The following is a 72,089-nucleotide window of genomic DNA, read 5'->3' as shown; positions in this document are numbered from 1 at the left end:
GTCACCATTTCAGTTTATCATATTAGTTTTATTTTTCTAATTCACTGTTTGTCTGAAGTTACTTTCTTGTGATTAAAATACTAATTGCTTTAATAATAGATTATAGTACTAATCGCTTTAATAATATTAGATTATTTGTACTGTATTTTTTCTTTTCATTTTATTGTATACAATGCTTCTCCTTGATGTCTGCATGAGTGGAAATGAATAAGCACTATATATATATATATATATATATATATATATATATATATATATATATATATATATATATATATATATATATATATATATATAACTGCAGTGGTAGTGCTGCGGTAGCGTTGTCACCTCACAGTAAGATGTTGTCCTGTTCGATTCTCAGCTAGAGCGTCTTCTGTGTGGAGACATGCATGAATGGGCGTACCTTTGTTGAAGGTTGTGCGTCAGGGCCGGCAACTCAGCATGTAAAAATCTTCTGCCAATCATTAGCAGACTGGAGTTCCACTGTGGCGACCCCTAACTGGGAAAAGCCGAAAGACACAACAATATATATATATATATATATATATATATATATATATATATATATATATATATGTATATATGTATTCAAGCTGAATTTTTCACTTACTTCTTGTTTCCTCCCTTCTATATAAATGCCAGCATATAAACTGACAGTCTTCTAGGTTGCCAAGATGCTGAGTATCAATGTGTGTATGTGCACTTGTGTGTGTGTGTGTGTGTGTGTGTGTGTGTGTGTGTGTGTGTGTGTGTGTGTATGTATGTATGTGTGCAAGCTACTTCTCAACTGTCCAGATTTTTGCAGAATGTCCAGATTTTTGTCTTATGTTTTTACCTTGTTGTTTATAACACTTGTGGTTTTCTATCAATTCATTGAGGAATGCAGCAACTAAATAATGACATACATTTGAGTTTCACACTTAATACCCTTCAGAATCAGAATCATCATCATCATCATAAACCCCTTTTCCCATTTTCCTACATAGGGCCGAGGTGTTGTGTTAACTGTTGCCATCTCTCTTGATTCAGTACCACATCCTGACTTCTTCAACAGTCATCTCTATCTGTCCCAGATCTTCTCTCACAAAATCCATTCATCTCATTGCTAGATGCCCTCATTTATTCTTACCTTCTGCCTCTCTGACTCAAATCTTCTTCACCAGATTGTCTTCTGCTTTTCTGCATGTGACCCAACCTCCATAATCTGGTCTCTTTGATATTTTCTGCAATTGGAGCTCCATTGGCTTCTGCTCTTATGTCCTCATTTCTTTATCTATCCCACAGTGTGCATCCTACCACCCTTCTCAGACACTTCATTTCCATCAGCTCTAGCTTTCTGATCTGCTCTGTCTTTACTGCCCAGGTTTCTATTCCATACAGTAGTACTGGACACACCACTATTTTGTACACCTAACTTTTCAGCTTCTTTGGCATTCTTCTGTCATACACTACACCTGACACTTTATGCCAGTTGACTGCAGCCCATTTTATTCTAATTTGACCTCTTAATTCAGGCTTCCCTTCTCATCAACCACCCCTGCCAGATATTTGAAGGTATTAACCTGTTCCATTATCTTACCTTCTACCTCACTTCTCATCTCCTGATTTCCCTAGTTTGTTGCCATTACCACTGTTTTATCTGTACTTAATTTCAACCCATGTGCCTTTAGGTTTGCATTCTGTTCCCCTATCCTTTGGTGAAGTCCTTGCTCAGAGTCTGCTTGTAATGCCACATTCTCTGCATACAGCAACTTTGTTGATCTGAACTTGCAACATGTTTGCTTATGTAGCCCATCAACAGTATGAACAATAATGGGCTCAGAGTTGAACCCTGGTGCACACCGACTCCCACTGGGAACCCCTCTCTGAGACCGAACACTGTTCAATCTTGAGTCATTGGGTCCTTGTACATAGCCTGCACTAATTCCATCAGTGCTTCTGAGACTTTGAACCACTGCAGTATTGCCCAAATCAACTTTCGTGGGACTTTGTCATATGCTTTCTCTAAGTCTAGGCATACCCAGTTGGACTCATCTCTAGCTTCTTCTCTGTTATCTGTTTTACTGCAAACAGTGGGTCACTTGCACTGCATCCTGATCTGAATCCAAAATGCTCATCACCCAACTTACTTTCTAGTACTCTGCATATCTGTTTATCAATCACCCTCTCTAAACTTTCATGCCATGTGACAGGAGTTTGATACCTTTGTAATAGCTTCTTTGTCTGCCAGCCAGTATTCTTTCCTAGCCTTGTCTATCTTTTCTATCTCCCACTTTTTCCTGCACTCTTTCTTTCTTTTGATGACTTCCTGGACTTCTACATTCCCACTGCCATCTTTCCTTATGTACTTTATTTCTGTACCTGGCTCAACCACATATCTATTCTGTAGTCCTCACACATGCTGTTTTGAAGCACTGACATTCTTCTTCCACTCCCTCAATTTTCTCCACTTCTTGGGGTGTTAGAACCCTGAGTAATTCCTTGAACTGGTGCACTTTCTCTCCAATCAACTTCCAGGTCTTCAGCTTGGTCTCTGTTGCCCTTAGAGCTCTCTCTGACCATTGCTTGCAACTGATGTGGCAACCAATGGTTTATGCTGTCGGCCAACTGTTTCACTGGGGATGACTTTGCAATTGATGGTTCTATGCCAGTGTCCTTTCCTTACAAGGAGGAAGTCCAACCAAATTGCATTTGCATGTTGGCCACTCTTGTATGTGATCTTGTGACTGTCTCTCTTTCTGAACCATGTGCTGGCTACTATCAAGCCATTTGCCAGACAGAAGTCTAGAATGGCTTCTTCTTCTTTTTTTCTGTTGCTCCACTCATGTGGACCTAGGTAGTCCACATATCCTTTCTGTCTTTCCAGATATGTGCGTTCAAGTCACCCGTTATTAACGCCAATTCCTTTTGCCCCACTTTATCTAGTAGGTCCTAGAACTGATGTATGAATGCACTGTTATCATCATCATCACAACCCTGCTGTGGGGCATAGGCTGAGATTACGAATAGTGCGCTATCATTACACTGTAGTCTGATTGCCATGAGTCTGTCATTAATTCTGACAATATCCGTCACTACCTTCTGAAGCCTGTCTCTAACCATAATTCCCACACAATTTCTAGCCTGCCCTCCTCCTGAGTAGTAGACAATGGATCCCAAACCAAGTGGCCTTGCTGCACTGCCCTTCCATCTTGTCTCTTGGATACATAGAATACTCAGCCTCCTCCTTACCATCATGTTATCCACTTCCAAGCCTAATCCTGTCAGTGAACCTACATTGAGTATAGCAATTCCTTTCAGAAAATGTATGCTTATTCCAAAACATTTATTCTAGCAAATGTCTAAGTTTTTAAGTGCAATATTTAAAATCTGTCCCTGATTTTTTGCCCTTGTCCCCTGATTATTTATGACTTTGTCAATATTTCTTGATCTTAGTAGTTGATAGGTATGATCTGTGTGCTTGTGAGTGTGTGTCTATGTGTATGTGTATGTGTGTATCCTTCTGTGTTCTTTTTTCACTCCGAGACTAGTTCTCTTCATTATACAATTTGCTTGCCTGGACATGCTCTAGCTACCCTGAAAGTCTGACTAACCTAAACTGAGTATTGGGGAATGGATGAAAGAATGACTAAATAAATGAATATACTCCACAACACTAAATTGTAAGAACTACAATGGCCATTGTTATCTGCAGATTGTATTGCCCAAATTGTGGCATCTGCCAAGATAAGACATTAGCTTGATTTCACCATATTTATTGTATAAATATGAGGACGTCTTTCTGTCTACTAGCCACACAGTGGTATAAACATTGACTCTAAGGGATTTGTTCACATTGATTAATGATGAAGTGACACACTAACCCCATGTAAAAGTGGGAAAAAGGGTCTTGAAGAAGATGATGGCTACATGTCTGCAGCTTACATGCACAACAGTATAGTGCATATAATTTGATCAAAGAACAGAATGACCAGTGGCAGACAGAGAAGGAGGGATATGATGAGATGGCACAACACATTTTATCAGTGATAAACATGAAATATAACCTTGCTTTTTATATTATAAATATTTGTTGACTTTTTTTAGGAATCAAAGCTGTGTTATATCCTTACAGAGCAACTACAGGTCACACATAATGTGCAGCCTGGTACATTCACTACCTGTACTGTTCAGTACAACATAATCTGATAAGCATAGTCCTATGGTAAATCTGCCTTAGCTATAATATTTGCTCAAGCTCTTTTTTATCTAACAGAATCCCACTTGCATGTACTTATGTATATTTCATGTATTTACAGACACACAAGTAGACTGGGATTATGCTACTAATCACTGAAGATAACACTGAAAGAAGAAATGGAGTCTGAAGTCATCTAGATAGAAGCATCTGCCAAAATGTACCATACAATGTAATGAGATTGTTGAGGGAGGGGTACTTTAAGAAGTAAGTAAGCAGAAATGACATTGTTCACATGAGTTGTGGAATAGGTATACCATAGACGTATAAAGGCTCATCTGGTGGAAAACAGCTCTGGTTTCATTTTAGTGGTCAATATTTTCTCACAGTCATGATGGATGAATATGACTGTTACTCAGTAATGGAAGCAAAGAAAGGTACATTGTTTCTGACAAACAATTAACAATAAACCACTTCAAATTACCTCCCCTCTCTATTAAATACAGAAAAATCTCAAAAAATCTTACACAGAGAATGAGTGGTAGGCATTTGAAATTCCCGCATGAATAAGTCCCAAAATACAGACACTGAATGACCAAAAAAAAAAAAAAACTGTATATATTAAATTAGAAATGGCCATTTTACAGAATATCTCCTTTTCTCATTGGTATGCTGAACTTGGTATTCTAGACCTCATGACTGATTTCAACAACATGTAATTACTACAAAGACCCACCTTGCCAAACTTACTTGATTTAATAATCATTGACAATCTCTCAGTAGTCCATGTAATCACCATTTACACAACTTCCTCTCTTGATTACTGTCCAGTTCGCTTTTCCCCCTTCATCTTATCTCAAAAAAAATACTCAAACTAATGTTCTTTACACCCAAGTTTGACTCTTACAAAAATAAACTCAAAGCAATCCTCTGCACCCCAGATTGGTCATATGTTCAAAAATTCTCTAAGTCTAGCTTTGCAGAAGTACCATTCACTAAATCCATTTAGATATCTCCAACACATTCTCTACCATTTTTTCACTTATACAAGCCAAAAAACGAACTAACCAGTGAATTTAAATCACTATTAAAACTCAAAGAGAAGTTAGGCATATGTTGAAAGAAAACATAACACCCAGTACTTGACAACACTTCTCTCAACTCAGAAACCTAGCAAAAACATGCTAAAAATGACATAAAACCTAACCTGTGAAATCAAAGCCAAATTCCCCAATTCATTCCACTAAACAATTTTGGATAGATGTTAACTAATTAACAGGAAGAAACAGACAAACAACCTCTCCAAATAGCACAGCTAAGTTTTCTTGCTCTGATTTTTTTCCCTCAGATTTTAACAACCCTAACAACACTACAGATCCTCCATTAGTTTTGAACCTTCCCATTACACTCCCTATTTTACTTTAAACATATTAAAATATGTAAATATTATTAATGCTTTATGTAGATTTTTCTATCTACATTAACAGACTTTGTTTTGACTTACCCAGTCTTCCTCTTCTATTTTATGCTAATGATATGGTGCTCTTCCAGATCTATATTGAATCACTGAATGCTTAAAAAAGCGAATGGTGATTGATTCACCCGATGTAAGCAAAAGCTTACAATGTCGAAGTGTCAGAACAGCAATTGCTGTTCCAAAAAAAAAAAAAAAATGAATTTAAACATTACATTAACTGGGGGGCTGTGTCACCCACACCCCCCCTACTTAAATATACCAACTCTGAGATCACACTACAGTGCCGAAAATGGCAAAGTACCAATGCGGCCAAGCAAATTCTTTCCCAGGGATAGAATTTGATTAATAGCCGCTTCAATATTTTCCATTTTCTGCCTTTTAAGTTCGACCAAGATGCATTCAAAAGAATGCGTCTTCAGTCTTCTAATATAGACCCACTATTCCACTCCAACCATTATGTCACTTCTCTTGAACTCGAACTTCAGCTGATTTTTGTTCCCTTTGATAGACAATTACTAACACACTCCTCTAAAACAAAAGCAATGCCTTTTGGCACTAGGCAAAAGCTCACTTCTATCTCCAGGCTTCTACAAATCTTTGATCATCTTAATAGTATTATTGAAAATGTCACTTCATTCAAATACCTGGGATTTGGTTGGACCCCTTCCTAAATCTTCAACTCCTCCTTAACTACACACACACACAAAATAACTAAACTAGGCTAAACTAGAGTAACTAAAGCAAAGTAAGCTTTGATGCACAGACCATGCTTTCTCAGTCCTTGATCCCAAACTGTGGGAACCTCTCCTTTTTTTCTTAAAGATCATTCCTCTTACCCATTTTCCATTTACAAATAAAAGCACTTTTCAAGATTCTAGGGAAATGCAACTGTTATATAAGTTATACAATTTAACCTCTTCATTCCCTTCTTTTCTCTATGTACCTTGCTATGACTCCTGCCACTCCATATACAATACATGCATACATTGTGTTTTTTCAATCATTCTGTGCATGATGTCATTTATCCATTGTCTTTATACTCTCAAGATAGCCATGATATTCAATTTGTATATAATATATGTATAAAATGCATTTTGTCATTCACTCTGTATATAATTTCATATATCTGCTGTGTTTTTCCTGGCCTGAGACTGAAATAGGTCCAGTGGGATCAGTACTCTAGCCCAGTTAAAGTCAAAGTAAAAATAAATGAACGAATAAAAATAAATACATGGAACCACTACCTTAACAAGTTAAAACTGACAGTCTCGACAGATCATATGTTCTTCATCTCTGGTTTATTTTTTACTGCAGGACTTAATCTCAGTACCACTCCAACACACATATTACCTTTGTCAAGTGCTAAACACCATGTCAAATATTGGGAAAGTTGATATAGTAAACCAACTTCCAAAACAGTCTATCCTTACAAAAATGCCTTACCACCAACAAATTTCCATTCTTGCCATTGTGAAGAAAATTCTAGAGAAAGTGTTCTACTTCCAGCTTATACAATGCTGCAGCAATTATAATCTTGTTTTATCCGAGCAGTACAGCTTCTGATCAAGTTACAGCATATGAGCAGCATTATGGACTCTCACTGACAACATTCTTCTATGCATGGATGACAATAAGGCTACTAGTGCAGTTCTTACTGACTTTACCAAATCATTCAGTCTAGTAGATCATGATATTTTATTACGGCACCATATTTGATAGAGGCATTAGCTCAGATGGAATTCCATGGTTTCAAAACTCTATGTCAAACCAATGATTCAGTGTCACCATTCATCCTTATCTGCACCTATTTCCATCTGCAATAAAGGTGCACTACAAGAACCCCATACTGCCATCCTCATGTTCTCTATCTACAGCAACAAACTGCCTCACTTCCTCCTTCTACTATACATAGCTATTTTCCAGACAAATTAATCCCTTTCAGTCCTATAGAAAGAGCTAAAGGCTGATGCCCTTTCCCTTTACCAACGGGATAAGTAACAAATATCCTCTTAACTCAACCAAAACAAAAACCTGTAATTTGACACCAAACATAAGCTTGACAAAATACCTTATGCATTACAAATATCCAAACAGCACTGATATAGAAAATACTAAGATATTTAAATATATGTGTCTCTGGTTAGACCCATCTCTGAACTTCAGTCTTCTCAACAATACAATGAAAAAGATTAACTTTTTCCTTTTATGGGTCACTAGACTCTCCCTCTTTTTGTCCCGGGACTGCAGAACAGCATTAGACAAAGGCATGATACGTGTGTAATTGTAATATGGCCTCCTATTAATAACATCTGCTTAAAAAAAAACAGCTCAACATAAATTCAAACACTGATAAAGTCTGCAGATTCATCACTGTCTCCCAAAACATGAACACCACTACAAAACTCTAGAATTATGAAAATGTCTTGTGGTAAAGCAAAGAAAAGACTTTCTGTTGTGGTCATAACTATTCAAACTTCTAAATAACCAAACAGTCTCTCCCTCTTCAACAAAACTAATAAGATAATCTGATTCCTATAACTTCAGAAGTCAATGTCACTTACTATCTACATTATAATCTTCCAAAAACAAGCTCCATCATGCAGATCACTTCTCTATACTAGAGCCTAAACTTTGTGAATCTGTCCCTTCCCAAATTCAGAGAAACTTCACCCTACCCCAAGTCTATCTGCAATTAAAAGCTCATCTCCAGAACACTGCTAAAATGCAAGTGCCATCTCTCGAGCTGTATTATCAAATTTCTTTTAGGTTTAACGCTCTCATTCTAGCTAATCTTGGCTACCACTGTCTATATGTATGCCTTGCTCAATTGTCCACCTTCAATTTCGACTCCATAACTACATATAATCGTATTCGATATTATGGACATTTTCTTCCTTGTTACACCTTACAAGTTAAGTTGCACTATAGCTGCTTTGATTACTTTCTCTGGCGTGTGCATAACTGTATATAATTGATTTGAATCTCTTGTGCGTTTTGGTTCCTATTACACCTTGATTTTCATTGTACTTGTTTTTCGGTGCTGTTCTATTTTTTAATCTTTTCTGGGCTGAGACTGGAATTGGTCACTTGTGGTTGGTGTTCTGTGCCAGTTAACAAATTAAAAGTAAAATCAAATAGTAATGATGTCCTTAGACATTGCTTTTATTGGAGGTCACAGACATAAGAATATACAATAACATTAAAAAAGAATGTGTTTAAAATATGACAGTAACATTAACTATTCATAGTTCTAAAACTATTAAGACAGAAATGCTAAAATAAAAAAAATGAGTTGATTACAAGAACCAGGGAAGATCTTTTCTTAGCTAGTCTGTTCATAGGTTTATAGCTACGTACTAGACGATCAGCCTACAAACCATTGTAAACCTATCCATTAGTCCATATTCAAAAGTTCCCTCCAGCCTCAGGGAAGGTAATACACAATAGACCAGGGGAGAATTGAAGGCTGCCCATCTAATTGCGTATGTTTATCTTGAAGGTGGCAAGGGTAATGCTCTGTTTAACATGTAATGGAAGTTGGGCAATATGTCAGGAAATAAATCTGCTACACCAACATGTCTTATTTATCTGCTGAAGAAGGTTTAGTTCCTTTAATCTGACATTTCAGCAACCATTTGTTCTGAGAAAGAATAGAAGATCAAAGAAGACTGGATATTTTATGGCTCAAAATGCTAGACACAAATCTCTTACAGGAGTCTATAAGACACTGAGCACATACAGAGGGCCACCAGTCTGTTCTGATATTTTTATTTAGGAATCTCTCAGATCCCTGAAGTTGAATGATATTTTTATGGAAATACATACCAAAATGAGCATTGTACTTCATAATGAGTCTAATGAGAAACAAAGAGGAGTTAAGACATATTTAGATTAGAGGCGATGCCTTTGGAAATTAAATGAGATATACATTTTCCTAACTAGTATAGAGTAATGATGATTAGAAGATAAAGTATTACAAGACAACTGCATAGAACTCTTGTGACAGTTTATTATTGCGTAATGTATGTATATAATATGGAAATGCTTTGTTTACCAAAATTAACAATGCATACCTCATTTTTTAACATTTACTTTGACAATACTGTCCTTGCATCATTTTGGAACATGATCTAACCCAGGTTCCAGCAGTTATGAGTTAGTGGAAGAGCAAATAAAAACTCTCAATTTACAGTTGTTTGCAAACTTAGACAACCACAGTGCAAGGTTGTGGACCTGAAGCTCTGAGAAATAGATGTCAAACAGGAGAGGGTCCAACACTGAGTCCTGTAGTACACTACTGGTAACTGTTTTGTTTTCATGAGTTAAGGGAATATGTCTAGTGAGTCATATTTTTGCTTCTGATGAACACATTAATGTTTAGGGAAGTTATGGAAAGTCTGTTACTTCTGTGGTTGATGGGCATGTAATATTTTTTGTTATAGATTTTAATTGTACTTAGATGAAAAGAAAATAATGAATATGGCTTTTTGTATGAGGTCATATGACCACTCCCATGATTGATATGGGTCTAAGGTCTCAAACATTGTGCGTTTTAATGATGTTAGCATTTACTGGCAAAACTAGTCTTATATTCTAATTAAAATATATTCTGATTACACTTTATGCTGCTTTTAAGTGCTTTATTTCATGAGCAGAGTTAGGAAAATACTATTTGCCTGCATGTAATTATTTTTATTGTAAACCAGGAAGACTTATCAGCAATCTGAGCCAAGACGACCCATTCTGTTTACCCCTAAATGAAACCACCTACACAGCCAATTATTATAAACAATTATCTTGTCTTTGAATCTTAGCACCATTCTGGATGATGGCAAAATGACACTCAAGACCAGTGCTTTCATGCTCCAGATACATGCATAGCAAACTCAATTATATCCTTCAGTGTGCCTCACTGGGTTGAGCTACATAGGTCATTTAGCTCCAATAGGACAACTATCAGGTCACAATTATATTTACAGAAATGATGGGTTCCAAGTTCCCCTGTTGCAATCTTGATGCTGTCTCTGGGATCAGCTGTCATTCTATTCATATCAATCCTGGTGAGGGTGATGTCCCTATGCCTGATAACAGAGTAACCTATTAGTAAAACATTACAGTGGTAGATGTAGTCTCAGGGCTTGAAGTCTGTGTATGACTCTTAGAGCTATATGTACTGGCTTTTTGGTACTCAGGATGAAGGTGGGTTGCTGTGTAAACTAATGGCTGTGGTGTATTCGTCCTTAGACTGGGAGGCCTAGGCACTATTTTTCTTTTAACAATCTCGACATCATTTGGTTTAGTGGAGGGACTCTGTGCTACATATGCTTTGTGCTTATTGAATGTCTTTTGTGGTAAGAAGGTGGACTGTAATTATAATAAAAACGTATACCTTCACATGTTGCTCATTTAGCTGTTTGGTTTATATCTTTTCCTTACAGGAAGCAACAGAAGTAATTAAGTAAAATTTCACATTTTCTGCTAATGAATTTATTTTTCTGCTGTAGGCTAACTGTCTTCTTACAAATCTAATCGAACATTTAAAGTTTAGCTTGCTGTCCTAGGAATAGTCATAGAGCTTGTAAATAGAAGGCACAATAATTACAGTTTTCTGTTTCAAAATATCTGCTATAAAATCCATTTCCAAACTATAATTGTTGTATTTACTAGCGGAATTCAGTTGCAAACTTAAGTTACAAAAAACATACAAATTTTATTGCAGACTCACTCACATATTTTCAGTTTATCTGCTGAAGGTTTTTAAGGCTTAGCAATAGATTTATTATCAAATGTATTGTATGTTTTATATATATATATATATATATATATATATATATATATATATATATATATATATATATATATATAGATATATATATATATATATATATATGTGTGTGTGTGTGTGTGTGTGTAAACAGATATATCTATATTTGCATCTGTCTATATACACTCCCTGTATCCTAGCAACATTGCCAAGACTTGGAACTCTCTATCACTACAAAACGGGGTACAAAGTAACAAAACCATCTTCAAAAAACAGCGTATTTCCCACCTAAACAACCCCTGGACATGCAACTGCCTAGCACCTGGCTGACATATTCTAGAACCTTTTCCCTACCCACTATTCAACCTCTTCTTTAAAACTCCCACAGATGCACTGTATATTATCACACATTACTTACCAACTCACTGCCGCCTACTCCCCACTGTCCCACCTACACCCACTAACTCTCCCCTAGACTAAGTTGAAAAGCTTTCCCTTAAAATGCCAATGAAACTCATATGAAGTTGTCTATATTCTCCTCCTTTGACAAACTGGCTAGTATTTTTAGTTTTTCCTTTCTTCTCTTGACTTCAATACATCTTCAAGATTTAACTGGCTAGTATTTTTTTTATTTTTTTCCTTCCTTGTCTTATCTTCAGTACATCTTCAAGATTATCTCTACTAAGCATATTGTATGAACAACATTCATATGTTACTACCTGCTATACTTTTAATTGTATGTCTAAACCTTTATGCTTATATAAATATCTTATGCAATTATATGTTATTATCTGATAAATTTTATAACTGCATGTGTAAACCACAATGCTCATGTAAATACCTTATGTATAGTATATTAGCAATTGTTCTGGAGCTTTTCTCCCTAGATCTCCCCTGAAAATGAACAGCACCCCGGTAAACAAATGAAAAAAAAAAAAAAAATATATATATATATATATATATATATATATATATATATATATATATATATGTATATGTACACACACACACACACACACACACACACACACACACACACACACACACACACACACACGCACACACGCACACACACACACACACACTGCAATAGGTGTGTGCAACAAGGCTGTTAATGTAAGTTGAAACTGGAACTGATATTTTTTTTTTCTGAAGTATGTTGTCTACACTAGCATGGGGGAGGTAAGGAGAATCTTGTGATTTAATTGATAGGAACTAATAAGCCAGTCAGGGACTAAAATGATTTTCACAACATTATGGAGATTGACGTTAGGACTGTTTTAAAGAAGTTGTGGTAAGCCATCCAGTTACTTTTCACATCATAAGAAATGGATATTGCGCACACTGTTTTACATAAGAGGAGGAAATGCTAATTTTGCCTCAGAGCATTATTGTGGTGTGGAAATAATACTCTGTGGAGCCCTTAAACCTGGTGCTCACAATGTCCTTTGAGGAGATAGTTCCAGAAACAACCACAGGACTGGATCTGTTTTGGTGATACGGGCACATTGGTAATTAAACAGTTCCCTATTGACAAGGTTGTGGGAGTGGGTAATACTAAATTGGGTATGCTAAAGTCAGTGCATTTTGTTTTAGGTCACACAGTTAGTATACCTTTCAAAAGCTTTTCCTATGCATCTAAGTGGAAGGAAGTATACCTGGACTTTCAAAATGGGAAAAGAGTGATGGTCTCCAATTCAATAGGTAGGCAGGTTGGTGTGTCACAGGTCTATGTCAAGCTCATTTAATTGAAAACTCATTTAATTGAAAACACAGCAGATAGAAAACCTTCTTCACAACAAATATACCATAAAAATGTTTTTGCAAGGGGGAAAGCCCCCCTGCACCTCATTACTTATGTAATCTACTCCATGGTGGGACAAAAAATAAAACATCACACACAGTTAATCAGTGCTAGAGCAAAAACACAATCAGCTACAGATCTTGGGGTACAAAATCACACATCATATTGACCATTGCAATCTACACATACTCTGCTAGGTTCCCTTTCCTAATAACTCTTGTGATAAGAAATGACACCATCAGATACTTTATATAGACTTCTATACTTTTCTATCAAAAAAGTTTTCTGTGAAATTAATTTTCAGTCAAACAGGCTCAACAGTTTGTGTTTCAATCAACTGAACATTCAAATTACATAGACCCAAATTGCAGGGATCATACCTATTAAACTTTGTGGAGAAACGTATGCCTACTGTGAGAGCAATCAGGCACAGCCAACTTGGATAAGGCCTAGTGACAGAGCAAGGGTACAGTGGTGATTATGTGTCTCGCTTTCACTGTGAATGTCTGGGGTTCTGACAGGATGAGATAAGGACTGTCACTGAGGAAAGGGAGGCTTGTTCTGTCCTACACAACTTATATGCTGTACAGCCAAATAGTCCATGCAATTTTGAAAATAGATGACTGGATGGATGGCCCACTCCTTTGTATCAATCAGACTGCATCTTCACAAACAGACAGGCAGACATGCACATGTGCATGCGCGTGCGGGTGCACTCACACATACATACACACACTCACACACACACACACACACACACACACACACACACACACACACACACACACACACACACATCTGTCTATCTAATACTGTTGGAGTAATAGCAAACATGTATGAACTGACACAGACATGCGCAAATACATAAGCGCGTGCGCACGCACACACATACACACACACACACACACACACACACACACACACACACACACACACACACACACACACACACACATACACACACTTATTTCTCTAATACTGTTAGAGTAATAGCCAGATATATACAAACTAACACAGACATACATACATACATACATATGCATGCACGTGCACACACACACACACACACACACACACACACACACACACACACACACACACACACACACACACACACACACACACACACACATTTATCTGTCCATCTAATACTATTAGATTAATAGCCAAACATATAAAACAAACATAGACATACACATGCTCACACATACAAACACAGACACACACACACACACACACACACACACAAACACACATACAGAGACAGTTGTGTGTGTGTGTGTGTGTGTGTGTGCATGTGTCTTGTGAGTATGTTCATATATGTTTTGATATGTATCTAACAGGACAGATACATGTATGTGCATGTCTGTGTGAGTTCATATACATTTCAGTATTAATCTAATGGTATTAAACAGATGTGTGTCTTTGTGTGTGTGTGTGTGTGTGTGTGTGTGTGTGTGTGTGTGTATGTGTGTGTGTTTGTATGCAACTATATGCAACAGAGCGACAGAATGCATATTCAGCAGACAATATTTAAGTTAAATAATTTCAGAAGGCATGAAGAGGAGTACTGATTCACTATGGGTTTCTTCTCAAGGGACTGATAATTCCCTTTTAGTCTTTAAGCTTTATTATCTACTTATGCAGCAGATTTACCTTACACATTCTCAAGAGCTCAATGAATTAAGGAAATAATGAAATGGCATGAACGTAGGTAAGGGTTTAATTATCAAAAAAGTGGAAATCTGCAGAGCATTACATACCTTTAGGACCCTCGATTATCTTTGCTTTTCCTGTAATAAGGACATAAAAATGGTGCATATGCTGTTTAGAATGTTAAGCATCTCTCTTGAGTTTTAGAATTGCCCTCCTTTTCAGTACTCTTCACCAACATTACTGTGTAATTTTTCTAAATATAGTCCTCATTGATATATAGCTCATTTATAAGTTAAAAAATCAGTTCTTGAGTTCCTCTGCAAGCATTTCAACAAGTGTTTTCACATTTCTTTCTTATTAATAAAGGCATGATAATGCTTTTAAGTAGCATAGTTATTCAAAGGTCTGGTCTTTTAAAAACACTCTGTATAAATTGTAATCTTCTTGTAATGTACAATGCAGACAGAAAAATAGCTATTATCATCTGAAAAAGTATATATTTTGTAAAAAAACAAGGAATATATGACCTGATAAATGAAAATAAATGTAATGATTTCATTGTGTGTCTGCCAATCCACTGTAACTCAGGTGTTATCTGTAGCTTTTGACCTTCCCACCCCATAGGCATTCTCCTCTGCCTTATTTAATTGTTCTATTACCCTATTGTGAAACAAAGGTAGAATGCTTGAGCTTTAATTGCCTGAGGTTCAACTCGCTGATAAGTACAGTTTCTTCATAGGAAACTGCTGTTGGTGAGTTGTATCAGCAATGATGCCATTTTTGGGGGGGGGGGGATTTCCCCTTCTTCAAGTTGGTACAACCATAGAGTTGGCATATATAAGTTCAGGGGAGTGCTTCCCTCCACATCAGGAGGTGCAGGGAGGGATTGGCCACTGCAAAAACACTTAGAAAAGTGTTTTCCTGCAGTTTTTTCAGTGAATGCAGTTTGGGGATTCCCATCCTTGGTGCATTAGCTTTCATCCACTTATAGTGGAAGTTAATTTTTCTTGTGTGCTTTCAAGACGTTTGAGTAAAATGCTACAGCTCAAAGCAAGTAGTATTTATCTTGCAATTAGAAATGTTTCCATTTTAATAACATAATGCAACTATATTGTAGAAAATCTCATTACCTGAAATGAGCTCTTTGTGGTTATATAAATGAGTTTACAGTAACATACAAACTCTAAAACCAAATTATTATTTCCATTTTAAACCATGATTACTATATCAGCAGCATGACCACTCATTATATTTCAAGAACATCTAATCACTGAATGAAAAAAGAAATATCTCCATATATTTTCCTTTAAGGTATTCTTTTATAGTGGGAAAATAAATAACTTTCTCTTCATGTTTTATTAATTAACAACATTAACTTTACATTTTTAGGCAGCCATAAACATCACAAGACCATTATCTGTATTCATTTGTTGAGATGTATTATGTTAAGAGTGCGTTTTTTTGCTCTTATGTATCTGACTCATCTAACTTGATGAAATCAGTTTGCAAGGGTCTATATCACTTCTACAAAATGGCAGAAGTTCGAATACCATATGTTCGAACTTCTAACCTCGAAGTGCAAAACCATCGAAGGCTTAGAACAGCATTTTTTTTTCTCAGGGAAAAAAAATCACTGTTCCAAGAAACACACACACAACACAAGCACACCAAAAAAAACAGCAATCCACACACATGCACTTAAAATCCTACATCTAACCCTACACTAAACTGTACATACACTACTATCTATCCACTTACCTTAACCCAAACCCTAACCCTAAGGTCTGTCACTATCACACACTCACCTGACCTGCGCCCTAACCCTAACTCACCTATCCCACACTAACCTTAAAGTCTGTCACTATCGCACAACCTCCTCACCCGCGCCCTAACCCTAACTCACCTAACCTGCTCCCTTACCCTAACGTCTGCACAATCACACACTTACCTGAACCTGACCCATAACTTTCCACCACAGTGCTGAAAATTGTGAAGCCACAGAAACGGCCCACCAAATTCTTTCCCTGGGAAAGCTTTGACTCTAAATTCTCCCTAGCTGTGCATGCACTTCGTGTATGTGATGTAGAAGAAAGACCTGGCAATCTACTTCCATTTTCCTACTAGCTAGTTAACTCTGTGGATGGCAGCAGTTGTCCTCAATGCTGTTATAGAACTTAGCTGTGATTTGTGAGCCTAGATGGAATGCTTAATCTACTCCAAAGTCCATCAGTAAGTAGCATTCATGTAATGACAAATGGCATCAAAGAAGTGCATAACAAATTTTGTTATTCATGATTTAGAGCTGATATGCTATAATCTCATGCTAATTGTATACACTGTGACCACAGCAGAACATCAACAAGATCCTCAAACAGCTCTAAAAATTGTAAAATCTATAAAACACTTCTTGGGCTGAGACTGAAATTGGTCATTTCTGATCAGTGAAATGTGTGCACATCAACACAGAGGAATAACAGTGATACATGAAGAAAATGTTGCATAAGACATAGCTATATGAATCAAAAATGGAACCACAGAGAATACAATGAGACAATCTGGATGCCCAGAGACAGTGACAGTGCAGAGAAATATTTAGTCTAGTGTCTGATAGTGGTACAGTTCACCAATAGAATAAGACGGAACTATTGACAGCAGCACACACCATCAAATAGCTAGCCAAATAGTATCACAAGCGTGCACACACACACACAGACACACACACACACGCACACACACACACACATACACACACACACACACACACACACACACACACACCTAGACACACTCACACATGCACACACTCACAGACACCACAAATACCTATCAATGTATTACGAAAATAGTTGTGAATGGGGTTATGGAAAAGGTATCCTTTTTGATTTTTGATTTATTAATGACAGATTTGACAGATGAGTAACTTTTTAAATTTTTCAGCATTGACCATCCAGTTATACCTTGAATCTATGGCCTACCCAAGATACACAAAAACATTGAGGCACCACCTGTGAGGCCTATTATATCAGGAGCAGGATGGTGCACAGAACCACTCTCTATATTTGTTGAAGATAACTTACATTGTCATTTAGATGGAAGCTACACCATCCTCAGAGATACCAAGATGTTTCTAGAAAGACTACATGATAGAATAATGACCATAGAAGATGATTATAGTTTTGTTACCATGGATATAGAATCACTATTTACATGTAAACCTAATGATTGGGGGATTGAGAAAGTTAGGGAATTCCTCACCCTAAATAGATATTATGAAAATGAGAAGGTTCGACTTATCTGTAGTCTTTTAGAGATTATACTAGAAAATAATGTCTTTGTATTCGAGAACTAGTTTTATCTTCAAAAGGTTGGCATGGCCATGGGCACTGCATGTGCCAATAGCTATGCCAACCTTGCTTTAGTGAGCTGGGAACAGTAGTCACTACTGTCTGAGACTAATCCTTTCTTAGACAACATTCTATGGCATGTCCGATTTGTGGATGATGTTTTTATTTTGTGGAAGGGAAATGTGAGTGAACTCACTGATTTTGTGAGTTATTTACACACTACGACTGAGATTTTAAAGTTCACTTATCAACTTTCAAGCACCGAGATTGATTTCTTAGATGTAATAGTCAAGAAATCTGATTTGAATGAACTCAGTAACACCGTCTACAGAAAACCTACTTGAAAGAATGCCTTATTACACAAAACAAGCATATTCCTAGGAATATACTTAAAGGACAAGTCTATAGGTTCTTACGGTTACATAATAGGGATAACGAAGCAGAAGCAGCTTTATCCAACATGAGGTGTGAATTTTTAGAAAGAGGTTATTCTAGACAGGGGATTGACCTTACCATAGCTGAAGCTTGGAAACAAAGAGGAAATAGATGCAAACCCTATTTGACAAACAACATACAGAATGAGAACGGTGACAGTCCTGCTCCTGGTGACAATAGGTTCAGGGTGGTGTTTCAATACTCGAGTGACGTGAACAAATACACTAAAATTATCAAAAGAAATTGGCATATTTTACAGGATGTACCAGGGCTTTTAGAAAAAAATTGGGAATACCCTGTTATTCTCCTTTAGAAATAATAAGTTTTTAAAACAACATCTGTGCAATAGAACAGATATAAATAGATCTACTCAGTCTGTGTGCAAGGGCACTTTTCCATGCAGGCGAAGCTCTGCATGCCAATATTTATATAGTAATAGGACATTTACACACCCTACAAGTAAATTTACAATTACAAGTAACATTTATGTTGACTGCAGAACTTCAAATATTGTTTATTTTTCTTTTTGTCAAAAATGTTTAGTGTATTATGTGGATAAGACCAACAAAATGTTCAAGGACAGGATCCTTGAACATGTTAGAGACATAAACAATGGAAAGGAAACCAGTGCTCTGTCTAATCATATTAAGGAGAATGATTCTACACATACCTTTAAGTTTTTTGCTATTCAAGTTGTTCATCTTAGTATACGAGGGGGTGATATAGAAAACTTGATGGAAAGTATTGAGCAGAAGTGGATTCTCTCACTTAATGCTGAGAGATATCCTGGTCTCAATGGTACCACCTCTTTAAAACCTTTTTTGAAATCTCATCGCTTGAAATACTAACTTTGAGCTTTGCACATATACTCTATATATGTATGCATACACATATTTATGTATATTTTATATATATATATATATATATATATATATATATATATATATATATATATATCAACGCCGAAAGCTGACAACGCCGATGATGAGAAGACCGACACCAGAAGATCAAAAAATGAGATGACTGACGGCTGAAAACCCCGCCGCTGAGAACACCGACATGTGAAAAGGCTGTGTAAGTATGCGGTAGTGACGGACGTTAGGGTTAGGGTGCGAGTAAGGTAAGTGTGTGATATTGACGGACTCTAGGGATAGGGGTGGCTTAAGTGAGTTAGGGTTAGGGCGCAGGTCAGGTGAGTGTGCGATAGTGACAGTCTTTAGGGTTAGGGGCGGGTTAAGTGAGTTAGGGTTAGGGCGCGGATTAGTTGAGTGTGCGATAGTGATAGTCTTTAGGGTTAGGGGCGGGTTAAGTGAGTTAGGGTTAGGGCGCGGGTTAGGTGAGTGTGCGATAGTGACAGTCTTTAGGGTTAGTGGCGGGTTAAGTGAGTTAGAGTTAGAGCGCGGGTTAGGTGAGTGTGCGATAGTGACGGACCTTAGGGTTAGGGTTTGGGTTAAGGTTGTAGATAGTTGTGTATGTAAGGTTTAGTGTGGGTTTGTAAGGATTTTGGTGTGCTTGTGTTGTGTGCGTGCTTTTTGGACAGGGGATTTGTTTTGTTTGTTGATTGTTGGGATTGTGGTGTGTCGGGCATGTGAGGTTTCGTGTTTGTGAACTTTCGGTTATGTGGTGTCGGTGATTAAGTTGTCGGTGTTGTAGTGCATCGGTGTTGTCAGGTAGATCCATATATATATATATTTTTATATATATATATATATATATATATATATATATATATATATATATATAGATATATAGATATATATATATATATATATACATATATGTTTTTTGCAGTGATATTAGATTGGTAGTTCATAGTTTTTAAATTTAATTATATGTCTTAGGCATTTATGAATGTTTTAAGATGGTGAGCTCCAAATGTACGTTATTTATTTCATCCTATTTGACCGCACATGATATGATGTGTTTTTATATATATATATATATATATATATATATATATATATATATATTTTTCCAAGTTGGATTGTATATTCATTTTATGCTTTTAAACTGTTTCTATAATAGGCTTTTATCCATATTTATGATGGCTGCTAAAGTAGACGTGATTTTTTTAATACCAGCTGACTATTGGATAGACTATAAATGCTGTTTTTACTTTCATTCATGTCTCTGATGAAGAGATGAGTACAGTCGTGAAAGCGCTTACCTTTTCACTGTATTTTATTAAATATTTGGCGTGTCAGCTTGGTGCAGTTTTTTCTTTTTTGGTTTTCACCACAAATACATACGTGCACGCATATAAAAGATAAAATCACACAAAACTCCTATGAGAGAATCACTGGCAATGTACAGGGAAAAGGTATAGCTATCATGTCATAGTGTGTGAAAAAAAAGCAGAGCAGGAATGGAAAGCAAGTGCATAGGACAAGCAAAATACATTGGATACATTATGTTTGAGGTTGCACTATTTTACTGAATCCTTCTGATCATGGCTAGCCTTATAGACACGCCAGAGCACCATAATTAAAAAAAAAAAACAAGAGACCACCTCCAGTCTCCCGGATGTCGTAGAGGTAGCAATGGGTAAACTTATCCTGACTGCTTTCTAGCCATTCATGACATCTGTAGGTTCTGATGCCGGTATGCCAGTGTTCCTCAGCATCAAGTCAATAGTGTTAATGAGTACATTAGAGCATAATAAACAGTACCATGCTCACAGCTTTAGCACTAATCATATATACCACAGGTTTCAGTAATATAGCAGTGGCACTGTGACATCCACACAGACATGTCTTGCATGTCAATTACACAAATGCTCAATTAGTCCACGAGCATATGGTCATATGGCAATAGCAAGATAATTCTGTGATACACTGCTGCAGTAAGGTCAATGAAAAGTGCAGTATAATGCACAAATGTATTTCATATAAAGACAATATATAAAGGGATGACTGGCCACAAAATAAATTAAGGAGTGTTCTGCCACTGTTCCATCTCCTCAGCTTTGGCAATTCAGGCTATAATTTCCAAAGATAATCTTACCAGTTCCCAGTAACGTGGATTAGAGACATCATTGGGTCTACTGACATGTCTTTAAAAGGGGTCTATATTATGTCGCCGAAACGGCAAAACATCGAGCGCAATTTCAGTGGCACATAAACAGGGAAGTACATCTTCCGCGAATGGCCTGATCATCAATTTTTTTTCCTAGGGAAAAACGCTTGGCCATCACCGTGTGATTGGCCTTTTCTCCACTACAGTGCAATCTCAGAGTTGGTATATTTAGTTGGGGGGTGTGGGGGGCGAAACACCCCACTTTACAATGTTTGGTATGGTGCTTTGTGTGTGGTTGGCATACCGATTTTTTTCCCTCGGATCGGTGTTCTGGATGTTCGCGGAAGTTGTCAATCGTTGTTTATGTGTTGCTGAAATGGCATTTGATGTTTTGCCATTTTGGCGACATAATATAGACCCCTTTAAAAGCTCCTGTCTTCAGTAATGTCCTGTGGAGATCATGCAACTGCTTTTCCTCATTCCTTATAAATAAGTATAACAATAATGACATCTTCTACTTCCACAGTGTCACAGTACCCATTCCTCTCCATGAAGATATGGCTCTCTGCCAAGCCATGTTTTCCCATGATGTACTACTGAATGTCTCAGTGAGGTCTGTCTACAGCCCAGTTCCAATCATATCTTCCTGTATGAGTAATGCAAGAACAGCAAAGGGTTTGATTATGTTACAGCAAGAAGCAGTGAATCATGCATCACAGATTTCAGACTGGGGTTACTTTGTTTTTATCACTTTGTATCAGCCGCATAGAATATAAATCAGATAGCATCTGTGCTGTTGCAGTGTCATACAGAGGTGTTTCCATTGAAGAAAGGGTTAGCTAACACTGGCAGTGCTGACTGGATTCATACAAGATCCATAATATTGCAAGCAGGTGAATAAATCTACCATAGTAAGTGGTTGTGAATGGGCTGTATGATACCTGTCAGGAGAGTGTGCTCCTCTTACTTGTAGAGGAATTAATGAGATAATACTGAGGTACTGTGCTGACTGCGTCATCAGTATGTATATTTATTGGACAGGGTGATATACTTCCTCTATAAATGATAGCTACGTCATCACTTGTAAATTTATTCCACAATTACAATTGATCAGGAATACTCCTAAAGCCTGCCCAATAACTCTTTATGTATTTATGTTTTTTAACTTGGGTAGTAGACTCCCTTGCAGCCACACAGTCTGGCTGTAATAGTTGCAAAAAGTAAATATATTAGTTACATAATATAATGAAGACGATGATAAATAGTATACAATTTTAAATTCAAGCAGAGAAATTAAATGACAGTTGAAAGCAAGAATTTAGTACCTATAGAGATACGATTTTCTTTTTTATTTTTTTTTTTTTTTTGCCTGGGGAAATCTTCTATGCTCTCCTTATGGACAAATGGATCACCCTTGTGGCAGCAAGTCCCCTGCATCCCAAATGAGGGGGCAAGCATCCCATAACCCCAAACATATACATACATACATACATACTAACACCTCAATCCCACAACCATGTATAAAGATAAATGTCTGTGTTATGGAGAGCAATAGTCATGCATAAACAACTGTAAAAAAAGATACCAAAGTTACATCTGTGATAAATAAACCATTATGTCCAGTTGTGTTTCATGACTGATCATCTGCAGAGTATCGTGCTACTGTCTTGCATATATTATGCAAATCTGAACGTATTTTTACCCACATTATAATTTTGTAGGTGTAGAAATAGCATGATTGCTAGACAGGGATATGGTAGTCATACCTCAGATACAATACACCTCCTTCAAGCTACAGAGAATAAGATTCGATAGGGTGAATAATACTGAAAACCAAAGGGGATCTCAGTGAGAGTATATGCTCACTACATGCTTAACTCACTGCCATATACCCTATTAAAGGAAGACTATTGCCACCCCCCCCCCCCGCCTAGCAATCTGAAAATAAAGCATATAAATGAATCCTTAGGAAACCAGGAAGCTGTTGTATCACTGAGCCCAATCTTTATCTGTGTAATCACAAAAAAGTTATTTTCTGAAGTAATACCTGTGAGTTAAAATATTGTACCTGATGAAACTGAAAATTATTATGCCTTTAGTAATCAACTTGATGAGCATTTATTGAAGCCTATAAATGTACCTACTTTTCAGATCCAGGTGAAGCTCAGTAGTGATACAATGCCTTATCATTTAAATAGATTTACAGTGAATCTGTATTCTATTCTGATTATGTAGAAAAGATAAGCCATAACATTTATAAATACTATGCATATATTGGGAGTGACAGTGCTGAGGTGTGTAGCACTGTTGCCTCAGAGCAACAGGTTCTCCAGTTTGGGTATCAGATAGGGTGCATTCTGTGCTGACTCTACATTTCCTCCCTGTGTTTGTGTGGAATGTTTACAGGTATTCCAGTTTCCTTCAGGTTTTAAGACATGCAGCAGGTGTATCTGTAGGTGTGCATGCATTTTCTGTGTGTGTGTGTGTGTGTGTGTGTGTGTGTGTGTGTGTGTGTGTGTGTGTGTGTGTGTGTGTGTGTGTGTGTGTGTGTGTGCGTACGATAAAGAAGAATAACATGGTGACTTACTTCTGTTGCACATTTCCCTAGCAATCTCAGTAAATGGTGACTGTTATTCACAGGGCTGCCACAGAATGGATAAAACCTGACAATAATGTATGGATGGATGAATACATTATATATTTGATATAAATATGAAGTGTTAATATATTTATACAGAATGGATAAGAAGTGTGTAAGACCAAATATTGGGGTCTATTTTACATAATCAAAAACCCATATCATTGAACACCACAGCACCAACTCACATAGCCTGAACCGCAAATGCGCTGAACCCCCTAAACCGCAAATTTTCAAATCTTGAACCGTCATAGTCGGCCAACACTACCATGCGCTACATACTACATACCCAAACATAATAAATAAAACACGTACATACACTAACCAAACCCTACTTCTAACCCTACACTAAACCTTACATACATTACAATCTATGCACTTACCTTAACCTGCACCCTAATCCTAAGGTCTGTAACTATCGCACACTTACTCTACAGACATATACCCAAATAAAACAAATAATCCACACACATACAGTTAACAAAACCCTACTTCTAACCCTACACTAAATCTTACATACATTACCCATCTGTGCATTTACCTTAACCCGCACCCTAACCCTAAGGTCCGTAAGTATCGCACACTGACCTTACGGAGCTATACTGCAGACGGGCCAACCATGACACTTCGACATTTTGTGTTTCGCGGTTTTGAACGTTTGCCGTTACCGTAGTTCGCGCTATACATGTCGGTCTTCTGGTGTTTGTTGAAATGGGATTTTGATCTCATAATATAGACCCCAGACATTGTACTAATTATCTTAAATAAAAATCTCTGTGCTTATGACATGGAATTCAATGACTTAATTATGAAAAGAAATGTCTCACTGGGGTAAATAATTTATTGTCCTTCAATGTAATATATTAAAAACAAGTAATCTCCGTGGTATCCACGAAGGATCAAAACAACCCACTAAAGTGTAGTGGGTCCAAAAACAAAACAGTGTAAGAAACTTCTCTGTGTGGAAGATTTTCAGTCCATATATTTCTAGTTAATCACTGTATATTAATCAGATCAGACAATAGTACTAGAAGTAGCAAACGTAAACTCATCTTGAGTCAAAACAAAACAAAAAGTAATAATAGAAAATATATAATTGTACAGGATTACTAAGTCTTCAAAAGTAATCCAAGCAAGGCAGGCAGTCTGTTTCCAGTCGAAAATCCTTTATTAAGGATTTATTAAGTATTTACACTTAATAAAGGATTTTTGACTGAAAACAGACTGCCTGCCTTGCCTGGATTATTTTTGAATACTTAGTAATGCTGTGCAATTATATATTTTCTATTATTACTTTTTGTTTTGTTTTGACTTAAAACGAGTTTATGTTTGCTACTTCTACTACTATTGTCTGATCTGATTAATATACAGTGATTAACTAGAAATATATGGATTGAAAATCTTCCACACAGAGAAGTTCCTTACACTGTTTTGTCAATGTAATATATACACACACGCACATATATGTGTGTGTGTGTGTGTGTGTCTGTGTGTGTGTGTGTGTGTGTGTGTATGTATGTATATATATATATATATATATATATATATATATATACATATATATATATATATATATATATATATATATATATATATATATATATATATATGGTTTACATTCAGTGTCCGTGGTGTTAAGATTTGTTGTCATTGCCTAAGGGCACATGTTGCAACTGAAAAACATCCCTCAACCAAATTAATGAATTTGTTAGCAACATTATGTGAAGTTACTTTATACACTAAAAGGGCATAAACTAGTTCTTCAGAATGAATGTTCTATAGTAAAGTATGACCATTTATAGGGCCATAAACCAGCAGATCAATTCTGTGGATTGAAATGTGCACTCAGTGCAGACCTGCTTGCTGCTAAGTGAGAGATATGGGGAGAGGCTGTATGACAAGGCCCATGACATTGTTTCACCAAACAATGTCAGGAATGCAAATGACCATTTTGCTGCCCAGGGAAAATCTGAGAATATGTACAAGCTGGTTTTGCTGACTGTTCCATGGCATCTACTTTTGTACCCCATATTCTGAGCTCTTGCTCTGCATTTCAGCAGCACCATTCTATACGCTACAGCATTGTGGCATGCTTCAAAAGTTTCCATTTGCACCTTACATCAGTACCATGCCCTGTTGAGTCAGCTTTTACTGTTGTGTAAGCATCACACTCAACAGCATTAGCAAACCTTCTGGGGTTATATGAATGTAGCACATTCCCTTGTTTCAGTGCAAACCAGTAATTCATGCTCAAGCACAAGGCATGCCACTCCTGAAAATGGCCTTCTAGGTTCTCTTCTCATCCTGTGCAGTGCCTGCGCATGTTTTGCATTTGTCTGCATTACAGCATACTATGACATTTACTAGGCTCAGTGCCACAAATACTTCATCATCCTTGAGTTAGTTCAGGGCACATATCTTATTAGTATGATTAATACACAGAGTCATTTCCCTATGCTAATAAAATTACACTGACCTGAACCCTAAAGTGAGACAGCAACCTACTAATTAACAGGCAATATTCATTTCAAACTTATAGCCACCTTAAACAAACCACAAGATATTGCACTTCTGTACTATCTCACCTCTATGTTTCCAAAACATTTTTTCATTTTTATTCCACTTCCCTAAATCCCCACTTTCCTTCTCCTATCTCTCTACAACCTCTTCCCACTTCCATACTATTTCCTCCTATTTCATCCCATTCTTTCTTCTTGTCTTGCAACTGTGAGATCAAGTTACATCATTTTCATGCAGGATAAATTGAAAATCAATGTTAATGATTTTTATAATAATATGTTACCTTTGAATTCTATGCATTAGACTATTACTGCATATTATATCTATTCTTAATGTTGTGTTTCATCAGAAGTCTAGGTATTAGACTATTATTGCATGTTGTCTCTGTTTCATTATAGTGTATTCCTTAGAACTCCATGCATGAGAATATTACTATTTGTATTTTTATTCTCATTGTTTGGAGCCCCCCCCCCAACTTCCATTGAAAAAGAACTTTTCTGCCCAGTAGGACTTTCCCAGTTAAGCAAACAAAATAAATAAACAATTACATTTTATATATCTGTATCTATCTGTACATCTATATATGTATATATGCCAATAAGGCAAAACAACATACCCAACACACTAGTCATAGGTGACTCTATAGTCAGGCACACTGATGTCCCACTCACCAGGCTAAACAAGGAGAAGATTACTGTCAGCTGCCTATCGGATGCCAGGATCTGCCACATAACCCACGCACTCAGGTCACTCCACAACAAGTACAAATATGACTCTGTCATTGTCCATGTTGGTGTGAATGACCTGAGACGTACCTCCCTGGACTACATGAAAAGAGACATGGAAGAGCGCTCCAATCTTGTAGCCCAGGCAGGTATGACCCTAGCCCTGAGTAGCATTCTGCCATCGCCCAGAATGATACCGCAGTACAAGGACAAAATGACTGACTTCAACAATTGGCTAAGCTTCTGGTGTTATTCTAAGGGAACCCATTATCTGTCTGTTTGGGATGACATGGTCAACAGACCACGATGCTTTGCCACAGATGGCCTGCACCTGTCACCCCTGGGATTCCGGATACTGGCTAAGGCTCTTGCTGCCCCTATAGTGCCTTTTTTAGGCAGGGTTCAAGTAACAAATTCACCACCATAACAGGAACAAGCAAGCAAAAACTGAGGGTAATGCTACTCAATGCTAGAAGTCTAAATTTCAAAATGCACTCACTCGAGGCACTCCTTAAAATGGAGAACATCGATATCTGTGCAGTGACTGAGACCTGGTTCAAGTCTCCAGAGAGCACCCCTGCACTACCAGGCTATAACTCATACCACACTTTTCGGCCATGTAACCTGGACTGAAACACCAAAGGTGGGGGTGTGTCCACATTCATTAAAGATATCCACACCTCCAGGCTAGTTGCTCAGCATAATGCATCCAAGGTTATTCAAGTGCAACTAACTCTTGGCAAAACTACAATCCAAATGGTAGCTTGCTACAGATTCCCCACCATGCCCCAAGATTCCCACTCCTCTTTTCTTGATGTACTGGAAAATATTAGGGTTCAACCAAACACTCTAATAATGGGCGACTTCAACTATCCCACCATTAACTGGGAAAACTACTCATGTACCAACTCCTTAGTGCAACGCTTTCTTGAATTCATAAACTCCAATGCCCTAGATCAACTTATCCACAAACCCACCAGGGGCAACAATATCCTAGACCTAGTCATTACCAACATGAGTGACTGGTGTTCAACACCTGAAGTCAACTCCTCGTTGGTCCGATCTGACCATAAGCTAATCACCCCCGATATCCACATCCCACCCCCATCCCCCCCCCATTAAGGAAACCACAATAAAAATTTTCTCCATAGCCAACTTCATGCTTCTTAAGACAGAAGTAGGGAACTTCATGACACCCATGCAGATGGACAATACAGTTACAACTGCTGAATCCTGCACAAATGCACTCTATAAGCACTTACATGAGTGCATGGATCGTGCTATCCTAAACAGAACCAAGATGCTATCCTCCAAAAAAAGGAAGCCAATCTAGTGGTCCCACGCCATAAACAAACTGTACAACAGAAGGAAGAAACTGTTGCAAAAGAGAGTAAAATCCCATGAGTGGAGGAGCTCCCTGGTCAGCCTCAGTAAGAAGCTGAGATCCCTTCTAAGATCCTCCAAAGCTAGCTACGAAAATAAAATCACCACTAATTACAAGGACAACCACAAAGCATTCTATAGCTATGTCAAAAATCTCAATGGCAACACCCAGATCTGCATTGAGTTACAGCACAAAGGCACGAAAATTACAGAACTAACTGATATTGCCAACATCCTGGCAGATAGGTTCAGTGCTAACTTTACTCCCCCCCCCCCCTCACCCCCTAAAGGGACCATATCTATACAGGAAGAATGCAGAGTACCTGTAATCACAACTACGCAGGTGAAAGTTGCACTTTCTAAAGCCATAAACACAGCATCCATGGGACCGGACAACATCCCAGGCTGTGTTTTACACGAACTTCAGAATTAACTGGCTCCTCACTTAAGCACCATGTTCAATAATAGCCTTGCATCAGGCTTTGTGCCCACTGAATGGCACACAGCAACAGTTATCCCACTCCACAAAGGGGGAGCCACCATTGATCCTGGGAACTATAGACCTATTAGCCTGACGAGCCTGGTCTGCAAGGCCATGGAACGTATCATCATGGAACTCATAAACAAAGACATTGGTAACCTCCAAACTCTGGATCCCACCCAGTTCAGGTTTGTGAAAGGCAGCTCATGCCTCCTGAACCTGATAGACTTCTTTGAGGCAGTCACCAAAGCCATAGATGAGGGTAAGGTGGTTCACACAGCCTATCTTGACCTCGCCAAGGCTTTCAACACCATCCCCCATTCTGGAATTATAGCTAAACTCAATAAACTAGGCATAAATCCATACGTCATAAGATGGGTTGCCAACTGACTCACTGACAGAACCCACACTGTAAAAGTTGCAGACTCCAAATCTGACCTCAAACCAGTGACAAGTGGAGTACCACAGGGTTCCATTCTGGGACCGCTCCTGTTTGGTATCTACTTCTCTGAAGTACAGACTAACACAGAAGGCCTCTGGCTAACGAAGTTCTCAGATGATTGCAAACTAGGAGCCATAGTCAAGTCCCCAAATGATGTGAACATCCTACAGAAGGGCCTCTCTGAGACAGATGCCTGGTGTCAGAGCCATGGCCTCAAGCTCAATGCCAAAAAGTGCAGTGTCATCCCCTTTGGTAAAAACTCTGTACCAATGAACTACCACATAGGCAGCAATCTACTTAACACTGAATGCGTGATAAGAGACCTTGGGACCCAGGTGGACAGTAGTCTCTCCTTTGATAGTCACATCACCGCAGTAGTCAGGAAGTCCTTCTACATGGCATACCTCATCATAAAAGGGTTCTCATCCAGGAAAAAAGAGGTCATCGTTCCCCTCTAATTGACACTCATTAGACCCAATATAGAGTACAATAAGACATCTGCCACAGCTGGAAAGGCCACAGAAGTACCTCACAAAGAGAACTACTGGACTCAAACAAATGCCCTATACTGACCATCTCAAAAAACTCCAGCTTTACTCCGTAGCATAACACCTACTCCGAGGTGATCTCTGCCTAACATATAAAGCTGTGTCAAACCCAGAGCTGCTGGACATGCTACACCTAAAGAAATCCCAATCCTTCCGAGCTACACGCTCTAGGGACCTAAACCTTGTCACCACAATGAACAGGGCATGTTGGAGGGATAGATTCCTATCCCAGAGACTTCCCATACTCTTGAACAGGCTACCCATCTATGTCAAGCAAAGTTCTTCATTAGCACTCTTCAAGAAAAATCTTGATGAGTGGATGGGAAATAGAAAATACACCCCGGGGATCACTTCTGTGTCTCTGCTCGACAGTGGCACAGGAATATAACTTTCTTGGGTGGCATAAGCTAGGGAACCTTGTTGGCTAGGCTTACGTAGGCCTTTGGGACGATAGCCTAGTACCTACCTATGAACCTATGAACCTATGAACCTATAGATATCTATATCTATATCTATATCTATATCTATATATATATATATATATATATATATATATATAGATATATAAATATAGATACAGATAAATATGCACCCACACACACACACACACACATATAAATATGTTTATATATATAGATAGATAAATAGATATATGCTATGTACTATATATATATATATATATATATATATATATATATATATATATATATATATAAAATGTGTGTGTGTGTGTGTGTGTGTGAGTGTGTGGTGGGTGCGTGTGTGTAGATATATATATATATATAGATATATATATATATATATATATATATATATATATATATATATATATATATTAAGTCTTTTAATATGACTAGAGGCTGAAGTAGATCCCACTAAGCTTTTCCACAATAATTTTTTATTTAATACATATCATTTTCAGTATCTTAAACCTTGTTAAAGGTCTTATAGATAACTCTATCAGGTAGGTTATGTCCCATTAAGCCGAAGTGGACTGCAAGTTCAGAGTTATAGGTGTTGGCCTTGTCAGCTCTTTTCTTCGGCTTCCCCAACCAAAATACTTGTGCCTGAATTTCCTGTATTCACATTCACCATAAGCCTGACTGTGCCAGCCAACTCCATTTCTAGTCCAACTCAAAATGTAAGAATTACTGCATCACAGCAAAAAAACATTGGTCATGGTGTCACATAGATGGGTTTTAAGACCTAAATGACCCATCAACATTGCTGTTAACTAGTTCAGGTGTATGAGTAATGTTATACTGGAAGGGCTGCAGACCATGTTCCCAGTGCCATAATTTTGTTTGCAGTCTTGTTATTTTTTTAGCTATTACGGTGGTGGTGCTGCAGTAGCATTGTCGCCTCACAGTAAGACGCTGTCCGGTTCGATTCTCAGCTAGAGGGTCTTCTGCGTGGAGACATGCGTGAATGGGCATACCTTCATTGAAGGTTGTGCATCAGGGCTGGTAACTCAGCATGTAAAAATCAACTAGCAATCATTAGCGGACTGGAGTTCTGCTGTGGCAACCCCTAACTGGGAAAAGCCGAAAGACATAACATCAACAACAACAACAATAGAAAATGGTCAGTTACCATGTTGAAGTGCCTGCCTAACAGCCGAAGTTCGCCATCTACTGCTGAAATCCTCTTTCCAGTATTGCACAATTTTTGATTAAAGTTAGCATATGGTATGTTCCTTCCTTAGCACTGATGCATACATGGGATTTTTCTTAAACCAGGTGCTAGTAACAATGGTTCAAAACATAGCATTGTTTTCAGTTCCTTAAATTCTTTACCCTGTGACCATTGCATATTGGCAGGAGTTTTCTTTGCCTTTTCTGATATCTGTGAAAGGACAGGCAATAATTGCAAAATTAGGTGCAACTGTGATACACAGTCAGTCCAAGAAAATATTGCAGTTTTCTTTTAGTGAGTAGTATAGGTCAGTTTGTTATTGTCTGTTTTTCAGTTCCTAGTTATGGCTTTATCATCCCTCTTCCTGTAATGTAGCCCAGATATTTGACTTCCATCAATCCAATCTTACTCTTCTTAGCATTTATGGTCAAACCTGCATAAACAGAGTCTGCACATTTACAAAGTGATACCGTTGGCCCTTTGAATTCTGAAGGGATGGCAACATTGTCCAGATATGCAGCAACATATCATTAGAAGGGTTTTAGTATTTTACCTATCAGTTGTAGAAAGGTGGCTGGAGCTTCATGGAGACCAGATGGTGGTACAGTGTCTTGAAATAGAAATTCAGTGGTTAGAGAAACCGTTTTTCCATTGGCAAAGGGAGTGATAGCAATATACACCAATATCTTTTTTTATGTCTAATATTGTCATGTCCAACCTTTCCTGTGTTTTCTGTCAGCTCATCAGTTTTAGGCAAGGGATAGCTATCATCACAGGTTGAGATGTTCATCAGATTCTTAAATACACAATATGATATTTCTTTTGGATTTAGGCTCTAGCAAAACCAGTTTGCTCCATTCACTCTGTGACCCTTCCATCATGCCTAGTTTTAGCATTTTTTGAACTTCTCCTCTTACTAATTGTTTTCTATGACTCTGGCACTGTGTAAGACCTCAGAATAACTTTCATTTCATGAATAATTATTAATTAGCTTAGTTCTGCAATGCATCCTGAGAATAGTCCTTAATAAAAATTCTCATTTTAAGTTTTTGTACTTTTGATAAGCATTCCTCTAATTATACTTCAGGTATTTATTATTTGATCTCTTCTATATGTATTTCAGCTTGCATGCTAATCCCATAACTTTCTATTATGTTGGTGCATTAATGAAATGTATTCACTTTATTTTCCTGTTTTTTTAACTTTGAAGTTTGCTGTGTTTTTTTCTTTCAGTCATCTCAAATGGCCCTTTCCACTTAGCTAGAAATTGGTTCCCTTTGTACTAGCATCAGATAGTGGGACACTCTTGTTATACTCTCATTATTGCATGTCTTGGGCTTCCTGCATGTTTTCCATCACTATGGGCATCACTGTCTGTGGTCAAAAGTATTAATAATAAAGTAGTATTCTACCATTATTTTTAAAAGTCTCTAGCAATAACAAGCAATCTAATAGGATGCCTATCACACAAAGGTTCAAATGTGATATAACTAGATGCTTAGGGTACCACTCTTATTAATAACAGTAAGTAGGACATAACTGGTCCCATTTCTTAACATCTGTGTCAATTACTTTTCTTAATGTGAATTTCAGTGTTTTATTGAAACTGTCTAATAATTAGTCTGCAGATGATATGCTATGCTTCAATATTAAAGCACTGGCATACCTGAAAAGGGATTGCTTTGATCAGTAAGAATCTCTTTAGGGGTATTTATTGTCTTTTATTTATTTAACATTTGTTGACCAGGAAAGTCCAACTAGGAGAGATCCTATTTTCAGTGGAAGCCCAGAGAGAAATGCTCCAGATGCATGCCTTTGGAATGTGGGATGAAACCGGAGCACCTAGAGGAAACCCACACAAACACATGGAGGACATGCAGACTCTGCACAGAAGGCACTCCAGCCAGGAATTGAACCAGAGAACCTCTTGCTGAGAGGTGACAACATTAACTGCTACACCCATATATTCACTTCAAATTATAACAGTACAAGTTCCTTGGCAATATCCTTAGCATGGGCATAATGGTTCAGATTCTGGCATTTTGTCGTGTAGTCCATTATTACTTGTATGTACTGATACCCATTTCTAGATGTTACAAGTGTCTCCATAATATCCATAGCACTAAACTCAAATGACATCTGTATAATAGGCATTGGGATCACTGGATTCAGAAATACAGGGCTGAGTACAGTTTTCTGCAATTATGAACAAGAAGCATATACATTTTCTATTTATTTCATTTTACCTGGTAAAAAAAATCTGACCAACACTCTTGCCTTAGTAGTTTTGTTAATCACCCGGTCACCTCCTAGCATATGATTATGGGGCTAGTTTCATTACTAATATCATATAAGCTTTTGGTTGTAAAAACTAGTAAATAATTTCCTATCTCTATTTATTGTATATAAAAAGTCATCTTATTATTCAAAATTAGGCTAAGAAGTAACTGAAACATGTATTCAGGCAGTATATGAACCATCATCTTCCTATTTTTTTAAAGTTTATTTGGTCTACTTATAAATCTAGTAATTCAGAGAAAGCTTTCACTACATAGTCTTGAGCTAAAAAGTGTAGCTTTTTACACCCCCCCCCAAAAAAAAAAACACAAACAAAAAAAAAAATCTCAGATTTTTCTACCTGTACTGCCTTTTTGAGTTTCTGTTTTTGTCTAAAAAAATGGTTCAGAAGTTTGCATTTTCTTACATCTCTCACTTCTGGTACTCACTATCATTTATTTGTTCTGAGGATTCTCATTAAAGTATACTTTTTGTTATATTTTATGCCATCTTTGTTTTCGAATGAACACTATTTGAGTCTTTTTTTCAAACATATCTGTCTCTATTGTGCTGATTTGTACTTCACATTTTTCTGTCAGTTCACTTTCATTTCCAAGACTGACATCACTTTCAGTATAGGCATTCTGTCATTCCATCACTGCAACAGGTTTCTGGTATCACACAGGGTCCCTTCTACCATTTAATCTCAAACAAATTCCAGACCCTTTTCTTGCTTCTTTGCTAACTCCTTTCTTCTAGCTCTGTGTCTGGATCTCTTTAGCAATGCTATGGCCTCCCTCTTTCAGCCCTATATTAATGGGCATATCTAGCTGTTGCTTTACCTCTTTCTTTTTATGTGAATCAGACTGTGTATGAATCCATATACATGGATGCTCCCTTCTACCATATTTCCCATAGTGCTTTAAAATAGGGGAACCTTCTCTCATGATAAAACCATGAGTCAGGGTGTGATGTCCTCACACTGGACCAGTAATAAAGGAGCCTGAATCATCACCCCTGACAATGGAGAGGTACCTTCACTTGGAATACAAATGGATATACTCAGTATTTCCAGATGCAGACCTCTCTACATCAAGCAAAATTTCCCTTAAGAGCACACAGGGAACACACTGAGTCCAGTATCTGGATTTCTCTATCTGTCTCCCCCCAGGTCCCTAATAAGATTCCCCACTGGTACAGTTATAGGGTTGAGGCCTCAACCGAGTGTCCAACCCAAGTTGTCCAGTACCATCTCTGGGAAACCAGTGATTCATGTCCCTGCTCCAAGTAGCTCACACACACACACACACACACACACACACACACACACACACACACACACACACACACACACACATCTGGGAAAGGCTGGAACAGATTTACTAGCTACGCCCCATTCTGCCTAGACTATAAGGTAGTTACCCTACCACTAGACACCTCAAACCAGCTATTCCAAGTCTCTTGCAAGGGTACCCAATTATACTGAGTGAAATTAATATTCATATAAATGGTAATGCTGACCAAACAGCCAGGCTTTCAGAAGTGGCCACAGTGTCACCAATAGATATAAGTACTCTCAAAGGTTAACTATTTTCAAAAGGACCAGCCACAATGAAGCGTTTAAATATATTTAATAATAAATCATAAAAGAACATGAAAATTCAAAATATCTGTTTACAGTAAACACCAGAGTTTCAGCCTAATGAAATATTAAAATAACACAGATGACTAGATTTACACAGTTACAAAAAGCAGTATTTAACCTCACTATATTTTCCTAACTGATTTAAAGAATTACTATCCCTGGTCACTTACTAGAGTGAGGCAAGATGAAGTAGGTGAGGGGTCCTTCTATGTCACATTCCAAGAAACAGACTGCTGTTGAGACTTCAGTCTCCTCTAATATTAAATGTTATTTTAGTGATGGACTTCAGAATAACATCACATAAATCTAGTCATCTGACTCCTGGTTCCTATGCAATCCCTCATTGCTAGAAACTGCCAGGAATTAGCACCTATGTGTCAGTAATACAGAGAAAGAGAGAGAGAGAGGGAGAGAGAGCCTTGCTATTGTCTGCTGCAGCTCCTGGAAGTCATTAAAACAATTAAAAACTTCTACTTCTCCTACTGAGACCAACAAACCATGCTTCTTACAGACATTGCATCCCTGGCTTCATTCAAAACTGTGAAACACATGTTTATGGCCTAGGCCCAGTAATTTAATATTCTTTGCTATTTTTCAAAGTCAGGTGGATTGAGATTAACCTCTTCTCTTCCAGTATCCTCTGTTACAATATATACATTTAAACAGTTACAATAATGCATGTACATTTCTTTTCTGCCCAGCAGGGCACACTGTTTTTATTATTTATTTTTTTATTTATTTCACATTTGTTAACTGTGTTTAGTCCAACTGAGTTTGCAAACAAACCCATTTTCAGTGGAGACCCAAGGGGAAAAGCCCCAGCAAACATAAGTAAAAATAAAGTGGCAATATACAAATATTAAATAACAATCACAATACAAAATAATTGATAAAAAAAAAAGGTTATTAACTATTTGCATTCCATTGATAGTAAGCAACCCATTTTCAGTGGAGACCCAAGGGGAAAGAGCCCCAGCAAACATAGGCAAAGATAAACATACAGAACAAAAACTATTAAGAATACTGCACATACAAAATTAATTATAAAGAGAAAAACAAACGAAAAAACTGATTGATACATTTTGATACATTTTAACACAAGCAGCTTTACAAATACATTTTTCAAAAAAAAGCATCTGTACAAATCAGTTTGATATACAAATGGCATACAGTTCCTTACAAAATTCCATCTAGCTGCGCAGGTATATGTTACACATCCACTACCCTACTTCTCCTGGCATAGCTGTCAATAACTCACATAGTCACACAGGGGCTATATCTGTAGGATGTATGAGTTTTCCTGGAACTGTTAACAGAATTTCTTCATATGTGAGGGGATATTTCTTTCAGTCTTCTAGAATCTAGCAAAACTTGAACATCTCTCCCTTCCAAAATATAATTCACTTTATTAGCTTGGTTGTGTCTGTGCTGATTTAATAATTGCAACTTCAGTTTCAACACATTCACTAGGAATATTTTCATTTGCAGCTTGCATATCAGTTTCTTCATTCATGCTACAAGCATTCTCCTCAATATTGATTATCCCTATCTCAGATCTGAAATAACATATTACTTGCTATTTTTGTTTCATAGAAGATGGCACATTTTTCATTGGAACTTTAGAGTCGGAAACAGCTGATTCACTTTTAAACCATGTGTCCATAATTAAAAACAAGTCTAGTAAATTTACTGGCTTGTCAGAGTTTTGGAGATCTCATTGCAACATACCAGATTGCCAAGCTGATAAGTGGGGTGGTGGGATGGTGGTAATAATGTGAGATTTGTAAATGTTTGAAACATTGCAGACAAATATCACCTTCCATTACATTTTGTTACATTTGCTTGATGGCAGAAGGAGACAAGGCTATATAGTCTTCCTTTTAAATGCCATAGCATTTTATCTTCCATCCACCACTACCTTCCATTCTAATATTTGTCCACCTATTTCACCCCTTGTAAATAATATCTGTGGAATCCCACTCTATGACTAATTCCAGTAGTGCATTCCATCAATCCACAACATGTCTGTGAGAAAAGTTCAGACATATAAAACGCAAAGGGTCTGCACAGTCTTCTAGCTTCTGGTTATATTCTTTAATTACCACCCTTGGATCATTAAATTAGCTATTTTCTGAATTCCTTCTAGCAGCCTAATATATATTCCTCAATATGATCTTCAGAACTGCACACACTAGGCAAGATACAGTCTGCCCTAATCATTATACAGTGGAAACTTCACTCTGCCTCTGGAATCAATCCACCTGAAAATATACCTCAGCATTTTTCTGTTACTGTTCTGTCACTCTGCTCTTTGTAGTCAAGTCCAGATGTGATCATCAGGTCTCGGTGTCCTACCATTGAAACTTTTATCTATCAACTCCTCATGCTTTGTCCTACTCACAGTCTCTCCAAGTTTCCTACCAACCTCTTGTAAGAAACAGACTCAAAGGCCTTGTCAAAGTCCAGGTAGAGTAAATCTACTAATATTGTTCTCTGATGTTTACCTGTAACTCAGTCATAAAACTGAATCAATTTTTACTGACAACAACTACTTTCCAAGATTCCATGTTATTTGTTGTCCTGGAGATTAACAAACAAACAAACAAAAGAAAACATTGCAACTCTAGATAAGTCCATAGGTCAAACAAAATGTAAAGTTAAGTGCTTTCTTTCATTATGTGAATCAAACTTTTATCAGAACAGCAAACATAAATTAATAAATCTTTAAATAGCATTGATAAAAAAAAAAATCACCTGACCAAAAGCATCCAATGAAAATTTTCCACAACTGTGAATAGACAGTTGTTAGCTAAAGGAAATATCAAAAATAAATATATTTGAAATCATTACAATAAAATGATAACATTTTCATGTATATTAAAAGTCAAATCTAATCCCTGAAGAGAAACATAAATTATTTCTAAAATAAGTTATTTAAAAAAATATGTATTTTATCAGTCTAGCTTACAATTTCACCTCTTCAGCAGCAGTAAACTATCAATTAATTCCCGAAAGATTAGTTGCATGAAGCAACAATTGCTAATGCCAAGTTTCCATCCCTCATAAATGGTTTAACCTGCTCCAATATAAAACAAAAACTGAAACTTTAAAATTCTTGTATTTAATGGAATGCCATTATAATGCATTTATAGTATCTTGCTTCTGAATGGCATAATAATATCGATAAATTCTATTCTCTTTCTAAGGGCATTTTTTGTTTTGCCTGCATAAAACAAAGGACAGGTTAAACATTTGTGCATGATGCACTTAGAATGCCAAACTTAATGACAAAATTTCAATTAATTGTTTGCTGTTACTGAAGAGAGCAAAATTGAAAGTCAGTCTGATTAAAAATGCCTACTTTTTAAAATAGCCAACTTATCATATATAGAATTTTCAGGGACTTCAACAAACTCCGTGTAGACTTAGGTCAAAGCCTACATGGAGTTTATGTGTTCGCATGGTGAGCAGCAGCATTAATTACACATTAATGTTGCAAACTGCATTTAAACATAAACAAGCGTGGTTGTGGCTAGCAACATTGTTGCTGGCCAGGAAACTGTGTAAAGCAACATGTAGAGCAGCAAACATGTAAACCTGTTTACCTACAGGCAAACTAGGTCAGCATGTTTGCATGGTATGCTAGAAAGACTGCCAGTGTTATGAATAAAGCAATGTATATAGTTCCAACATATTATATGATAGTGTATACAGTGCAGACTATTGTGGAAACCTATGCCACGCATACTGAACAAAAGTTGTGTAAATGATTGGTAATGGTACATATACTGCCATTAAAAATAAACAATGAGGGGAAGTGTGTGTGTGTGTGAGTGTGTGTGTGTGTGTGTGTGTGTGTGTGTGTGTGTGTGTGTGTGTGTGTGTGTGTGTGTGTGTGTGTGTATGTGTGTATGTGTGTGCACTGAATATAGACACACAGCATACCTTTCAACTGTTCAGATTTTTGTAGAATGCTCCAAATTTTTACTTCATATTTTTGGTCTGTTTATCATAAAATTGTGGTTTTCTGGCAAATCACTGGGATTAAAGTCAGTAGAATAATGATATACATAGGAGTTTCAATGCAATATTTAAAGTATGTTCCTATTTTTGGGCCTTTGTCCCCCATTATATCAGCCTTTGTTCAGATGTCTTGTGTCAAGAGGTTGAGAGGTATAACACACAGATGAATTGTAGGAATAAATACAGGAAAAAAGGACAGGTGAGACATATAAATTTACAGCAAATCAGGGCATGTCAATGAAGACAGTTGTAGGAGGAATCCTAATCACGTACCATCATGATACAGTACGGACTGCATAGTGTATGTATATTTTGTTGGTGTCACCCAAGGTGACTTAACAATGAAGAAGATTTCTTTGTGATATAAACATACTGACATGAACAATGGAGAGAATGTATATCAGGGATGGTATCTACAATAGCGGTTAAGTGCATATTGTGAAGCTGTACAAAATGAGTTGCCTGAATATAACTGCAACATCAGCAGAGGTCTCAACCAAGTGAGGCTCATGGACAACAGTAAAGAGTAATGCTAAGCTAACTGACCTTGTGGCTCATTTTAAGCCTAGCCAGTTACCCCATGGGAAAATCAAGCCCCATATATTGTGTATGTAAGGTCAGCACCTTAACCATTATACCAACCTCCCACCAATAATTCTATTTTTCTGACATAACATGAATGATTGTGAGTGATCATAGCTGCTTCTACATGAACACATTTGTACAACTATTATGAGTTGTCAGCAATCTATGAGGGGAATCAAGCAAACTGTCCTGACACTGTAACATCTGCTGGAGGTGTTAGGAGGGACACTGTTATACCAGTATATGATATTATGATCATTCCAGGTCAAGAGACAGGTGTGTATGGCATATAAATGGCACAATCCACACTGTCACAAATGTAACCCATGCCATCAATGTTGTAAATCAGCTATGTATGTACTGAGTGCATCAATGGAACAGGAACTACACATGCATCTGGCATAATACCTTGATGGGGGTTCCGCACTATCAGGCAGTAATGTTTATGCAACAAAATGAATACGTAGTTATGGCCAATTAAGATGTGTGAGAGCTCATTGTGGCAAATGTGATACACTTAAGTTATGCATCATTAGAAGATGTGTAGGGAGGTACTTGAAAAAGGGTGCCTTGTACTCAGTTATTGGTGTGATGAAGGCTGTGAACTATGTAAGTATAATGGCATTTGATGTGAATGTCCTGCACATACTCAGGAGTTGTGTTACATACAAGGGAGTAGTCATCACTGTAGGCACATGCTGCTGGGCATTCAGCATACCATCTACCGCAGAACACGTGTCACATACCACTTGGTCTACTCATTGGGGTGTGCATTTACTTTTAAAACAATAAATTCCTCCATGATTTTGTTTCATCTCATGTGTTTTTATGGCTGTGGCAGCATTCTTTTCTGTGTGTTGATACTGTCTGCATTATAGTGATATCACAGTTGGATTCAATGATTGTATACAATTTGCAGTCCTCCAGACAGCTGTCTGGACATAGGATGTGTATGTCATTCTTGAAGTCTGTGACTTAAATGATGGACAGGAAAGGATCTAGCTCACGGCCCTGAGGTACATACCTGATCACTGCACTCTAGATATAGGTCACTTCATACACTTCAACATATTTAGATGCTATGTATGTCATCCGGTGGTCTACCCACTTCTGACCAATTTCAACAGTATTGCAATAATTCAGTTTGGATTTGTGTCAAATGCCTTTGTGATGCCCCTGCACTGGCCCAGTAATCAAGAAGCCTCAATCCTCACCGCTGGCAACAGTGGGAAAAGAACACACTGTGAAGATGACAGGTGCACACACAGTAAGGTGCAATTTCCCTTAAGAACACACAGAAATAACATTCAGTCTGGAGATGGGTTCTCCCTCTTTCTCCAGATTCCCAATAAGCTTCCAACTGGCATAGCTATAGGGCTGAGATCTCAGCTGAGAGGCCAAGCTAAAACCTACAGCACCCTCTCAGTTCAACCAGGGCTTCAGGTCCCTGCCCAAATAGTTGACATACACACACTTCAAACACACACACACACACACACACACATACACACACACACACACACACACACACACACACACACACACACACACACACACACACACACACACACACACCTGGGAATAGCTGGCACATGTTTACTAGCTATGCCCCCTTCTGCCCAGACTATAAGGCAGTTCCAGCTGCCACTAGCCAACTCTTTATCAGCTCTTTAAGGCCCTTAACAAAGGGTATCCAATCCTACTGTGTAATGTTACGATTATCCAAATGGTAGTCTGACCAAGAGCAAGGCTATTTAGGAGTGGCCTGTACAGTGTCACCATATAGATATGCAAGTACTCTAAGAGCTTAAGTATAACTCGCAAATATCAGCCACAAAGATTGGTTTAAATATATGTAATAATAAAAGAACAAGACAATACTAAATATGTATTCACAGTGACTTCAGAGTTCAAAATCACAAGACATATTTAAAACAACATTGCAGGACAGTTTCAAATAAAGAAAACCTCTAAGCTATACATTACTATTTCCTTTCTGAATCTAAAGGAGTTACTATGCCCTAAAAACTTACTTACAGAACAACACGGAGGCAGTAGTGCAGAATGTGGTGATGAGTGGATGTTTCCAGGTCAACAACAAAATGCAAATGCACAGTTTCTATCTCTCTCTGAGAGTTATTAAATTAATATCAAATATTACTGCTGGGTTAGCTTGGGTGACATCACTTTTTGTCACATGACTTTAGTTCCCAAGCTAAATCTCCTTTGTCAGAAACTAACAGAATTTAACATCTCTGTGTAAAAAACACGCATCTCTCAGATGTTTGAAGACCTTGGCAGTCATAAAACAATAAAATACTTCTGCATCTGAAACCTAGTAATTACTTCTCTTCCAAGAATTATACAAAAACTTCTAGGTCTAGACATTGTGTCTGCTACTGAACTGAACCTGAGAGATATCTTTTATAGCACAATCATAAAACAATTTGATTTCAACTTATTTTCTTGAATTTCTCCAAGTTAACCCTCTACGTTCTAGTTTCTACTGTCAAAACATATACATTTACACAATTACAATAGTTTCTATACATTTATATTCTAAGCCAGCAGGGCATGTTGTGGATACATTTTAGCTCAGTACTTTACACCTTTACACACACTTCTGTATGAATCATATCACTATTAACAAATGACATAGAATTATTTACAAAATTCCAGATAGCTGGGCTGGCAGTCTTTCCTTTTGTGACAGTCTTGGCCTGGTCATGTTATGCAGAATGATAGTGCTGTCATCATGCATGCCCTTGTTGGCCTTCTTGAGGACATCTAACAGATGTAACAGACATGGATGTAGCATGAACAAATCACATATGTCTTTCATACACAGCCAGGATATTATTAGTGTACATTTAGAAAAGATACATTGTGACATGGTGGTCTACATCACAGATGAGGACAGTCAGGATATGTCCATACATGCATGCATCAGGTGCTGTCCCCCCAGTCAAATGGATGCATGTTGATGTACACCCTTCTATAACTTTATCTGGCCAAGGGTTTTGACAGAATCCCTCACTCAGGTATTAATAAGAAACTCTCCCAGCTGGGGATTAACCATTACATCACTAGATGGTTAGCCAACTGGATCACAGACAGAAAACATACTCTCATAGCAAGTGACTGAACCTCTACCAATAGAGCCATCACCAGTAGCGTACCACAAGGATCTGTGCTGGACCCTTTAATGTTCAAAATCTATTTCTTGGAAGTCCAGGCTAAATTGTACAGCCTTTGACTTAGAAAATTTGCTGATGATTGCAACTCGGGTGCAATTTCTGAGCCCCCCAATGATGTTAATGTATTACAGGAGGGGGATAATGCAGTCAAATGATTGGTGCTCAAGTCACATGGTCTAAAATTATAAGCAAAAAAGTGCAAAGTGGAATTCCCCACTAATTACAGTATTGACAACACCTACTCCAAGCTCAAACCCAGTGGTGCAAGACCTGGGAACACAGGTAGATAGCAAAACTCCACAAGCGGCAGGTAGAATTCAACAGGTAACCAGTTTTATTCCACAACAAAAAGACAATTGGAATAAAACTGGTTACCTGTTGGATTCTACCTGCCGCTTGTGGACTTTTTCCAATTTTTGCCGTCTCTTTTCTTCACCAGTTTGACAGGTAGATAGCAATCTGAAGTTTGACTACCATGCTTCCACTGTGTTTAGGAAAGCATTCTGCATTGTGCCATTCATAAGTCAGGGCATCGCATCCAGGACAGAGGATATTATAACACCACTGTACTCAGGATTTATCAGACCACTAACAGAGTACAATGCTTCCTTTTGCATGTACCTCAGCCGACACCTGCAGCAGCTGGAGAGACCACAGGTGTTTCTCAACAAGAAAATACAGGGGCTACAAACCATGCCGTGACATACATGGAAAGACTGAAAGCACTGTCACTGTACTCTGTATCATATAGGCTGCTGAGAGGTGACTTGTGCCTGGCCTACAGGCCAGTCTTTGACGCTGCACTTATGGAAATGCTACACATCCGCAAATCTAATGGCACAACAGTCTCTCACTCTAGGGATCTTAACTTAGCCTGTGACATTAGCAGAATATGCTTGAGAGACAGCTATAGCTGATGATATCAGCAAAGTCTATTGAGAGGAAGATGGTAATGGCTGTATCACACATGCTGATATAAAATGCTCTCTCTAATGTCAACCAAGTGAAGAAAAAAACACACATGCATGCACCAGCTGACTGCAGTGAGAACAGAACTCCTACCTAAGTACATCGAACAGAGACCTCCTTATTTAAAACAAGTGCCAAAGCACAAGTCTGACTTTGAGTATGCCAGACAGCACTTTATAAGTGATGACATCAGCAGTGTCTGGTGAGAGAGAAGTTGTTATGAGCATTGGCCTACATGCTGGTATAAAATACTCTATACTCAGTACTTAAAGCAAGTGCCACAGCACCAGTCTGACTTTTACAAGGTTGGAGGACAATTTGTAGTGGATGACATCATCACTGGATATTTGAGAGAAGATGTTGGGAGGCTTGAATGAAATGGATGTGTAGGCATGTCTAACTGTCAAAATATTGATACTCCATGCAATTATAATGACGACTGCAGGATTTACAATTATAACTTCATATGTTCATAGTTTTTTATTAGGCTAATTACCACAATGGTCTTTTTAAGCTTAACCATGCATCCCAAATCTCTGAAAAGTTCTGGTATCATTGATAAGTGTAAGCAGGGTCTTGGGAGATGAAACATTAACAAGTAGGGCGTGGGAGATGAGCCATTTACAGGTTGCCTATGTCCATTAGAGACATAGGTGCCAAACCAGGGATGAATTTCGTGTTCCACATCCAATTGTTTAAGTTACACTTGAATTGGGTTAGGAACAAACTCTGTTTCACATGTATGGGGAGCCTGTACCAGAGATAGGGTAGTCTCTGGGATGAATATCTGTCTCTCCAGCAGGTTCTATTTACTTCACAAGCAAGGTTTAACTCTTTAAAATGGGTCATCCTGGTGCTGTTTGTTTTGTTGATATGCAGGAAGTCCATCAGAGTGGAGTCTGACAATGCCCTGTATGCCAGGCATAAATCTTCCCTCAATAGCCTATAGGAGACAGAATATAGAAATAGAGCCTTGTGGCAGTCTGCATAGGACATTTTACATATGCCCTGTATTCTTCTAGTGAGGAACCTCTATGGACATTCCATTTGCTTGACATGCCTGGTTAAGTACCTACCAAAGGGGGCATTGTACTCAACGATAGGTGTGATGCATGCTGAATTCAGTGGAACAATGATTTCCCAGGACCTAGATACCATATCTTTGTTTTAAGTTGTACAACATAGAATGATTTCCTTATTACTGTAGACATGCTAGATTATTGTCTGTGTGTGTCCTTAAGTCCCTGATTACTGGGTCTACTCTAAGGGGTGTGTTGTCAATATGATAGTTACCAGGGGTGGATGACTTCCTGGAGGAAACTATTATGCATTTCTTGGCATTTACTTTTAGTCCATGCCTCTGACACCAGTTGTTTGCCTGTGTCAACCCTGCCAGGAGAACATTTGTGTCAGTGTTGGATTCAATGGCAGCTTTTTATTTGCAATCATTCAATGACAGCTCCTATTTTGCACTCAATTGCAAATTTAGTCAGCCAGACACCACAGATATTGGCTTTGACTTTAGAAATAGAAATAGAAATGCCAAAAAGAAGTGGTCCTAGTACAGATCCCTGAAGGACTCCACTTGTGATTAGCCTCACTGTAGAGGTGTACTCCCCAATTCTAACTTCCTTGGTCCTGTCTTTTAGACAGTTGAGAATCCACCAAATGACATATGGATTTGCGCCTGTTTGTAAACAATTCCCTAGTGGGGTATTGTGTCAAATGCCTTGACCAGGTCACAGTAGGCAGTGTGAACCATTTTGTCCTCATCCATTGGTTTGGTGACCCTTTCAAAGAAGTCCACTAGTTTAAGTAGGCATGATCTGCCCTTGATGAAACCAAACCAGGTTGGCTCCAGTGTCTGGAGGTTTACTATATCATTATTGATCATTTCCATGATGATTCTTTCTGTGGTTTTCATATAGGACTAGTGAGACATATGGATCTGTAGTTTTCAGGATTTGTAGATGGACCACCTTTGTGCAGAAAGATGACTGTTGCTGTTCTCCATTAATGAGGCATTAAGCCTGTTTGGAGGCTACAGTTAAACAGTAATTCCAGAAGACATGATAACTCATGTTTCATGCTATTTAGAAGGCATCCTGGGATATTGTCTGGGCCCATTGATGCAGTGTTTTTTGGCCTTAGAGAGAATATTAAGGACCAGTTCCCTAGTGATAGCAAGGGGGGTTATATTTGATGTTATTCCCTGTGGGAAGGTTGAGGGGAGAGAGGGGTAAAGTTGGAGCTGACTTTGTTGGCCATCAGGTTTGCTATATCATCTGTCTCAGTATAAGTGGCTCCATTACAAAGACCTCTACACACAATGGTATATTGCCTGTGAGGTTGTGACCATTGCTAAAGAAAGCATTGTGGTTGCCCTTGGCGAAGGAGGCCAAATTTCCTTCAAATTTGGCTTTGATTGATTTTATTTGTCCTCTGAGTTGTTTATTTAGTTTTAAGAGCATGCTTTTATCCTGCTGGGTGCTGCATCTCCTATTTTTTGTCATGATTTTCATCTTTCTGTTATACAGCCTGAGATGCCCACAACTGCTACCAATATGTGATCACCACCAATATGTGACATCCCCATGCTCAGCCAGTAATCAAGGAGCCTGAATCCTCACCACTGAGACTAGAGAGGGATGTCCACTTGGAATACAAATGGATACAATCAGTATTTCCAGATGCAGACCTGTCTGTATCAAGTACAATTTCCCTTAAGAGCACACAGGAAACACACTCATCCCAAGTTCTGGATTTCTCTGTATCTGTCTCCCTCCAGGTCCCCAGTAAGGCTTCCCACTGATACAGCTGTAGAGTTAGGTCATCAGCTGATTGTCCAAGCCAAGTTCTCCAGCACCCTCTCTGTAAACCCAGTGCTTCATGTTCCTGCCCCAAGTAGTACACACACACACACACACACACACACACACACACACACACCTGGGTAAGACTTGTACAGCTTTACCTGCTGTGTACCCTTCTGACCAGAGTATAAGGTAGTTATCACCACCGCCAGACACTCCACAATCAGCTACTCTAAGGCCCTTAACAAAGGGTGTCCAATTATACTGTGCAATATTAATACTAATACAAATTATAGTAGTTGACCAAGACAGCTAGGCCTTCTGGAGTGGCCCACACAGTATCACCAAACAAATATAAGGACCCTTAGAGGTTAAGGACTTTCTACAAGGACCAGCCACAATAAAAGTTTAAATATATTTAATAATAAATAATAAAAGATCATGACAATACTGAATATATGTTCACAGTAATCCACAGAGTTCAGGTAACAGGAAATATTGAAAAGAACATTGATGGGCAGACTCATACAAATAAAGAAAAACAATATCTAAACTAAGCTTCACTATATTCCTGACTGAATATAAGATAATGTACTGTTCACTAATTAAGTTAATTACTACAGCAAGGCAAGATGATGTCGGTGAGGGTCTTTCTAGTCAGGTTCTTCAAAACATGATACTCAGTACTTTGAGATTTCTCTTTGCAATATCTAAAATAAAATTGTGAAATATATAAAATATAAAATATATACAAATGACCTCATCTGGTCACCTGACTGCAGGTTCTCGCAGTATTCCCCTATTTCCCTTTGAAGCTGAGACAGGAATACAATACACATCTAAATGTTTGTGTCAGTTCCTGGTGCATCCCCTCTTTTTTCTGAGCTAATGAACAAAGTCTTTTTCCCAGAGCGAGCATCTCCAGTCCTACTCAGCACTGTGGGATGCCATTTTAATGGTTTAAAAGCTTATTTACATTTCTGTTATTTTTCTAAAAGCAAGCTAGTTGGTTAATGGCTGCTATCCCAGTATTCTCTATTGAAACATATACATTTCATTCAGTTGCAATAATACAAGTACATTTCTTTTCATTTCAGCAGGGTGCGCTGTTGATATATTTTAATACAAGCAAACCTCACAAATACATTTTCAGGACAAGCATCTGTACAAATCAGTTTGATACGCAAATGACATACATTTCTAATATATTTGTAACACAACCATTTTGTATAAATCAGTTTTATATTCAAAGGACATATCATTCTTTACAAAACTCCAGCTGTCTTTGTTGGCACTTATCCAGATCATCACACAACCTATTGATTTTGTGATTCCATGAGGCTGGCTTGTTTTTTGAGTTAATACTGTACTCTTCCTTGTGGGTACAGCTGTCATACTTATAGGGTTTCTGTGAAAAGTTCTGTTCTGCATATACATCAATGTTCTCAGGGTTTATGGGGGCTTACATTTTGCAAGTTTATCACTTAATAGCAGGAGGTTAGCCTTAGAGTAGCTCCTGAATGTTCCAGGATTAGCTGAGGGTCCAGGTTTTATTTTACTTTAAGGAGACCATTTTGTGGTCTGACCTTATCAGGGAAGACATTACACTAGGGGGTGTACAGCACTCTCCCATATTAGTGAGGACCAGATCCAGTATAGTTGCACCCCATGGTTAGTGTACTGACAAGCTGATCCAGGGAGTCTGTGTTTACAAAAATTCAGGAATCGCTGTGCCTGTACAGTTGGTGTCATATAGGATTCCCAGTTAATAGTATTTTGCTTTGTAATAATTTGGATCTTTTCTTCCCAATGAAAATGGGCTTCTACACAGTCAGACTTTCCAAGTAATCAAATGTCAATAACTAACTAACTAACTAACTAGCTAACTAACTAACTAACTAACTGACTAACTAAACAGTAGGGTAATTAAAGTTACACATGAATATGGTATTCCGTTGGATGGTGAGTGTTTCCAATAAGTTTAAATACATGATATGGATTTCTTGGGTCATAGAGGTGGTCTATAACTTAGAAGGAAGTGGTATTGTATTTTGCCTATGGTGATTTGAACATGGAGTAGCTCAAGTACATTGTCATGTCTGATCAGCTTTGAGATATATTTATTTATTTTTTTTAAAACAAGTTTATTGTTTTTAACATACAAAATAAATATCATAACAATTTTATACAAGCAATTAAAATAGACATAGTTATAACATTCAATAAAATAACCAAAGTATTTACAAAGACATCCACTACAAATCAAATCAATTGATTAAACTATAATGTCATGATATTGAGACTAAGATTTTTTTAACAGGTTTTGTAAAGTATCCCATATAATATAATAAGATGTTTTTCTAGTAGTTCTTGATTTTATTGTCATCAATTCCATGTGACACACTTCAGTCATAACATTTTTAAATTCATTAAATGAAGGAGGGTTATCTGAAATCCAATTTCTGGTTATTATTTTTCTAGCCACTGCTAGAATAGACCATAATAAGGGAAGTTGAACTTTTTTAACACTTTTAGGAACAGGTGTGTTAAATAATATAAGTGATTTAGAAACAATGAAATTATCTGTGAAAAGGGCCTGCAAAAAATCATTGATTAACTTCCAATATTCCTTCAATTTTATACAGTCATAAAACATATGTGCCCAATCAGCATTTATTTCTACATTACATCTTTTACATAAGTTGTCTTTATTATTTATTTTATTCATCAATAAAGGTGTATAGAAGGATCTATGTAAACATTTCCAAGTAAAATGTCTCCAATTAATGGAAGAAGTAGTTTTATAAACAGATTCCAATACATATTGTTTATCTTGTTGTTTTGGTGATTCACCATTAATGGAAATGAAATAATTCCAATAGGTATCTGAACTGTAATGTGTTTCTTCTCTGATAAGTTTATGTATGTATGAGAGCTTACCTTTATCAGAAACTCTATGTTGTAAATTTAATATCAAGTAATCAATCAGTATTGGAACAGATTCTTTAACTGTTAAAGACATTAAATCAATTTTATTAATAAGATGTTGTCTAAAAGTCTGAATTTCTAACCAACATGTTTCTCTCAAATCAAATTCTTGCTTTAAGAAGTCTAAATTTTTTACTTTATTATCAGACAGCAACTGCCTTTAGATCATTCTCTGTGACTAAAAGAGTTCTTTCAGAGGTGGTTGACAAAAGCATACCTTGTGTATACATTATAGGGAATAGAATAAAATTCCATTCCTTATACTTAGGATGCATGAATATAAAATTACGATAACTGATAATAATGTTTAATGGGTAACTAACTACATATTTTGGTGTAATGGATGAAGTACAAAATTATTTTAGTAACCATAACATGGGGTTATTTACAATAATATTTTTATGTATTAAAGAGATTTTCATGAAGTGAATGCTAATTAGTTCCCAGTAATCTTTCCATCTTGCAACATATGACTGATCTATTAACAAAGTAATAACTTTTATAATAGAAGAGATAGTATATAAATTAAAGTCTGGAAATGAAATGCCCCCTTGAGACCAGCTATTAGTATGTTTCTTTAATGCAATCCTAGGTCTATTAGGTGCCCATAAGAAATTTAACATTAGTGAATTCAATTTCTTAATAATTATTTTTGTAGGTGGGAGTATTATTGATTGTATTAAGTATAATATCTTAGGGAATACTATAATTTTAATAATTGTGAGTCTCTCTTCCATGGTAAAAAACATATTGTTCCAGCTATTGAAAAGATTTTGTATATTAAGAAGACAGGTACTATAATTATTATGTATAATAGATTTGATATCTTTAGTTAATATTATACCTAAGTAAGTTATCTGACCTGAGTTGGGTATATATTTGTTAAAATCATTAATGAGGACATTTTTTCGTGTGTATATTGGTAATATTTTAGTTTTTTCTTCATTGAATATTAAACCAGAGATATTTTTAAAATCCATCATTTTATCAAATAAGGACTGCATAGAAGAGTTAGATCCAGCTGATGTAATTAGAACATCATCTGCAAAAAGTTGAATTTTAGAAATTGTATTTTCATCTATATCAAATCCTTCTACATCAGTACTGTTTCTGATCAAATTAGCCCAAGGCTCCATTATTAAAGTAAATAATAGTGGAGAGAGTGGACACCCTTGTTTTGTACCTTTTAAAATGGGTATTTTTTGTGAGACATATGTTCCTATCTTAATGTAAGCCAATGCTCCTTTATATAGATGTTCAATTAGATTTACAAATGCATCTGAGAAGTTTGTGCAGTTCAGTAAGATAAACAAGTAGTCCCAACTTACTGAATCAAATGCTGCACTTATATCGAGACTAATAAGTGTTAAATCTTTCTTTTTTCTATTTGCAAAATCAATTAACATTAAAGTTCTCCTTATATTATCAAAAGTATTTCTATTTACAATAAAGCCTGTCTGGTCTATATCTATAATGCCTGGGATGATTGTCTTTAATCTATCAGCAAAAATACTCATAAACATTTTATAGTCAAAATTAAGTAATGAAATAGGTCTATATGAAGTGCATCTGGTTGGGTCTTTATTGGGTTTTAAAATTGGTGAAATAAATGTGTATTGCCAAGATAGGGGAGTTGTTAACTCATTTTGGGCCAAAATAAAAACCGTATGTATTAATGAGTAAGTACTTTTGGGAAGAATTTTATAGATCTCCGGTATAATACCATCATTACCTGGTGTTTTGTTTGATTTAAGCTTGTTTATTTGTGTAATAACCTCTGTATATGAAATATTTTTATCCATTAGTTTAGTCTGTTGTTTATTAAGTTTTTTGTTCATGTTTGTAGTTATAAATTTCTTTATTTTATCTTTAGGCACCATGTTAATGTTATTATGATTAATTTTGTGAAAGTGATTTCTAAATTAATCTAATATTTCTGGTAAACTAGAAACATTCTTCTTTTTCCTTGGAAAGAAAATTTCTTTGATATGATTTTGTTTATTCAACCTTTTTGTTTTATTTTTAAGTCTATGTAAGTATTTGGGACTTATTAAGTAAGACAAAAACTTATATTTCTCTAATGTTATTTTAACTTTATGAGTTAAAATTTCTTTGTATTTCTCATTTAATTTATTTATTTCTTCAATGACTTTTTTGTCCATAATATTTTCTTTATTATTATGTTTGTATGAGTCTAATTTGCTTTGAATATCTAGTAATTCATTGTCCCAAGATTTCCTTTTATTATTATACCATCTGATACTTTGTCCATATAAATATGATTTTAAAGCATCCCAAACATAAACAATGGAGACTTCAGGTGTATTGTTTAAGTCTAAAAATGTTGCACTTCTGAAAGTATATAATCTTTATAGTCTTTTAGTTGAGTTAAGTATGCTGGTATCCTTTTGATCTGAACATTGTAAGTACTTTTTATCATAAACTCAAAGACAATTGAATTATGATCTGATATAGGACACAAAATGATTTTAGAATTAATTAAGTCTGTAACCATCTGGTTAGAAATAAAGACTCTATCTATTTTTGAATAAGTTTTCTATCTGTTAGAAAAAAAAGTGTATGGTAATGATTTTGAATCTATCTGATTATTAATATCATTCAAATGATATAAATTAACAAAATCCTTTAAATGTTTTGCATTAGATGTAATTTTCCTTTTTCCTATAGTAGTAGTATCTTTTTCATGTAGAATACAATTAAAGTCACCTGCTAAAATAATATCTCCTATAGAAAATGATATGATCTTATTGAGATGGTGTTTCACTGTATTAATGCCAATTCCTGGTATCCAATATACATTGATTAATGTATATGTCTTTCCATTAATCTGTATTGTAACCATACAAAACATTCCTTTATCATCTTTATAAGACTTAATAGTTTTAGGTATGGGCATACTTTTATTCCATAAAATAGCCACTCCTCTTTTTTTCTGAGTGTGTTCTGAACTAACCAAGACTGTATATTTATTAGTGGTTAATTTATCAATATCCTTTTTCAGGAGATGTGTTTCTTGAAGGAATACTAAGTTGGCCCTATGCAAATTAATGTATCTCATTAAACTTGCCCTTTTACATGGGTTATTCAGTCCATTAATGTTTAAAGAAATTCCTTTTAGAGAAATCATTTAGCTTTTATAAACATATAAAACATATAATCAGAATAACAATTAACAAAATAAATGATATTATACCTCCTCCTTTAGGTGTACCATTAATTATAGCTGTATTTATTGAAAATCTTATGGGATTTTGTATAAGCTTCACTTTTATTTGTAGTGACAATAAGTTTATAAAATGTGTTGTGGATGTCAGAACTATATACAAACAACAATAAACAGGTGAAAATAATATTAGGATTAAACACTGCACCCAGCCTGGAGTTAAGAACTCCAACTTTGAGTAGCACATACCACTCAAGTTATCCCCTATCCTAAGCAGCAGTACCTCAGCTGCCACCATATCAATTCAATACTAACTATTATTAACTAAAGTTAACCTCATTTAATTAGATTATCTAGTAAGACAAAGCTAAACAATTTATAAATCAGCTTCATATAAACAAATAAGAACATTTAGAAACAGCTCATATTACTATGTACATCTATTTTGTAAAATACACTCATAATCAAAATAGCATTCTAATAAACTTGATAATGGGAACCGAGAAGAGAGAGAGAGAGAGAGAGAGAGAGAGAGAGAGAGAGAAAAAGGAGCATATCTATATATTAGTTTATTAAAAGTTTGTAAAAATAAGTTCTTATGTTCATTTGGATTCAATAACTTAGACTATAATGGTTCAGACATTACATATATTAGGGTATTCCTACTTTCTGCCATAGAAATGCAGTTAACAGTTTTAAAAACTTTAAATTACTTGCACCAAAGCTTTCTTCACATGCTTATTATTGCCAGTAAATAAAATATTTATACTCATACATATGTTTACAAGTCATACTGCACAGCAATGAATCATTGTGATGAAAGCCATCTGTATTTTATATATCTGAACTGCAGCTTTAAAATATGTCACATGACAGTTTCTTCTAAAATATAGACATAATGATACTTGTGCTTGTCAGTTAGTTAAGGCAAATGATTTATAACATTATATATGTTTAAATCATAAGTATTTATATACATTAATATGCTGCAGTCATGTAAGCTTTCAAAAACATGTGTATATGTGTTTTACCTTCTATGCCTTCTAAAATATCTCACTTGCTTACTATGGCATACTGAATCATTTAAACTCATTATAACTTTCATATTTTATAAATTACATCTTAAATAAGTAAGTTGTTAAAAAGAATAACTCACATTTAGATGTCATAAAGTTCGTTTTTCATCACAAAGTCGCATTTACAGCAGTTCTACTTCCTGGAACAGTGTTCTTCTTGAATCTGCGATGTGTCAGTGTGAAATCAGGGGTCAAAGTTCAAAATGACTGCATTCAGCTTCCCTGCGTGTATTCTGAGTCTTGAAGCTTTTAAAACAACTCGAGGACACTATTCACGAGGTAACCCACATCCCAAATTGTCTCCCTTAACATTCTGGCGGGAATTTTAGTAAATACAAGTGACTAACATTCATTTAGTAATACAAATGAAACTAAACAGTGCAAAACCTTTGCGAAGTATTTTACAAGTCATTACAGTCTCTATGACAGTGAAACCAAGCCTACAGTTATTTAACATATTATATAACTTATTTTTATATGCCCCATTTCATTTTCTCATACAAATCTTATTATATACATATATCAGTATTATCAGAAGCATATAACTGTACTTATAAGAGAGAAAGAGAGAGAGAGAAAAAAAAGAAAAGGAAGAGAGTAGAGAAAAAAAAGAAAGAGATAGAGAGAGAAGAAAGAAAAAAGGAAGCTACAAAGAGTATCTACAAAGAAATATTACTTGCTGTTTGTATTAATAAAGTTAAACATGAAACATATTACTTACAACTATTTTAGTTCTAATTATTTACAATTATATCATGACATATTATTTGTAATCATGTATAAGCAATAAAGTCATGATATAATATTTAGCAACAGTGTTTAAACAGCATATATAGTTTTAAAGAACTAATAAGTTATTATTTCACTTTTTCCATACTTTACATCATACTTCTCTCCTTGCCCTCCCCCCCCTCACTAAATGCATAGTTTATAAAGAATGCCATTATTTAAAACAAGAAGAGAAAGAAAATGTATCAAATTACTAACCTTAGGTCTCTTTATCACAAAGAGAAACAAGTTGATTGATAGCATGTTATTTGTTCCTCAGAGAGTTTGACAATTTATGAAACAAAAACAGTTCTTTGCACACAGAAAAATAACTTTGAATAAATCTTTAAAATATTTGTGGCTTTCTGGAGATGCAGTAACTGTATTTGAAGAGATTAAGAGAAAAGGAAAGAAAGAAAAAAAAATATAGAACATGTCATTTGTTTTTTAGTCTTTTTTGCTTCTCTGAAGTCTTCCAAGAAGTTCCTGTTGCCATCCTCTTTAACGAAGGACTTGCCCATTCCATATCTTCTATTTTATCTAATATCTTATTTTTTTTAATATACAGCAAAGCAGAGTCCAAGTCTTCAAAAATTCTAGGGCCATCAGGTAAAAAGATTTTTAGTTTGGCAGGAAATAAAAGGTAAGTTTTAACTGTGCTTTCTTAAGCTCTCTTATTAATGGCAAAAAAACTTTTCTTTTAATTATTACCAAGGAAGAATAGTCATTGTCAAAATGCACAGTTGCCTCATTAATTTTAATAGGTGCTTTAGCCCATGCAGATTTTAATACCATCTCCTTGTCATAAGATGATAAAAATCTTACTATAACTGATCTAGGATACTTTTTGTTAGAGTTAAAATTAGACAAGGACCTATGGGCTCTTTCAATACCAAAAGAAAATGCTTCTGACAAGTCTAAAGTTTTGGGAAGCCAAGTATTTAAAAAGGAAGTAATGTTGTTACCTTCTATATTTTCTGGCAGTCCAAAAATCCTAATATTATTGCATCTAGATCTGTTTTTCAGGTCATCAGGTTTGGATTGTAGGTGTGTGTTCTGCTTCAGCAAAAACTCAATGTTAATTTCTTCTTCCTGGATTCTGTTCTCCATATCATTAACAGTCTCTTCTATGCCTGTAATCTGAGCCTTCTGTTGTTGCAAGTCTTGATGTAACAAATCCATTTCTTTTGTAGTTTTTTCTATGAAGTTATCAATTTTAGTATCCAGTTTGTCCATTTTGGTTGTTAGTTGCTGAATAGTAGATATCAGAGACTGAAGCTCTTTCTTGATGCTGGAATCCTGACTGTTTGCCTTACTGGAACTCATTTTGAACAGCGGTGATGAAAGAGAAATTTCCAAGATGATTTCTGACAGGAAAATTATTGAAATTTTCTTTCTTTTTTAGATATTATTCAAGAAACTGATATTCCAAACGTATTTAGAAAGAAAATTATTTCATTAGTTGATTTTTAAAGTAATTATTTCCTGTCAGTGCAGTTAAGTTGGTGGAGCTAAATAAATCTGCTGCTATCCTGTGTTCATCCTTGGCCACGCCAATGATATATTTATTTCTGATGTAAATTGAGACACCTCCACCTTTAGTCCCTGCCTGTGTAGTAGCTGATCTAAATGTGTAGAAAGCATTATACCCTTGCACTCTCTGTCTGCTCTCTGCAGCTTTAAACCATGTCTCAGTGACTGGACAGATGTCAGCATTTTCTAGAGTGAGGAAAGCTTCTAGGGAGTGGTGTTTTTTGTTTAGACTCCTAATTGTGTTCTGTGTCCGGAGACATTCTCTTTGCTTTGTGTGTAGGCCATTAGTCCAGGTATGCAGAACAGTAAGCAATTCACAAAGATGAAAAGCAAAGCTAAACTTATTTTATCTATGGGAGCAGTTTTCCTTAGGTTTCATCCTTAAAAGACAAATGTAGGACTTGAACCATTATCTACAGAAGTATATACTGTGTGGATCACCATGTTTAGCAGATGTGCAACACACACGCATGATCCACAGGTGCAGTTTATGTATTGATTATCAGAAAAGTACATTACGTGAAATTTATTGTATTTATCCATTTCCCATGTTTGCGATAAACAACAGTACAAAATACATGTTAGCATATATGAAAGCTTTTTACACAAGTCTGGACTTGAACTCAAACACCAATGAACCTACAAAACATAGTAAGGGTGTCTTACCTCTCTTTGGCACAGAAACATCTTTACAGCAGGAAAGAAAATCATTGTGCATGCAAGCAAGTCCAAAACCATTCACAGTATTAAAAATACATATGGCACTTGTACACTTCTGAGTTGTTTGTACATGTAGTAATTTCAGATGTAGTGCAATGAGTGATCACACAGCGTTTTGTGACTATTGTTGCAGAAATGCAGCTCTGTCTTATGTTTGTATGGTATTCATTCTTCTTTTAGCTGAGCAGTAATCTGAGACATGCAGTCCATAAGGCATTTTGTATCATTGTCATTAAAATATGTGAGAATATTAAATAGCAATAATATACAATTTTCAACAAATGCAGGGGAGGTTGGATATTACTGAACAGAAAATGTGAAATTTGTGCTGCTTACTAACATTTAAAACCTTGATACAATTAATTATACACTTTCTAAACCTAACCTGGCTGACAAACCCACTGAAGGTAAGGGACTCTGAATTGCTGTTGAGTTTTCCTTCTCCCTACCATTAATCATTCACAGTTGCAATCGATTAGTAATAAACAGAGGGACTGCCTGCACTATGTTTACATTCTACTACACAGAGCCAAGAATTTGGGATTCAACAATTTTAAGGATTTCACACATCATTTGCATTTTCACTGTGCTCACAGGCCTGAATCTATACTATAAAAGGGCAACAGTGTAGCTAGCAAACCCAAAGGTGATGAGACATGTTTATGTGGATAACACAGAAGAAGATTGTTATTACTTTGGATTTATCTGCACAGAAGACTATTGCTCTTGATAAGGGATGATTGCATGTTTCAGTTATGTAATGGATTTACTGACATGTCACTAGAAAAAATATATATGTATATATATATATATATGCATATATATATATATATATATATATATATATATATATATATATATATATATATATGCATATATATGTGTATATACATATATATATATATATATATATATATATATATATATATAATGTGTTTGTGTGTGTTATATTATATGCCTGTATTAGGAAATGCTACTTTTATCTGTATGCACTTCTTAGATGTTTACTGATAGCATAAAATTTTGTCAGGGCATTTTACTTTCTCAGATTTTGTCAGGGCATTTTACATTCTCAGATGCACAGCTTTATTAACTTTTATCACAAGTGTTAATGTTACAACTGTTTCTCTTTACACTTTTCTATTATTTCAGTGAAATGTAAATGTCCTATTTTGTCAATGACACAGAGGTGTTAGCCTTCTAGAATTGCCCATAGACATCTCTAGGAGAGTGCTGTCCACAAGTAGAGGTGACTAGCAATTGCATAAAAATGAATATTATGTAATAAATGTGGACACATTTTTGGGATAGTTTGTTTGATAGCACTTATAACAATTCACTGATATTTTATTTCTTTGTTTGGTACAGCAATGTCATTTGCCTCTTGTTTTGGGGGTGGGAGAACCAAGTTCCATTTCTGTGTTGTCACAACCAACAGAGGTTTGCCTCGCTATTTTTGCTCCTTGTTTTGGATCAAACCTTGGTTTGTGTGTGACTGTGATATATTACAATCAAATAACCCTTTTTATATTTGAATAACTTGAAAGTTTTTTGTTTCTCCATTCAGTAATATCTAAAAGCTAGTAATATGTGTTATACCTAAGCAAGACTTTTACTTATGTTATATTTATTAGTAGTATCCTTCTTTTTTGTTTTATGTCACCCAATGACTATGGCACCCAAGAATCCTAATCCCCGCAAACCCCCCTTCAGTGACTCAGAAAATGATGTTATTGTCCAAACAAATTTTAGCAACATGGTACCTTTCTGCCTGAGAGAGGATGTGGGGATGTGTCTGGCAGAATGCAAATTTGGAACCAGATAGTGAATGACATGAACATATTTGGGGAATGCAGCAGGACATATGGTTAGGTGCATCATAGGGCCACTGACATGATTTTATTGGCCCGGAGGAGAGCAGCTGCAGTGCCCTGTGGATAGATAGCTATCAGGGGAGGGCTGCTACAGAGCCACCACTGACACCAAATGAATTGTCCCTGTCCACTATCTATGATCCAGAAAGCTCAGTGGAAAGTGCACAATAGCTTGTTATTGATGATGGTGCTGCTGTTTCAGGGAGGACAAGTATGTCTTTGGAAAAGCTTCCAGATATCTATGCCAATTTTTAAATATTTCTTGTATATTAAAATATTGAAAGCAACACTTAAGTAGGTTTAATATTTTTTTGAGAGGGACTAGTTATAGACTAATACAGTTAACAACACATTCTAGTTTATTACACATGGGCTTGGGGTGGATGTGTCATCCAATTTTCAATTAATGTATTGTTAATGGACATATAAAGGCTAAATTTTTCCCTTGTATTATTATTATTGTGATAATGGTGTCCTTACATTTTACTTAACTTCTTCCAGGACCATCCTCCCTTGAAAGTCTGGAGTCATTTGCACAGGGTAAGCAAAACATTTTTATTTCAGTACTGATGAGCATTTCACAGAAATATTTATTTATCCATATGTGTGAGGTGGGTGTCAGGAGTGTGTGTGTGTGTATTGCTGTACCATCTGTGATAGTGGCACCAATGTTAGTTTGTTAGCATTTATTAAATTATAAAAGTGTAACTATTAATTTCTTTCCTGTGTTATTATCACAGGTGATCCTGACAGTGGAAGTTTATGACTCTTACCACCCGATGCCAGAGTATCGGGAGATGATGATGATGATGTTGGCCAAAGTGTGCAGAGGTTGAATTTGACACTGAGGTTGACATTCGGCCATCCCCTATAATTCCATCAGACACAGCCAGTAGGTCTACACAATGAATTGCAACTGTGGCCTACATAAACCCATTCCAGTTAGCCATCAGATATTGGACAAGTGGAGGGTAAGACACTTGATCAGGGTAGTGCGGTTACTTCAGTTTCAGTGTCTGCTGACTCTGGCCATAGCCAAAGTGTGGAAGAGGTGCCACACAGGAAGATTGTTAAGGTTGCTCATAGGAGGTCTGTTGTCCATCCTCCGGCTGATCTTTGTGTGTCTTTCTGTGCCACTCAATATATGTTTAGGGTCATCATGGAGATACAGTCATGTTCCAATAGGGCCTCCAAGGAAATGCTTTGGGTTGTAGATGTGGCATTGGCTGACATGTGTGACTGCCTCCACTGTGTTGCCGATTCAATGGATTGGATGAATGGCACACTGAAATGGGCAGTGTCTTTGATGAGAGGGACAGCATCCCTGTCGGCATAAGTCAGCCACATCATCTAATGTTAGTTGATGTGGCCGTGGTAGATCACTCTCCCATAGTGGCACTACTTCCACTGCTTCATTAGTGGTTGAGATGTCCACACCCAGATGTGGCAGACTATAAGGTCATGGTTTTGGGCATACTTATGAGGAGAGCTTCAGACATCAGTCACATTCAGGTAGCAGCAGTGCATCTGACTCTGGGCATGGATATGCCAGGGCAACAACTGGCAGAAACAGGTCTTGGAGTCGGAGAGGTCAGAGATGAACTGTCACTTGTACCATGCATGGCTCACACCTGTCCGACATACAAGGACATAGAGCTAGCACAGTGCTTGGCTGTCTTCTTGCAGACACTGTTACACCAATTTCACCTAGAGTGCACATACAGACACACACACACATACCAGTTATGTGGGTTAATTGTGAAGCTTAAAGCTCATTCTGGTTAGTGGTCATTTGATACTTTATCAAAATATCTGCCTGTTTCTCTTTCTTACTCACATGCACTCACCACCTTTTCTGTCAGCCCAAGCTTCCTATCCCCGACACACACACACACACACACACACACACACACACACACACACACACACACACACACACACACACACAGACACATGCAACACTCTGTGCAAATGATGATAACTGTGCCATATCCTTGTTTTCTTTCTTTTGGATTTAGGTTTACATAAGTCTTTTGTCTAATGCTCATGGTGCATAGCTGACTTAGTGCTTAGTATATCTGTGTTTGTGATTCTGTTTTGCAAATTTTACTGCTTTCTTACAGGGTTTTGTAATGGGTACATCCCTCCCAACCTCTAAGACCAACAAAACTGGACTAAGCCATAAATGAAAGTGTGATGAAGGCCCAACAATGGGGATAGCTTTTAAATGTCATGGTCTTACAAACTTAGACAGTTGATGGAATGACAGGTTTTGCATTACTATTTTTATGTTTATGTGGGATATGAAGTCTGAAACTGAAATTGGTGTCATTATTTTCTAACTTCACTCTTTAATGATTTGCCATTACAAATATATGAGGGCAAAATGTGGATATTCCATGAAAATCTGTACATTTTAGATGTAAGGCCTATTAGTTGATAGATGACACATGTATTCACTGAAGTAAGTGCTGTCACATCTTGATGTAATTGGTGTACAAATCAGCCACCTTATACTTACGTACATTACCAAGTAACAGCATGCAAGGATATGCCATTCATTTATATTCTTAGACATTTATTTTTCTATTCCAGGTTCAATACTTACCATAGAAATCCAGCAGTTGCAAGACTGTTAGTTCAGGGCTGACTCTGTTTGATGCTAGTAGTACACAGCCATTACATGGGTAAGTAAAGGTTGTGATTGTTGCCTGGCATCAATGTTACTGTAAGTATGTGTGTGGAATGAAGGTTTTAGCCACTTAGATGGTGAGCATGTGTGCTATCCTTTGCTTCTTGGTCAGTGCGAGGCCATGTTTTGCACATCTATGCATGCCTACAACCACAGCGGCTGCTGGTTCTCTCTCTGGCTCCTCACCTGCATGTGGCTGTGGTGGCCTTGCCAGTGGTGGCGGGATGTGTGGCACTTCTCCTTGCAGTTTTTTCTGAAGCTGTTTTCTTAGGATAATGTTGTGAAGCATGGCATACGTGGTGAATATTTCTGCACATGTACAGGGCTTTTACTGCAGGGCTCCCCCAGATGTATCTAGGCACTGGAATTGTGACTTCAGCAGCCCAAACACATGCTCTGTGATATTTCTTGTTTGAACATGTGCCTCATTATAAGGTTCTTCATTTGGGGTGTGTGCATTTCTGATGGGCATCATCATCCACGGTTCCAGTGCATAATCTGCATCCCCATTAAATGACCCTGTGGGATTTCTGCCTAGTAAACATCTCATACAATTGGCAGTTGTACCAGATATGTGAGTTATGGTAACTGCCTGGGTTGCCAGCACACACATTCAGGATGATTCTCTTAGCATTAAGCATGATCTGGCAGTTAATAGAGTGGTAGCCCTTTCTATTTATGTACACCCTTCCCAGTTCCCTGGGTGATGCTTTGATTTCTACATGTGTACAGTCTACGGTACCCACAACTTCAAGGAATTGTGCTACAGGGTAGAACTTATACATAGTTCTGGCTCTATCCTCAGCTGTATAGGGAAAATATATGTATTCGCTGGCATGTTGCAGCATACCATTCAGGAATTGATGGAGAATCTTGGATGCTGATTCCTGTGACATCCACAGCATTTTCTCTGTTGGTTTCTGGAAGGTTCCTACAGCTAAAATTCTAAGTGCTATATATACCTTAGTCTTCACTGGGAGTGGTTCCCCTCAGGTTGCTCTTGCTGTCAGTTGAGGACGACAGAGGTTGCTGAGTTTCTCTAGTGTGTCTCTATCCACCCTGTAGTACTCTATAATTTCTACCTCATGCAAATTATAAAAAGTTACATGGGGTCTGCAAACCTTTCTCCTTGGCCATGGTCTATTAGCAGCAGCAGCAGCATAGACATGGGCATTCTGCACATACATATGAATAAGAGCAACAGCAGCCCCTAACATTCTTTCCGTGTAGCCTAGTTTCCGTGACTGTATTCCAATATTTTTTGGAATTCGCACAGAAAACCAGCACTGAGTGTACAAGTTGCTTTATAACTTGTTGAATAGCTCCTCCATCTTTGATTGGTAGATTTGCATACAGTTCAGCTGCTCATGCTGTAATTATCATGGCATGATGTTTGCCATGTTTCCATGGCTGTCCACAGCATATAGAGCTGCTTAATGAATACAAAACAGTGTGCTATCATGTATGAGTGGTTTTAGCGGCCCATGTAGGCTCTATTGAATCTGCACCTTTATTTTTCTTTTCATGGATTTGAATTTAATATACATGAGAATTTTATTATTTGATTGTAACAACAATTCATATATATTTATTGTTGATGTATCTTTCAGCTAACAACTGTCTATTCAATTGTGGAAGATATTCACTGGGTGTTTTTGATAAGGAGATTTATTAATTTATGCTTGTTGTTCTGATGAAGTTCTGGTTTAAATAATGAATGAAATCACTTAACTCTGAATAAATTGTTTGGTCTGTGGACGTGTCTAGATTTAAAACATCTTTTTGTTTTTTGTTTTGTTTTTTATGGTGTTGGTAAAAGTATTTTCTTGATTATTTGTTCTGAAGATTAGAAATGCTACTAGCATTCCCATCAGGATCCTTTCCACTACTTTCCCATTTACTTTTGTCAATCAAGTAGTTCATTGTTTACTTAGTTTTTTTTCTGCCCCTCCCCCTTCTCTAGTGGTAGTAGTGGTGCTGTTTTCTATTACTCTGGCACTTCAGCCCTAGCTTCTGATCTTTTAAGGGTTTCTGAAGGGCTCTCTGCTAAAACACTAGATAGATTCCTGAGGACTCTTTTTAGACAGCCCATCTGGTCCTTATTTTATCCTTCATAAGACATGCCAGAACCACCTCCTTCCAACTCTCCCTGGAGCGTGTCCGTTGTTCTTGCTATTCTGTCCTGCATCTTCCCAGTATGGCACACTCCTTTGCTTTCTTTTTGTAAAGCAAAAAATTCATTCAGTAACTATGCTTTCCCCTGTCTTATCTGTTATACCCCCCTACCATGATTGCTTAATCTACTTATTCTGTAACTTCCTTATTCCTTTCTTTCATCTTCCTAAAATCACTTGTTTTCTTTCTTTATCCCTTCTGCTAACTGGGTTTTCAGTTTAGTTTTTGCTGCCTTTTCCATGTATTTTGCCATCTGGCTAGCCTCCTTGTACTATGTCTTATCCACCTCCCCTCCCCCTACTGCAGTTATTACTAATCTCTGTTAGTTACAGATTACACTCTTGCCTGAATTATTACTCAGGAAAGCTTCATTATCTCAATAGTTTTACTCACAATCCCACATATTTTCAAGTCAGCTAAAGTGATGACTCAGCCATCAGCATTAGTAATATCTAACCAACAAATGGCAAAAATGACACCAATATGAATTCCTCTGGTCCCTGCTCCCTCAATGACCTCTTAAACGAGTTTTCTCAAATATCTGCAACCACTGCAATTTACCCACTTCACTTGTTGAACCCATTTTATACCCCTTTCTACATCTTCAAAATAAAGACTGAAGACTTAGAGAAGGTTTTAGTTCAAATTTTAGCAGATGCTGCCCCTCCCCCACTCCCAGTGCTAATGGACTGCTACCTTGGTTTGCAGTCTTACGAAAAAATACATCATCTAGCTCTTTTTCCATGTCTTTTGGTCCAACAGAGTCACATGACCAGCCATCTGCACATTCACAGGCAACAGTCTCCTCAATATGGACAAAGGAAACCTGATAAGTTCAATTTTTATAGATCTCATGAAGATCTTTGATTTGGTAGACCGCCCACTACTACTTATCTCATTCACTGACATGGGAATTAGTCAGAATGCTCTAATTCTGTTTAAAAGCATTCTTTCTAAAAGATAATTTAGCGTTAAAATAGGTCCACTTTTCTCTTCTAGAACTACAGTCCTGAAATACATACCCCAAGACTCCTTGTAATCTCCATTTTTATTTTCTATCCTCATTAATAGACTTCCCTCTGAATTACCAGACATTCTTATCATATTATATGCAGATGATATATTAATTGATAGTTATGCTCTCCCTCCCAACACAATCAAATCACAAATAGATATAGACTACTATAAATTTCCACCCGTCTTCTATAAAAAATGAAACTCATTCTTAGCATCAAAAAATGCCATGATATTTGGCACACAGAAAATCATTCATAATCACCATAACCGGTAAATACTATTTAGGTTCACAGGTTGTTAATAGGCTAACAACCACTAGGACCCTTACAAGCCTAAACCCATTTTGATTCCAAGTATCATGGACATCTAGGTGGGGTGGAGACATGTTAGAAGTGAGGTAACTAAAGTTGTAAGGGGGGGGGTGTTAGTTAGGATAATACTTTTCTTATTGACGGCTTCTGTCCATGAGGTTTATGGGGGGAGGGAGAGAGCTAGATCTGGGGTAAATTTACAATTTCCCATCCACTTGTCAATGTTTTGTTTGGAAATGGTCCGGAATGAGCTTTGTTTTACATGGAAAGGGAGCCTATTCTGTAGTGCAAGCATCCTTTGCGGCACACACATGTCTCTCCAGCATGTTCTGTTTATGTGACAAATGAAGTTTAGATCCCTGGATCTAGTATTTCTGGTGCTGTTTGTTTTGCACATCTGCTACAGATCCATCAGGGCTGGGTCTGAGAAAGCAGTCTAAGCCAAACAAATATCCCTTCTCGGCAGCGTGTAGGAGACTGAATACAGAGACAGAGCTTTTAGGCAATCAGTGCAAGATAGTGTATTCATGCCTTGAAATCTCCTGGTGAGAAACCTTTGTGGACATTCCAACTGTTGTAAGTGCATGCCAAAAAGGGACATCGTACTCAATAACAGGTCTGATAAGAACCAAGTGGAGTGGTATTATAACTTCCTTGGATCTGGATGCCATACTCTCACTTGTAAATTGGGTGACATAGAATGATTTTCTTGCTGTCTTAGCTACATGTTGATCAAAGGCCAGATTGCCGTCTACATATGTGCCTAGATCCCCTTCTCCTGGGTAAACTCTTGGGGGTGTTTTATTGATGAAGTAATTAACTTGGGTTAACAGTTTCACAAAGAGTATTATAATTTGACTGCTGAGAAGTAGATGCAAAATAGGAGCAGGCCCAGCACAGAACCATGGGTTACACCATTGGTGGCTAATCTCTTGATGGAGGTGTCCTCACCAATCCAGGCTTCTTAGGTCCTGTCTGCGAGCCATCCAGCAATCCAGTGAGTTATGTAGGGATTTATGACTAGCTCAGAGACCTTGTCTTCGCTGCCTTAGGGGATAGCAAATTGAATGCCTTGAGCAGGTAAAGATATGCAGTTTGCACTGTTTTACCATCCTCCATTGCCTTTGTGACCCTTTCAATGAAAAATACCAGGTTAAGTAGGTGCAACCTTCCCTTAGCAAAGCAAATTGGGTTGGGTCCTGTGTCAGCAGGTTGATAATGTCCTTATTTATCATTTCAATGATAATTCACTCCATGGCTTTGCATATTAGGCTCGTTAGACTGATGAGTCTTTAGTTCCCTGGGTCAGCTGATGGTCTGGCCTTGTGAAGGGAAATTTCTGCTGCAGTCCTCTTTTCATAAGAAACATGGCCTGTTTTGAGGCTGTGGTTGAAGATTGCCTTGATAGGTTGTGTTTTAGAATGCAGAAGGCAACTGCAGATGTTATTGGTACCCAAATAAGCAGTGTTCTTGGCTTTAGCGAGTGCTGCCAGCACCTGGTCCTTGCTAACAATTAAGGGAAGTACAGTAAACTCTCAGTTAACCAGCACACATGGGGATTGGTAGATGCCGGATAACTGTAGTTTCTGGTTGCTTGAGAGTTACTATAAAAAATAGGCCTGACTAATACTCTGCCCTATATTATTTGTTTGGTTTGACTTGTTCTCAAATTGGGGAGAGAGGGAATTTATTCCTATCTTCCTTTTTTAAAACTCAAAAACTCTAAAAATGTAAGGTGTGTTTCTGCAGGGGAAAACAGAAAGTGCAACACATGAAAATTGTACTGTATTTCTTCGATATTTTTACACAGTTGCTTGAGAATGCAGGTTGCTTGAGTTCTGGTTAACTGAGAGTTTACTGTATGTTGGAGGGGATTTCACCAGGTGGAGCTAGGGGAAGTGTGTGTGTGTGTGGGGGGGGGGGGGTGAAGTCTGACCTGAATCTATCAGTGAGTAGATTTGCTATGTCACCCTAATATGTGAAGATGATGCTATTGGTCACTAGTTCAGCACACTGCTGTGTGTTATCTTTATAGTTTTGGACATAGCTGAAGCAGGCCTTGTGATTGTCATTGGCCTGTGAGACTATTCTGGTCTTGTAGTTGGCCTTGTTGGACTTAATTAAACCTCTTAGTTCATTGTTTAGTTTTATAAGTGAGGAATTGTCTTTAAGGGAGTCTCTGTTCCTGATTTTGACTATGAGTTTTTTTCTTTTATTATATACCTTGTTTAGGTGAGGATTCCACCAGTTGGGGTTAGTTTTAATGTTTGCTTTGGTTTACTTCGAGTAGGTACAGCAGTTTCTATGCAGACATTTATGTTTTTGTAATGGGATTCTGTGAATAATTGTGCATAGGTATCTGTGGTCTTGGGGTAGGGTGAGCCATATATTTTAACAAGCTGTCAGTTAACAGGATGTAGTTTTCCTTGCAATAGTCCTAACAGTTACTGGTTTTGGTTGGTTTGTACTTCAAATAAGACAGCTTTGGGATCAAATATCATTAGTGAGGATGTGACAAGGGTTGGGGTTGTGCAATGCTCTCCCATGTTGCTGCCTACCAGATGCAGTATGTTTGACACTATGGCTGGAGTGTGCACTGTCTGTTGCAGGGAGTTTGTGTTAATAAAGTCCAGGAAGCATTGTGCCTGTAACATTCCCAGTCTATAGAGGTGTAGTTAAAGTCACCTATGAAAAGAGTATTTGGTTGGATGATGAAGACCTGTAGTAGGTTTAGGTAAGAGTTGTGACTCTAGGGATATAAATGGTGATCTGTAGCTAGGCATACTATGGTGAAGTACCTTATCTGTGGTGACTTGTATGTGAATGAGCTCCATGGTATCATTTTGTTAACCAAACTGGAGGTATATTTGTTGCTAACGTAGTTCAAGACACCTCCATCTTTGGACAAGGTCTGTGCTGTTGTTGGTCTAAATGTGTGGAAGACACTGTGGCCTTACACTGCCGGTGTACTTTCTACAGCCTAAACTAAGTCTTGATCATGGTACAGATGTCTGCATTCTCCAAATTGAGGAGGACTTGAAGGGTGTGGAGATCTTTGTTTAGGTTCCTAGCACTAAGCAATAACACCTTAAGGTTGCTTGTAGACATTTTCACTACATTGATAGTGTATTCTTTTTGGTATTGCTTAAAAAAGACTTTAAGGGGGTAAAGAAAGTTGTAGCCAACATCCAAAAGCCTGGGACAGGTGCAGCCCATCCTTGACAAAGCAGCATGGTCTGTTTACCATGTCCTCCCATGCTAACAGATATTATATCTCCCTGGAGTGATACCAGAAACTAAGTCAGTGATGGCGAACCTATGACACGTGTCATAGGTGAACACTACCACATTTCGGGTGATACACCAGCGTTCACCAACACCTGAGTTGCCAAAGAAACTGCTTTTGCATTTGCTGCTTGTGTGAAGTGCATTGAATTAATTTATGCCAGGAGGCAGTTCAACAGCACTGCTGCAGAGGTAAGGAAGTTATTAACCTCAAAGACTATTTCAATATACTTTTTCAACTGAGTCTGCAAAGGGCAGTGCTGACATTGTTTTCTCTTCGTGATTACACTTCTACAAAGGGCAAGCAGTCTGCATTTCTACGACTGTGATGTTTAACATTCCTCTCAACTGTCCCTCTTAATCCCCCTTAGTCCCTCCAAAAACTAGTAACTTTTTATAGTTAATAATGACAATAATTAGATTTATAGACTCATTTTACTTCAGAAAGTGTATATTAATTCACACTCATTTTTCCCTGTCAGTGTCTCAAATTAATTGTACTAGTAGTTTAAAACTGTCCATTTCTCTTATTTCTAGATTTGCCCTTGATTCTGTTGAGATTGTCCCCTGATATATTGAAAGCCATGCTATTTTATTTATTTTTTTATTATTTATTTATTTATTTTTGTTTGGGGAGGGGTGACATGTAAGCAGATTCAAGTTAGGCTTTTTCTGAATTTTTGACATGCCGAACCCAAAAGGCTCGCCATCACTGAACTAAGCCAATTATTAAAATCAATCATTTTATATTTGTACTGCAGCATCCTCCTTGGTGAAGGTAGAATGCTGCTCAATGCAATGTTCATACCTGTCTGTGGCACATATTCCAAGAGATCTGTTATAGATGTTTTCATATAGTTCAGTGAGGCCCGTCTCAGGTCATATATACCCACATAGCTGGTGATAAAATCATATTGGTGCTCAGTGTGCAGTGACTTGAATGTGTGCATGATATTGTAGATCCTGACCCCAGATAGGCTACTAACTGTTCTTTTCCTTGTCTAAGCTAGTAAGTGGGGCATGTGTGTGTCACACAATGAAGTCCTCAATATGAAGGGTATTAGATAAAGTATATGTTTGCCTTTTGGGCTTTGCTTTTGGTGGACCTTTGGGTGTAGGCTTATGAGAAGTATTTGCTGATTCCTTTGGTGCGTGTTTTAGTGATTGATGAAGAATAGTATTGTCTTTAGGTGGATTTTCAAGGTCTTTTGAGATTTGGGAAGGTTTTTTTATATGCCTCTGCATAAGACAATCTGTGTGTATGGTGAGCGTTATGTGTGAGGGATATAGTGTAGGTATTTTTTATTACCACATTCGCATGCAAGATTTTTGCCTTCATTGTAGTTGTGTGTTTATATCTCCTACATACTGTTTTATTTTCTTTAATAATTAGCTGGTTGTCTGAGAACATGAGACAATTTCTACATTGCTTTAGGATGCCCAAATCTACCAAGCTGGCCACAGCGACATTAGCAAATTGCATAACTATGTTGAGCAGTCCTGTATTAGGGTGGGCTGGTTAGTATTAAGTATTGGGTTTCAACAGGAGTCTCCTGGGGTAGTTTCTGGAGTCAAGGGCAAGGTGTAATAGGATAAGGATATGGTTGTGCTTTCTATATGCAAGCTAGTTTCTGGGGTTAAGGGCAAGATGTTGCATAGTGCTAGGATATAGTAGTTTTGTTTGATGTGCAAGCCAGCTGCTCTAAGCTTAATTCCATGTGATGCCACACTGCTTAACAGGTTTTGGACCTAATCCTAACTTTATAGGGAAATATTACTGTCTAGGCATTTGTTATTATACAGGGCACTGCTAATCACTTCTGCATGGTGGGTAGCTCCACACAAACTCTCCTTTGTAGCAGAGACAAAAAGCTTGAAAATGACTCCTATGCCTACTAGCCAATAAACAAACTTATTGTGAGCTCCCTGGAGTGCTTCCCAACTCAGAGAGAGCAGAGATAGAAATGACGATTTTTGACACAAAATTAAATACATGCTTTATAAAATGCTTAAATTAACAGCAGCTACCACTTTACCCAAGTGCCAATAGCCTAGTACCTACCTATGAACCTATATTTTCTTGGGTGGCAAAAGCCAGGCTACCATTTTGGCTAGGCTTATATAGGCCCTAGGGCCAATAGCCCATTACCTACCAATGAACCTACCTATGAACCTACCTATAAATCAAGAAAACATTCTTATCTTAGCTTGGATGGGTTTAGATATAGTTGAAACATTTGTAAAGAATTGCTGAGGCCTGTGAAGGTAACCAGGGCTTTGCAAATGGGACTAATTTTTAGCAGAGAAAAAAAAAATGAGTGAAAATAAACTCCTATTCCCTCTGGCCAATAAGCAACACCGCTTTGAGACTCTGGAGTGCTTCCCAACTCGGGGAGACCAGGAATACACCTTCTGATACAAGATGAATGAATCTGGAATTTCTTAATAAAAAAACACATCAAAAGTAGCTTTGAAATACAGATTAAACAACTAACAAATAACTATGTCCCTGGCTAATTCTTTCTTTTGTAACCCAATCTGGAGGCAAACAGATGTAGAAAAAGCCAACAAACAGAAAAATGGCATATTCTCCACACAAAATTAAATAAATGCTTTAAAAATGGTCAAAAACTGCAGTTATCACTGTATACAGCATGCACAAGTGCAGTAAATCAAGAAAATATTCAAGAAAATATTTGATTCCCATTGAATTAGCTGTCTTCCATTACCTTGCAATCTAGCTTGATCCTCAACAGAATTTTCAACATCACTTCACACGACAAAGACAAAAAACAGCAAATACTTTTCTAGACAACAATAACAATCTTTTATTTTTATCACCTGAAGGTTGAAGTGCTAATGGGACAGGAGTTCTTGCATAGTCAGTATATTGTCTGGCAGTAATATCTG

This window comes from Protopterus annectens, chromosome 4.part1, assembly GCF_019279795.1.
Source record: "Protopterus annectens isolate FY-2018-M chromosome 4.part1, PAN1.0, whole genome shotgun sequence".
Lineage (NCBI taxonomy): Eukaryota > Metazoa > Chordata > Ceratodontiformes > Protopteridae > Protopterus > Protopterus annectens.
This window is presented reverse-complemented; position numbering follows the sequence as displayed.